The sequence below is a fragment of the Pseudophryne corroboree genome, chromosome 11 (genome assembly GCF_028390025.1).
Source record: "Pseudophryne corroboree isolate aPseCor3 chromosome 11, aPseCor3.hap2, whole genome shotgun sequence".
In the NCBI taxonomy this organism is placed as follows: domain Eukaryota; kingdom Metazoa; phylum Chordata; class Amphibia; order Anura; family Myobatrachidae; genus Pseudophryne; species Pseudophryne corroboree.
Genome location: NC_086454.1, coordinates 212,322,695 through 212,394,523, shown reverse-complemented (window position 1 = coordinate 212,394,523; position 71,829 = coordinate 212,322,695). Strand labels below are relative to the sequence as shown.

The window sequence follows — 71,829 nt, the reverse complement described above, 5'->3', positions numbered from 1 at the left end:
TTTATAACTTTGTGCATTAAACAAAGTGTGTGTACATTCACAGAATTCATTTATGTTTCATATACACCTTATACACACAGTCTGAAGTTCATTTAATACAATATTTTTAATAACTTTGAGTATTAAACAAAGTTTGTGTACACTGAGCCATCAAAACACAAAGGTTTCACTATCTCAGTCTCACTCAAAAAAGTCCGTATTTCGGAATATTCCGTATTTCGGAATATTTGGATATGGGAAACTCAACCTGTATTACTTTTTTCTGCTACTGGTTCTTTAACCTATGCAAACAAGCATCTGACTTGCCTTTCCTATTGCTTTGTTACATTGCTTACCTGAAATAGTAATACTTAGATAGCTTTCCTCTTGCCATTATAATGCCCTTAATATTATAGTTAGCCTTTGCATTTTTGAGACGTGTATGATTTTGCATTTTTTGGCATTAAATGTTGCCATGTTCTTGACCATTCCTCTAGTCCAGGGGCGGAACTGCCAGAGACAACGGAGTCAGTTGCCGCCGGGCTCCAGCCCTAAAGGGGCTTCCTCCATTGCCCCCCGGCTGTTACGTGCCCTTCCTACTAAATAGACAAAGGCGCTACCAGCAGGGTCTCGCAGTTTGTACATTCCATGCCGTAACACCCTTCTTTCCACCTTCACAATGAAGCTATTGGTACTTTGCAAAAAAAAAAATTATTAGCATTGCAACTCAGCAGATCAATGCAGTGTGCAGCCACACACTCCATATATCTGCTCAGCCACAAAGCTGATTATTTCTTCACAAAGTACAAGGTGAGCTCCAAATAGAATTCTCTAGCTTAGATTATACCTTTCTATGCAAGGGTAAATAGCTCAATTGTTTGACTGCAATGCCACAGGAAATGGTTTGGATCCAAGACAGTGTGACTGAATAATAAAGAAACCTTAAGATGAGTTCATGAATGTTGTATAAGTATTAGTGAGAGAAGGGGTCAGGAGCATGCTAGGCTGCAAAAAATAAGGTAGGCTGCAAGTGAAAGTAATGATCTCCTATATATTTTCCCAGATCTGTCACTCTGTGTGGCTAACTCTGGGGGAAGTCACAGCAATGGGCGGAGACGGCAACTGCAGGACGATACACCAGTGCCAGCAGCAGACCGTAACAAAGTGACAGATCAGGGAGAATATATAGGAGGTAGGGAGGTGGCCATGGTACATGGCTGGCCAAGGGACACTAGCTCATGTACACCTTTACCACTGAGGCTGGCCACCAAGGATGGACCTGTCACCAGTGCACATGCAATAACCTCTTCTGCTGCCCTCTTTGCAACTCAGATTGCCCAGTGCTCCCCTTCGCTAACAGTCCACAAAGTTTCCCCATCTCACGATCTGCCTCCTCACCCCCACTTTCATCTCTACAGCACACGCGCATATCATACAAGATCCCATCATGCGTACGTAGGTCTGAAATGCAAGAGGGAGGTTGGGGGGAGATTGGCATGCGCCAGCAACACCACACAGCTCACTGTGACCACAGTGGAGAGACGCTGCAACAGGACAATACACCAACCTCGGAGCAAGGAACTGCGTCGGTCAGGAGGAGAACTATTTCAATAGCATAAAAAGGTTAATGCGTCCCACCCTATGGACACCAGACTCATCAAGTCACTGTTGCCAGAGTCTCATACAATGACTCTGAACCTCTAAGCACACTATTTGACTGTCCACACCCTGCTGTGCCTATTACCCATCTCCTCCACCACCCTCAACACTGACCCACACATCATTCACCCACAAAGATACAATAAAGGTAGTTTGGATAAATTAGCTAAATGAAATGGATTTAACCAATTTATCTAAATGACCATTTTTGGATGTTTTCCAGTGTTTGTGAGCAAATGGTCAATTGTCATTTGCTGCCACATATTAGCATAATTTTGTTTCAACTAGAAAAAAAAATTGGACAGATAATCTAAGTGTGGATCCAGTTTAAAGGTCCGTATTCACGGCCCGATTTTGGGGAGAGATGTGTGCTGAGCGAACTGCTCAGCACACATCTCTCCCCCCGCTCAGCACAGCGTGATGTGTGCTGAGCATACGGGGGGTGGGGGGGGCGCTCATTTCACCCCCTGTGTAGGGCATTCTGTGTGTATCCAGCTTAACAGGTGTGAGCATCATACAACTACTGACTTGCGAGTAACTATACAGCAGCTCCATACCTTGTGACTTGAAGAAACACCAGTTAACCCCGGGAATGCTGCAGTCAAAGCAACAATTCCTCTTCTTACATTCCGCTGCACTTATTGTGGGGTAGCCGCAATCCCTTCTGCTGTACGGTTCCACATTACATTGTTTCTTGTCACTTCCTGTTGATGCAGTAAGGAAACATCCAGGAATTACAGCAGCTTAGTTTTTTTTTTAACTGGGGCAATTTAGCTAGATCACAGGGCAATTTAGCTCCTTTGGTCCTTTTTTAGGACCAGTTAATCAGACAGTTGAGCAAACTGAAAAACAGCTAACAGGAAATTTCCACTTAAATGGTATTTTCTAATCTTATCTGACCATGACTAAGAATAAAGGATACACAAGATAAACTCTTAGAGCCATGGACCTTATCCATGTTTAAGCTCCATCAAATCTGTAATCAATAGCACTACATGCTCCCACTTTACCACTGTACTATATACTCTACCTGTGTTTTTAAGGTAAAAACACCATTTAACCCCAGTGACACTTGAATTAAAGCAGCAGCCTCTGGAATAGCATTCCTTAGCATTAATCCCAGGAAATCTGCAATCTTCACGCTCTTTGATAGCCATGCTACATTGCTGTTTACTTGGATGGAGCAGAGAGCACAACATCAGGACATAGGAAATATTACAATGCATGATAAGAAAGGTGTGAGCTCTACAGCAAGGCCTCTAACCCTTTGCCAGTGCCAAATACATAGGGCTTAACTCAGATCTGATCACAGCAGCAAATTTATTAGCTAAAACCATGTACACTGCAGGGGGGGGGGGGGTGTATAATATGTGCAGAGAGAGTTAGATTTTGGTGCGGTGTGTTCAAACTGAAATCTAAATTGCAGTGTAAAAACAAAACAGCCAGTATTTACCCTGCACACAAACAATATAACCCACCTAAATCTCTCTGCAAATGTTATATCTGCCCCCCCCATCCCTGCAGTGCACATGGTTTTGCCCACTAGCTAACAAATTTGCTGCATCTGGGAATTACAGCAGCTTAATATTTCTTTTTACAGAAGGTTCAGCAAATTAAATTATTTAGTGAAATACTGTAATCATAACAGTTACAGGGATATTGTAGGTAGATTTATTGTCAGTGGATAAATGTAAAAATTAAACCCTTAGGCATAGTTCCAAAATGCTGTCATTGCAATCCAGATTTTAAGGATATCATGCTTGAGCACAGGTGACTTAATTAGAACTTCGGTCAATGTGAATTAACCATTGGACTCAACCATGGTTATCCTTAAAACCCAGGGGTCTATTTAAGATCGATCTTAATCGATGTTGGGCTTCCAGGTTGAAAAAAACACACACATTTACTAACATTTTAAAATTTATATAAAAAAATCATCTGTTCGTAAATGCAGTGCACATGGTTTTGCCCAACTGCTAACAAAAATCCTGCTGCGATCAACTCAGAATTACCCCATTGCACACGCTAAGCTGCCGCCTACTGGGAGTGAATCTTAGCATCTTAAAATTGCGAACGAAAAATTTGCAATATTGCGATAAGACATCTCTGTGCAGTTTCTGAGTAGCTCGAGACTTACTCTGCCAGTGCGATCAGTTCAGTGCTTGTCGTTCCTGGTTTGACGTCACAAACACACCCAGCGTTCGCCCAGACACTCCTCCGTTTCTCCAGCCACTCCCGCGTTTTTCCCAGAAACGGTAGCATTTTTTCCCACACGCCCCTAAAGCGGCCTGTTTCCGCCCAGAAACACCCACTTCCTGTCAATCACATTACGATCACCAGAACGATGAAAAAAACGTGAGTAATATTCCTAACTGTATAGCAAATTTACTTGGCGCAGTCGCAGTGTGAACATTGCGCATGCGCATTAAGCGGAAAATCGCTGCGATGCGAAGAAAATTACCGAGCGAACAACTCGGAATGACCACCTATGTGCACTGCAGGAAAGGCAGATTTAACATGTGCAGAGAGAGTTAGATTTGGGTGTGGTGTGTTCAATCTGCAATCTAATTTGCAGTGTAAAAATAAAGCAGTCAGTATTTACCCGGCACAGAAACAAAATAACTCACCCAAATCTAACTCTTTCTGCACATGTTATATCTGCCTCCCCTGCAGTACACATGGTTTTGCCCAACTGCTAACAAAATTCCTGCTGCAATCATCTTGGAATTACCCCCATCGATTGATGTTTTCACACTGCTCGTGTATATAAGACATAGGGCCTAATTCAGTTTGGATCGTAATACGCGTTCCAACCGCAAAAACTATGAAGAGGATGGGGGCATATACGCAGGGTCCATCCTGTGCGTGTGCCTACATTTTCTCCGGGTGCCCCGCAGAAAATGCGAATGCCTCTGCCTGTCAATCAGTAGAGGGCGTACCTTCGCAGGTATATCGCGATCATGAGCCATGTCTCCCATTTTTGTCATTATAGGTGCTCTGTGAGCTGCTGGCCATGCCCCAGCCCCTCTGTCTCCCGTGAATAGACATTGAGGCTTATTCAGACCAGATCGCTTCAATTTATTTTCACCCAGCGGGCAATCTGGTCTGCACTGCACATGCGTATGCGCCACAATGCGTAAGTGCGACGGTCCGGAGATCACAAGAAGATTGACAAGAAGAGGGTGTTTGTGTGGGTGGCAACTGAATGTTTCTAGGGAGTGTCCGGAAAAACACTGGAGGGACCCGGCGTTTTGTGGGAGGATTTGTGACGTCACCTCAATGGCTGAGTAAGTGCTGAGCTGTGCAGCTCTTGTGCACATGTGATCACACACCTGCACAGCAAATTTTCCCTTCCGCTGTAGGCGGCAACTACCTGATTACAGGGATGCAAAAAACACACCCTAGCGATCAGGTCTGAATTACCCACAATGTGCATATTTGCAGAGCAACAAGCTACAGGGAGCCTTCCACCCCACCCCCCCTTCCCCATGGGAAGGGGGGGGGGGGTTGTTTGGGTTAGCTGGACATTCCCCAAAAAAGTGACTGTCCTGCAAAAATTGGGATAGTTGGGAGGTATGTTCAAATACATTTATTGTTTTGCATGCAGGGTAAATACTGGCTTCTTTGACATTTAGCCACAAATGCTGCACAGCTGAATTACAGTATTACACTGCAATTAACAGTTATGCTAGGACATTCCCCCTCCCAAATCTACCTCTCTCTGCATGTTACATCTGTCCCACAGTGGCGTGCGGTGAGGTCAGTGGCTAGTGAGGCACTACAGCCATAATGTCCGCCGAATCCTGCCGATGACCCTTAGCCAATGCCCGCTACTGCCTCTGAGCCGATACCCGCTGCCACCGCCAATGGCTTACAAACTCGCCCACAATCAACTGACCCAGCCCTCCACCACTAATTTCTATCTCAGTCCGATGCCGCCAATGCCCGCTGCCTGCCTGCTCATTGTTCTCGTTATATATTATAAATTTTTAAAGAAAAAAAAATGAGTGTTTGGGACTGGGAAGGGTGAGGGAGGAGGACATGAATGCAATTTTGTTGTCCAGGGCTTCCATTAACTTAAAGGAGAAGGGTCTGAATGGGTTAAAAAAAATGCGTGAGGTCCCCCCTCCTTAGTATAACCAGCCTCGGGCTCTTTGAGCCGGTCCTGGTTATTTAAATACTGGGGGAAAAATTGGACAGGGGTTCCCCGTATTTAGACAACTAGCACCGGGCTCTTAGACCGGTCCAGGTTCCAAAAATACGTGGGACAATAGATGTAGGGGTCCCCCATATTTTTAAAACCAGCACCGGGCTCCACTAGCCAGAGAGATAATGCCACAGCCGGGGGACACTTTTATGTAGGTCCCTGCGGCCCTGGCATTACCCCTCCAACTAGTCACCCCTGGCCGGGGTTCCCTGGAGGAGTGGGGACCCCTTAAATCAAGAGGTTCCTCCCCTCGAGGCACCCAAGGGCCAGGGGTGAAGCCCGAGGCTGTCCCCAGCACCCCTGGGTGGTGGGTGCCGGGCTGATAGCCATGTGTGTAAAAAAAGAATATTGTTTTTTCGTTGTGGAACTACAAGGCCCAGCAAGCCTCCCCCGCTTGCTGGTACTTGGAGAACCTCAAGTACCAGCAGGCGGGGAAATAACGGGCTTGCTGGTACCTGTAGTTCTACAACAACAAAAAATACCCAAATAAAAACACAAACACACACAGCGTGACAGTAAAATTATTGAGACAGGCTGTAGCATGTGGGTGCATGTAACCCTATAAAAGTGATGGATTGGGTGACTATTACAATACCCACTGTTGCTGTCTGAAAAATGATGGATTTATAGATTGCTCTGCCGAGACATGTTTTTTTCTAAAATGCACCACAGGTATGGATGGATAGTATACTTGACGACACAGAGGTAGGTAGAGCAGTGGCCTACTGTACCGTACTGCTATATATTATATTATTTATTATTATTATTATTATCCTTTATTTCTCTGACGTCCTAAGTGGATGCTGGGGACTCCGTCAGGACCATGGGGATTAGCGGCTCCGCAGGAGACAGGGCACAAAAGTAAAAGCTTTAGGATCAGGTGGTGTGCACTGGCTCCTCCCCCTATGACCCTCCTCCAAGCCTCAGTTAGATTTTTGTGCCCGGCCGAGAAGGGTGCAATCTAGGTGGCTCTCCTAAAGAGCTGCTTAGAGTAAAAGTTTTGTTAGGTTTTTTATTTTCAGTGAGTCCTGCTGGCAACAGGCTCACTGCTACGAGGGACTTAGGGGAGAAGAAGTGAACTCACCTGCGTGCAGGATGGATTGGCTTCTTAGGCTACTGGACACCATTAGCTCCAGAGGGATCGAACACAGGCCCAGCCATGGAGTCCGGTCCCAGAGCCGCGCCGCCGACCCCCTTGCAGATGCCGAAGAGTGAAGAGGTCCAGAAACCGGCGGCAGAAGACTTTTCAGTCTTCATGAGGTAGCGCACAGCACTGCAGCTGTGCGCCATTGTTGTCAGCACACTTCACACCAGCGGTCACTGAGGGTGCAGGGCGCTGGGGGGGCGCCCTGGGCAGCAATGAAATACCTATACTGGCTAAAAGATACATCACATATAGCCCCTGGGGCTATATGGATGTATTTAACCCCTGCCAGGTCTCAGAAAAACGGGAGAAGAAGCCCGCCGAAAAGGGGGCGGGGCCTATTCTCCTCAGCACACAGCGCCATTTTCCCTCACAGAAATGCTGGTGGGAAGGCTCCCAGGCTCTCCCCTGCACTGCACTACAGAAACAGGGTTAAAACAGAGAGGGGGGGCACTTATTTGGCGATATGATTATATATATTAAGATGCTATAAGGGAAAAACACTTATATAAAGGTTGTCCCTGTATAATTATAGCGTTTTGGTGTGTGCTGGCAAACTCTCCCTCTGTCTCTCCAAAGGGCTAGTGGGGTCCTGTCCTCTATCAGAGCATTCCCTGTGTGTGTGCTGTGTGTCGGTACGTGTGTGTCGACATGTATGAGGACGATGTTGGTGAGGAGGCGGAGCAATTGCCTGTAATGGTGATGTCACTCTCTAGGGAGTCGACACCGGAATGGATGGCTTATTTAAGGAATTACGTGATAATGTCAACACGCTGCAAGGTCGGTTGACGACATGAGACGGCCGGCAAACCAATTAGTACCTGTCCAGGCGTCTCAAACACCGTCAGGGGAGTTAAAACGTCCTTTTACCTCAGTCGGTCGACACAGACACGGACACTGACTCCAGTGTCGACGGTGAAGAAACAAACGTATTTTCCTTTAGGGCCACACGTTACTTGTTAAGGGCAATGAAGGAGGTGTCACATATTTCTGATACTACAAGTACCACAAAAAAGGGTATTATGTGGAGTGTGAAAAAACTACCTGTAGTTTTTCCTGAATCAGATAAATTAAATGAAGTGTGTGATGATGCGTGGGTTTCCCCCGATAGAAAATTATTGGCGGTATACCCTTTCCCGCCAGAAGTTAGGGCGCGTTGGGAAACACCCCTTAGGGTGGATAAGGCGCTCACACGCTTATCAAAACAAGTGGCGGTACCGTCTCCAGATACGGCCGCCCTCAAGGAGCCAGCTGATAGGAGGCTGGAAAATATCCTAAAAAGTATATACACACATACTGGTGTTATACTGCGACCAGCGATCGCCTCAGCCTGGATGTGCAGCGCTGGGGTGGCTTGGTCGGATTCCCTGACTGAAAATATTGATACCCTTGACAGGGACAGTATTTTATTGACTATAGAGCATTTAAAGGATGCATTTCTATATATGCGAGATGCACAGAGGGATATTTGCACTCTGGCATCAAGAGTAAGTGCGATGTCCATATCTGCCAGAAGATGTTTATGGACACGACAGTGGTCAGGTGATGCAGATTCCAAACGGCACATGGAAGTATTGCCGTATAAAGGGGAGGAGTTATTTGGGATCGGTCCATCGGACCTGGTGGCCACGGCAACAGCTGGAAAATCCACCTTTTTTACCCCAAGTCACATCTCAGCAGAAAAAGACACCGTCTTTTCAGCCTCAGTCCTTTCGTCCCCATAAGGGCAAGCGGGCAAAAGGCCAGTCATATCTGCCCAGGGATAGAGGAAAGGGAAGAAGACTGCAGCAGGCAGCCCATTCCCAGGAACAGAAGCCCTCCACCGCTTCTGCCAAGTCCTCAGCATGACGCTGGGGCCGTACAAGCGGACTCAGGTGCGGTGGGGGGTCGTCTCAAGAGTTTCAGCGCGTAGTGGGCTCACTCGCAAGTGGACCCCTGGATCCTACAAGTAGTATCCCAGGGGTACAGATTGGAAATTCGAGACGTCTCCCCCTCGCAGGCTCCTGAAGTCTGCTTTACCAACGTCTCCCTCCGACAGGGAGGCAGTATTGGAAACAATTCACAAGCTGTATTCCCAGCAGGTGATAATCAAAGTACCCCTCCTACAACAAGGAAAGGGGTATTATTCCACACTATATTGTGGTACTGAAGCCAGACGGCTCGGTGAGACCTATTCTAAATCTGTAATCTTTGAACACTTACATACAAAGGTTCAAATCAAGATGGAGTCACTCAGAGCAGTGATAGCGAACCAGGAAGAAGGGGACTATATGGTGTCCCTGGACATCAAGGATGCTTACCTCCATGTCCCAAATTGCCCTTCTCACCAAGGGTACCTCAGGTTCGTGGTACAGAACTGTCACTATCAGTTTCAGACGCTGCTGTTTGGATTGTCCACGGCACCCCGGGTCTCTACCAAGGTAATGGCCGAAATGATGATTCTTCTTCAAAGAAAAGGCGTCTTAATTATCCCTTACTTGGACGATCTCCTGATAAGGGCAAGGTCCAGAGAACAGTTGGAGGTCGGAGTAGCACTATCTCAAGTAGTTCTACGACAGCACGGGTGGATTCTAAAAATCGCAGCCGTTTCCGACGACACGTCTGCTGTTCCTAGGGATGATTCTGGACACAGTCCAGAAAAAGGTTTTCTCCCGGAGGAGAAAGCCAGGGAGTTATCCGAGCTAGTCAGGAACCTCCTAAAACCAGGAAAAGTGTCAGTGCATCATTGCACAAGGGTCCTGGGAAAAATGGTGGCTTCTTACGAAGCGATTCCATTCGGCAGATTCCACGCAAGAACTTTTCAGTGGGATCTGCTGGACAAATGGTCCGGATCGCATCTTCAGATTCATCAGCGGATAACCCTATCTCCAAGGACAAGGGTGTCTCTCCTGTGGTGGTTACAGAGTGCTCATCTTCTAGAGGGCCGCAGATTCGGCATTCAGGATTGGATGCTGGTGACCACGGATGCCAGCCTGGAAGGCTGGGGAGCAGTCACACAAGGAAAAAATTTCCAGGGAGTGTGATCAAGTCTGGAGACTTCTCTCCACATAAATATACTGGAGCTAAGGGCAATTTACAATGCTCTAAGCTTAGCAAGACCTCTGCTTCAAGGTCAGCCGGTATTGATCCAGTCGGACAACATCACGGCAGTCGCCCACGTAAACAGACAGGGCGGCACAAGAAGCAGGAGGGCAATGGCAGAAACTGCAAGGATTCTTTGCTGGGCGGAAAATCATGTGATAGCACTGTCAGCAGTGTTCATTCCGGGAGTGGACAACTGGGAAGCAGACTTCCTCAGCAGGCACGGCCTCCACCCGGGAGAGTGGGGACTTCATCGGGAAGTCTTCCACATGATTGTGAACCGTTGGGAAAGACCAAAGGTGGACATGATGGCGTCCCGCCTGAACAAAAAACTGGACAGGTATTGCGCCAGGTCAAGAGACCCTCAGGCAATAACTGTGGACGTTCTGATAACACCGTGGGTGTACCAGTCGGTGTATGTGTTCCCTCCTCTGCTTCTCATACCCAAGGTATTGAGAATTATAAGACATAGAGGAGTAAGAACTATACTCGTGGCTCCGGATTGGCCAAGAAGGACTTGGTACCCGGAACTTCAAGAGATGCTCACAGAGGACTCATGGCCTCTGCCGCTAAGAAGGGACTTGCTTCAACAAGTACCATGTCTGTTCCAAGACTTACCGCGGCTGCGTTTGACGGCATGGTGGGGGAACGCCGGATCCTAAGGGAAAAAGGCATTCCGGAAGAGGTCATTCCTACCCTGGTCAAAGCCAGGAAGGAGGTGACCGCACAACATTATCACCACATGTGGCGAAAATATGTTGCGTGGTGTGAGGCCAGGAAGGCCCCACGAAGAGATTTCAACTCGGTCGATTCCTGCATTTCCTGCAAACAGGAGTGTCTATGGGCCTCAAATTGGGGTCCATTAAGGTTCAAATTTCGGCCCTGTCGATTTTCTTCCAGAAAGAATTGGCTTCAGTTCCTGAATTCCAGAAGTTTGTCAAGGGAGTACTGCATATACAACCCCCTTTTGTGCCTCCAGTGGCACTGTGGGATCTCAACGTAGTTCTGGGATTCCTCAAATCACATTGGTTTAAACCGCTCAAATCTGTGGATTTGAAATATCTCACATGGAAAGTGACCATGCTGTTGGCCCTGGCCTCGGCCAGGCGAGTGTCAGAATTGGCGGCTTTGTCTCGCAAAAGCTCATATCTGATTGTCCATTCGGACAGGGCAGAGCTGCGGACTCGTTCCCAGTTTCTCCCTAAGGTGGTGTCAGTGTTTCACCTGAACCAGCTTATTGTGGTACCTGCGGCTACTAGGAACTTGGAGGACTCCAAGTTGCTAGATGTTGTCAGGGCCCTGAAAATATAGGTTTCCAGGACGGCTGGAGTCAGGAAAACTGACTTGCTGTTATCCTGTATGCACCCAACAAACTGGGTGCTCTTGCTTCTAAGCAAACGATTGCTAGTTGGATGTGTAGTACAATTCAGCTTGCACATTCTGTGGCAGGCCTGCCACAGCCAAAATATGTAAATGCCCATTCCACAAGGAAGGTGGGCTCATCTTGGGCGGCTGCCCGAGGGGTCTTGGCTTTACAACTTTGCCGAGCTGCTACTTGGTCAGGGGCACACCCTGACTGAGGAGGACCTGGAGTTCTCTCATTCGGTGCTGCAGAGTCATCCGCACTCTCCCGCCCGTTTGGGAGCTTTGGTATAATCCCCATGGTCCTGACGGAGTCCCCAGCATCCATTTAGGACGTCAGAGAAAATAAGAATTTACTTACCGATAATTCTATTTCTCGTAGTCCGTAGTGGATGCTGGGCGCCCATCCCAAGTGCGGATTGTCTGCAATACTTGTACATAGTTATTGTTACAAAAATCGGGTTATTATTGTTGTGAGCCATCTTTTCAGAGGCTCCGCTGTTATCATGCTGTTAACTGGGTTCAGATCACAGGTTGTACAGTGTGATTGGTGTGGCTGGTATGAGTCTTACCCGGGATTCAAAATCCTTCCTTATTGTGTACGCTCGTCCGGGCACAGTATCCTAACTGAGGCTTGGAGGAGGGTCATAGGGGGAGGAGCCAGTGCACACCACCTGATCCTAAAGCTTTTACTTTTGTGCCCTGTCTCCTGCGGAGCCGCTAATCCCCATGGTCCTGACGGAGTCCCCAGCATCCACTACGGACTACGAGAAATAGAATTATCGGTAAGTAAATTCTTATTTTATATGGCGCCACAAGGGTTCCGCAGTGCCCAATTACAGAGTACATAAACAAATAATCAAACAGGAAAACAGCAACTTACAGTTGACGACAATATAGGACAAGTACAGGGTAAATAAACATAGCTACATCAGCAGATGACACTGGAATAAGTATCAGGTGGCAGAAGACTGCTGGATTTGGTGCAGCTGAAGATTATTAAAGTAAGAAAAGAGTAAGCACATGAGGGAAGAGGGACCTGCTCGTGAGAGCTTACATTCTAAAAGGGAGGGGTAGACAGACAGGGGTGAGACAGATGGGGTACATAGAGAGCATGGAACAGAGGTTTAGGATGAGATTTGGCTGGGTTTGGTGAAGAAGTGGGTCTTGAGAGCCCGTTTGAAGTTTTGTAGAGAGGTGGAGAGTCTGAGGGGGAGAGGTAGGGAATTCCAGAGAAGTGGTGCAGCACGTGAAAAATCTTGGAGGTAGGAGTGGGAGGAAGTAATCCGTAGGCAGGAGAGTCGGTGTGCATTAGCAGAGCGAAGAGGACGGGTGGGAGTGTAAAGCGAGATAAGATCAGAGATGTAGATGGGAGAGGAGTGGGTGAGGGCTTTGTAAGCAAGTGTGAGAAGCTTGAAATGGATTCTGAAAGGGAAGGGGAGCCAGTGAAGGACTAGTAAGAGAGGAGAGGTGGACGTAGTGCGTTTGGTGAGGAAAATGAGCCGGGCAGCAGCATTGAGGATAGATTGGAGTGGAGAGAGGTATTTGTCAGGAATGCCAGTCAGGAAGAGATTACAGCAGTCCAGTCTGGAGATGACCAGTGAGTGGATAAGAGTCTTAGTAGCATCCTGGGTCAGAAAGGGTCTGATCCTGGAAATATTTTTTAGATGAAAACGGCAGGTTTGTGAGAGGTGCTGAATGTGTGGTTTGAAGGAGAGGGAGGAGTCAAGGATTACTCCAAGACAGCGCGCTTGGGGGGTAGAGGAGATAGTAGTGCGATTGTAGGAGGTGAGATTATGCGGGAGGGAGGGAAGATGATCAGCTCGGTCTTAGACATGTTAAGTTTAAGAAAGCGCTGGGACATCCAGGAAGAGATAGCAGAGAGACAGTTGGAGATACGAGTGAGGAGAGTAGGGGAGAGGTCTGGAGAGGAAAGATAGATTTGAGTGTCATCAGCATAGAGATGATATTGGAAACCAAAAGAACTAATGAGCTTACCTAGTGAGGACGTATAGAGAGAGAAGAGAAGAGGACCAAGGACAGAACCTTGGGGTACCCCTACAGTTAGTGGAAGTGAGGGGGAGGTGGAGTCATGAGAGGAGACAGAGAATGAACGGTCAGAAAGGTAGGACGACAACCAAGAGAGGGCAGTGTTACGCAGACCAATGGAGTGAAGGATTTGCAGTAGGAGAGGATGGTCCACAGTGTCAAAAGCAGCAGAGAGATCAAGTAGAATAAGTAGAGAGTAGTGTCCCTTAGATTTAGCAGCATGGAGGTCATTGCATACTTTTGTAAGGGCAGTTTCAGTGGAGTGGAGAGGACCGAAGCCAGACTGGAATGGGTCAAGCAGTGAGTGTGAGGAAAGAAAGGAAGTAAGGCGGTTGTAGAAAATACGCTCAAGGAGTTTGGAGGCAAAAGGGAGGAGAGAGATGGGTCGGTAGTTGGAGAGAGTGTTTGGATCAAGGGTAGGTTTTTTAAGAATAGGAGAGATGAGAGCGTGCTTGAAGGCAGAGGGGACAGTGCTTGATGAGAGGGAGAGATTGAGAAGGTGGGAAAGATGGGAACAAGCAGAAGAAGAGAGGTGGCAAAGGAGGCGGGAGGGGATAGGGTCAAGTGGGGAGGTGGTTGTGGGCGGAAAGGAACGAATGAGGGCCATGACTTCCTCTCCAGATGCATGGGAGAAAGATGACAGAGTTGGTACGAGGGATGGGGAGGGTTGGTAAGGGATGGGAGAAGGCTGGTTACTGATAGTCTGGTGTGATGTGATGTCCTGACGTATGGAGTCAATTTTGGATGTGAAGTAAGTGGCAAAGTCAAGAGCAGAGAGTGAGGAAGGGAGACGAGGTGGAGGTGGGCAGAGGAGTGAGTTGAGAGTGGCAAAGAGGCGCCGGGGGTTGGAAGACTGGGAGGAGATGAGGTTCTTGAAGTATGACTGTTTAGCAAGAGAAAGGGCAGCACTGAAGGATGAGAGCATAAGTTTGAAATGGAGGAAGTCTGCCTTAGAGCGTGATTTCCTCCAGTGTCGCTCAGCAGTACATAAGCATTTTTGCAGATATCTGGTGCATTTGGTGTGCCAGGGTTGAGGTGTTAATTTGCAAGGGTGAATAGTCGTTGGTGGAGCAACAGAGTCAAGAGCAGAAGTAAGGGAAGCATTGTATGTGGAAGTGGCTTGTTCAGGGCATGAGAGAGAGAGAATAGGAGAGAGAAGTGAGTCAAACAGGGAGGAAAGGAATGTGGTGTCAATAGCTTCAATGTTACGCTTAGTGATGGTAGCCTTAGGAGGTAGAGATGGGGAAGTCGAGAGAGATAGGTTGAAGGAGAGCAGGTGGTGGTCAGAGAGGGGAAATGGGGAGTTGGAAAAATCAGAAATATCACAGCGGTGAGTGAAGACCAGATCCAGTGAGCTCCCATTCACATGGGAGGGTGAGGAGGTCCACTGGGAGAGACCAAGTGAAGAGGTGAGGTTAAGGAGTTTAGAGGCAGGGGATTGTGTGGGTATGTCAATAGGGATGTTGAAATTGCCTAGGATAATGGTGGGAATGTCAGAAGAGAGGAAGTGAGGAAGCCAGGAAGCAAAGTTGTCGATGAATTTGGAAGCAGTGCCAGGGGGGCGGTAAATGACAGCTACTCTAAGATGGACTGGTTGGAAGAGGCATATGGCGTGGACCTCAAATGTAGAGAATATAAGGGATGGTTCTGGTGGTATGAGTTGGTAGGAGTAACTAGAAGGTAAAAGGACCCCAACACCACCCCATGGCGACCCCTAGGTCGGGGTGTGTGTGTGAATGTAAGGCCCCCAGCAGAGAGAGCAGCAGCAGAAGTAGTGTCAGAGGGCGTAATCCAAGTTTCAGTAATGGCTAGTAGGTGTAGGGAGTTGGAAATGAAAAGGTCATGAGTGGGGACCAGTTTGTTACAAACAGATCTGGCATTCCAGAGGGCACAGGATAGGGGGTATGAGTTTGTGGGAGAGATGTGAATTAGATTTTCAGGGTTGCTGTAGCGATGAGGTGGGATTAACTTTGAGGGCAGGGATGATGAGAGAGTAGTGATGGTACGGGTGCCTAAGCTAGGAGGGGAAACTGCAGGAGGTGGGCAGGGAGGGAGGTCAGTGTGATGTGGATGGGGGTGTGGGGAGGTGACAGGGAAGGGAGAGAGGGAGCAGGGCTGAGTTGTGGGGTAGCAGGACCATGGGGCAGAGGTGAATGAAAGTGGGGTAACAGGAAAGGTGGGGGAAGGAAACAGAGGGATGGAGGGGAGACAGAGGAGGGGAGAGAGGAGGAGGTGGAGGAGACTAGTGGGGAAGGATAAAGATACATTATTAGGTAGACACTGAGTGATGTGGGGAGTATAAGAAAACCTTGACATAGTGTTAAGTAGGTAAATAGGTTGAAGTAGTGGAAGTAGGAGAGGAGACTGTAATGCAATCCGAGCAGAAGAATTGCAGAAATGCAGGTGAGAAAAGCAGTGTAGGCTCAAGGGGTGTAGATTTAGTATGAAATGAGTCAAAAGCGTAGATAAAGTGGGTGCAGAAATGTATTTGGAGTGTAAGAAATGAAAGGATTGTGAGAGGTTTAAGAAGCAATGGTAATTATGTTAGATGTTTTAAGTGTTTGCAGGTAAAATTGCATTGGTGCAGCTGTGCTTAAAAAACAAAATTACAATAATACAGATACAGGCATTTGTAGGTGAAATGGATGGTTTATGAAATGTCCAAGTAAGGTAGTTCTGTGCTATGTAATCAGATGCAACAATCAGGAGGTGAGTGATCTGAGGAGTAAGTGACTCACATTTGTTATTAGTTCTTCAGTTTTCTTTGTTTTGTTAGATTGGTGTGCTTCTGTTTTCCTTCTTTTTCACTTCGATTGAACGCTGATTGAACACTGCTGTTATGTGTCAATTTTATCACGCTTTGATAAAAATGCACGCTTAGATCAATAAATGCACAGCCAAATGGCTTTGCACAGCCTACACCATTGGACTTAAGTAGAAGACTATTACAAGTGAAACCAATAATTGAAATCTGTAACCACACCCCACCCCCTCAAATGCCAGGCAATAAATTACCTTAAAAACAACAACCAGGCATTCCACAAAGATTAAACTGGGTCTATATCATTCAAAACTTTAAAAAAGTACTTCAAAATCACATACTATGCAATAATGTTTCAATTTGCATTACCCAGCAGAATTAGCTTTGCATATATAGATATAGTGCAGCAGAATATATTGGTGGTTGTAGTCAATTGTAATTACCTGTAGGTGACAAGAAGAGAAGAAACGTCAATTCACAATTGATATCAGTTGAAGATAAATGAATGCTGATTGAACACTGCTGTTATGTGTCAATGTTATCACGCTTTGATAAAAATGCACGCTTAGATCAATAAATGCACAGCCAAACGGCTTTGCACAGCCTACACCATTGGACTTAAGTAGAAGATATTACAAGTGAAACCAATAATTGAAATCTGTAACCACACCCCACCCCCTCAAATGCCAGGCAATAAATTACCTTAAAAACAACAACCAGGCATTCCACAAAGATTAAACTGGGTCTATATCATTCAAAACTTTAAAAAAGTACTTCAAAATCACATACTATGCAATAATGTTTCAATTTGCATAACCCAGCAGAATTAGCTTTGCATATATAGATATAGTGCAGCAGAATATATTGGTGGTTGTAGTCAATTGTAATTAACTGTAGGTGACAAGAAGAGAAGAAACGTCAATTCACAATCGATATCAGCTGAAGATAAATTAACGCTGATTGAACGCTGCTGTTATGTGTCAATTTTATCACGCTTTGATAAAAATGCACGCTTAGATCAATAAATGCACAGCCAAATGGCTTTGCACAGCCTACACCATTGGACTTAAGTAGAAGACTATTACAAGTGAAACCAATAATTGAAATCTGTAACCACACCCAACCCCCTCAAATGCCAGGCAATAAATTACCTTAAAAACAACAACCAGGCATTCCACAAAGATTAAACTGGGTCTATATCATTCAAAACTTTAAAAAAGTACTTCAAAATCACATACTATGCAATAATGTTTCAATTTGCATTACCCAGCAGAATTAGCTTTGCATATATAGATATAGTGCAGCAGAATATATTGGTGGTTGTAGTCAATTGTAATTAACTGTAGGTGACAAGAAGAGAAGAAACGTCAATTCACAATCGATATCAGCTGAAGATAAATTAACGCTGATTGAACGCTGCTGTTATGTGTCAATTTTATCACGCTTTGATAAAAATGCACGCTTGGATCAATAAATGCACAGCCAAACGGCTTTGCACAGCCTACACCATTGGACTTAAGTAGAAGACTATTACAAGTAAAACCAATAATTGAAATCTGTAACCAAACCCCCCCCACCTCAAATGCCAGGCAATAAATTACCTTAAAAACAACAACCAGGCATTCCACAAAGATTAAACTGGGTCTTTATCATTCAAAACTTTAAAAAAGTACTTAAAAATCTCATACTATGCAATAATGTTTCAATTTGCATTACCCAGCAGAATTAGCTTTGCATATATAGATATAGTGCAGCAGAATATATTGGTGGTTGTAGTCAATTGTAATTACTCAGCAGAATTAGCTTTGCATATATAGATATAGTGCAGCAGAATATATTGGTGGTTGTAGTCAATTGTAATTACCCAGCAGAATTAGCTTTGCAAATATAGATATAGTGCAGCAGAATATATTGGTGGTTGTAGTCAATTGTAATTACAAAGCAGAATTAGCTTTGCGTATATATAGTGCAGCAGAATATATTGGTGGTTGTAGTAAATTGTAATTACCCAGCAGCAGCTCTACTGCACTCAACATCACCAGTGCTCACAATATATATAATGCTATATACTATGCCATAGTGGTGCTTACTATATAACACCTCCTACTGCGTTCCCCCTGGCAATGAGCATGACACCCAGAGAGTGAAACCCCTGGCAATGAGCATGACACCCAGCACGTGAAACTCTTGGCGTTGAGCAGTTTTTGTAAAAGTAATTAGAAGCTTTACTGTAGGGCATAGTGTATCACAGATATTGTGGTGTGTGACATAATATGTTCCAAAGGGCATTAATGTGTGGGGCTTAACATGGTGGAAATTACTGTACTTTTTTCCCTGTGGTGGCCGAGGTCTGTTGGTGCAGGGTCAAGAACTAGGGTGTAAGGTAGTCTTTGCCTGCAAGGCTACGCTCATTTTATGGAGACCATACCCATACATTTAAGTGTGGCATATACCTGCGCTTGCTCGCGGGGTGAGAACATCTCCCTAATTGAATTCAGCGATATGAATAGAGGTTGTGCAGCAGCCACAGAAAGGGTTAATCTCTGCAGCTTGTCACTAAATTACATTGTTGCAATTTTAGCTGGGAGCTGCAATAATTACTCTAATACATAACACAGCCAACACTTCTATATTCACACAATATACTGCATGGTGAATATAGAAGTGGTGCTTGCTAAACAGCACCTCCTACTGCATTCCACATCACCGCTGGTCACACTCATATCAGGCCCATAATGCTGTATACTATGCCATAGTGGTGCTTACTATATAACACCAGGTGCTGTGCAGTGGTCAAAACACACTAACTGGTCCCATGCTGTTGTTGAACTAAAGGCCTATACACACGATGAGATTCGGTCTATGCTAATAGGTTTAAAAAGGTTACATAAAAGCTACTTTATGTATTTATTCATTAAAGTTTTTAAGTTGTATTTTACAACCATACAATGATATGATATATAATGTATCGTATAATCATTACATAATGTTGATGGCATTGAATTGTCTCTGCCTTGACTAGTGGCAGCAGCTTCAGCACTAGGTGGAAGTGGATCTTGATCTTTCCCTATTTTACCCTCCACCTTTTTGTTCTCCATTTTTTAATGTGTGGAATTATATGCCAGTAATATATCTGGAATTAGACGGTGGTAATGTCTGGAATTAGATACCACTAGATAGATACCAGATATCACTGTGACTGGAATGATGACATATGCACAGTGACAGGACACTACCACAGCACCCTACAGCAGCCATATGCGGCACAAGACACTGGAGTATTAGTAATGTACTGTAGTATACTGAGCACCACAAGACAATGAGCAGTGATACGGAGCACTGATGAGATTACTAGAACTGACACTGAGCAGCCAGATGCAGCACTGGACTATTAGTAATGTTCTGTAGTATACTGAGCACCACAATGCAGCACAAGACAATGAGCAGTGATACTGAGCACTGATGAGGATACTAGAACTGACACTGAGCAGCAAGATGCAGCACTGGACTATTAGTAATGTACTCTAGTATACTGAGCACCACATTGCAGCACAAGACAATGAGCAGTGATACTGAGCACTGATGAGGATACTACTGAGAACTGACACTGAGCAGGAGAGACACACTACAATTTCATCTTGCGCCTCTTTTTTTATTTATCTTTGCATCATGTGCTGTTTGGGGCTATTTTTTTAAATGCCATCCTGTCTGACACTGCAGTGCCACTCCTAGATGGGCCAGGTGTTTGTGCTGCCCACTTGGGTCGCTTAGCTTAGTCATCCAGGGACCTTGGTGCAAATTTTAGGACTAAAAATAATATTGGGAGGTGTGAGGTGTTCAGAATAGACTGGAAAGGAGTAGAAATTATGGTTATTGAGCTTAATACTATAGGATCAAAATTACCCCCAAATTCTATGTTTTTAGCTGTTTGAGGTTTTAAAAAAAAATCACCCGAATACAAAACCCGAAAGGGTGGTTTTGCCAAAACGCGTCCGTATCCAAAACACAACTGCGGATCCGAAACCAAAACCAAAACGTGAAACACGAAAAATGCCCGCTGCACATCTCTAGTTAGGGGAGAAGCATGTAGCCTTATACAGCTATATCTAGAAAAATATACGATCTAATCTTTAACCAACCAATGCGAGAAAGTATTTAATGTGAAAATACGAAACACTAGACTAATTGGAGGTGCGCCCTAAAGCAAATTACAATGTTAGGATTAGGGGGTTCGGAAAGACCTCTAGTGTAAACACTACTATATACATTTTAAGATAGGAAGGTACAAATTACATATTCACATTGCATCTATGGGCTGGATTCAAATGTCCCTTTCCTCACTCAATCGTGCCCGTCAGCAGCTATTCTAATGTTGCTGCCAACGGGTGCGACATGTTTATTTCAGCTCGCTACCCCCAGGGGAAACAAGCTGAAATGTGTGCAAAGAGACCCATTTGGGCAACCAAACGGTGTCTTTTCATGATCGCGCCCATTACTTTATTCAGGTTTAGGTGCTTTGTGCACCTAAACCAGAGTGTAATGGGCGCAATAATTGAGGGCATTTGAATTTCCCTTATATGTGTGTGTGTGTGATATACACACAGACACACATACTGTATTTCTTTATATAATGGACACCTCAGTTTCTATTCATTCATGTCCTGCCCCCTACTCTGTCAGACCCCTTCCCCTCTACTTTTCTGACCCCAAACGCCACTCATTCTTGTTGAGTGCTGGTGGGCCCATTCAGAATTTTGCTATGGGGCCCACAAAGGTCTAGTTACGCCACTGGGCAGGGTTGTAGAGGAGGCGGTGCGAGGCATCCTGGGAACAGTCAAAGCTTTAGCCTGTTGGTGCCTTGGATCAAGATCCAACTCTACACCCCGATGTTAGTGTAGTGCCTTTTGGGGTTAAGGTTTTACAGAAAGTTACAGGTTTTTTTAATTTAGTAAAATATGCCCCATTTTAAAGATAGGGCATTTACATTTGTTGCACCTGTGCAGTACATAGCAGCCTGCAGGGCATGTACAGTGGCTTCATTTGGGTGCACATACATTGCCGGCTCCTGGTCGCAAACTGAAATTATTGTGTGTAAGTGGAATTAGCGGTGTTTATGTCATACAGGGGGGTGGGGGAGGTTTGTGGTTGGTGGGGGGCACGCTGTGTGATTATTATCCTGCATCTATACATACATGCGCTAACACCTGGACATACACTGATGTACCCACACCTAATATCCATACATACACGCCCTGACACCTGGACATACACCAACATTCCCACACCTGCATCTATACATACACATGCTGACACCTGGACATACACCAACATACAAGCACCTGCATCTATATATACACGCGCTGACAAATGGACATACACCGACGTACCCACACTTGCATCTATACATACATGCACTGACATCTGGACATACAAGCACCTGCATCTATACATACACGCGCTGACACCTGAACCTACACTGACCTTCCCACACCTGCATCTATACATACACATTCTGACACCTGGACATACACAGACGTACCCACACCTGCATCTATACATACACGCGTTGACACCTGGACGTACACTGACGTACACACACCTAAATCTATATATGCATGGATGCAAATGTGGGTACGTCTGTATACGTCCAGGTGTTAGCATGTGTATGTATAGATGTTAGGTGTGGGTACATCAGTGTATATCCAGGTGTCAGCACATGTATGTATAGATTCACATGTGGGTAAGCCGGTGTACGTCCACGTGTCAGCATGTGTAGGTATAGATGCAGGTGTGGGTACGTTGGTGTACGTTTAGGGGTCAGCGTGTTTATGTATAGATGTTGGTGTGTGTATGTCAGTGTACGTACAGATATAGGTGTGTGTATGTATGTATGTATGTATGTATATGTATAGAGGAAGGTGTGATACATACATATAACACATACATGATAGATACATACATATACATACATATATCACACACACGATAGATAGATAGATAGATAGATAGATAGATAGATAGATAGATAGAACACATACATACAAGATAGATACATACATACATACATGATAGATACATATATATACACACACATACGATAGATAGATACATACATACATACATATATATATATATATATCACAAACATATATGATTCATACATATATCACACACACATACATGATACATACATGAGAAAGACCTGGGATGGTGATGAGGCCAGGGCCCCCTGCTGATGTTGCGTTGAGGAAGGCAGTGTTCCAGGGCGGATGCCAGTCGGGGAGAGCGCCGCGCAGCCCGGGAAAAATACTGCTGAGGAGCTACATCTGGAAGAGCCCCTGGGAGGGAGAGTGCCACATGCCCCATCCTGCGTGGCAGACTCTGCAGGCCTGCACATGGGAAGGGAGGTCTCTGGCCACACATACTCACCCTTCTGCTGAAGCCCCGCTGCTGTCCCCATCAGCGCTCTCCAGCGGGGAGCGGGGCCAGGATGAACCTCAACCTGTGAGAACTATCTTCATGATCAAGAGATCTCATATGCAAGATAAGTATGTGTTGGGATAGGGCTGGGGAGGGCGGCTGCTCGGGCACACCCCCGTCAAGTTAAGGAGATTTAACTGAGGAAGCACAAGGGAACTCTCGTCTGGGGACAACAACTGCAGGGAGACCACATCTTTTCAGATGAACATGGGAGGGCGGAAGGCTGCCTAATACTGAAGCACCCTCAGACATTAAACCATATGCAACAACTATTGCAAGCATTCCTGGGGGAAGGTCTGCAGCAGACGGATTTGCATACGGTGATGTCATCCAAGCAGTGGGCCAAAGTTGGCTGGAACCCTCATCTGTATATGAAAAGAGAAAAGGGGCATGGAGGGCATGGCGGCCTTTTGCGGCGCTTGTATAACCCCAAGTTTGCATTAAACACCCCCACCCTCCTTCGGTGTGGGGCTCATGTTGGCCATGCCCAAGCCCCTGAAGCATTCAAGCTGATTTCTTGCAGCAGCTGGGCACTGTAACAGCTTCAGAGCTGCTCTACAAGACAAGTAAAAGGGTGTGGGCCCTGCAGCACCACCTGTAGTTTGCATACACACATATATAGGACAGCATCTCTTATATGCCCCAGGGTCAATAAAATAGTATCCTTGTCTAGGCTATCCATCCCCTCAGATAAGGTATTTGTCCATGCCGCTACAGCACTACACACCCAGGCCGACGCAATTGCCGGTCTGAGTAAGGTACCTGAATGTGTATAAATGGACTTCAGGGTAATCTCCTGTTTGCGGTCAGCACACTCTTTGAGGGTAGCCGTATCCTGGGACGGGAGGGCTACCTTCTTGGATAAGCGTGTTAATGCTTTGTCCTCCCTAGGGGAGGATTCCCATCGTAACCTATCCGTTGATGGGAAAGGATACGCCATAAGAATCCTTTTGGAAATCTGCAGTCTTTTATCTGGAGATTCCCAAGCTTTTTCACATAACTCGTTCAGCTCGTGTGAGGGGGGAAAGGTTACCTCAGGCTTCTTTCCCTTGTACATATGTACCCTCTTGTCAGCGACAGGGGGTTCCTCTGTGATGTGCAAAACATCTTTTATTGCCATAATCATAAATCGAATGGATTTTGCCAATTTTGGCTGTAACTTTGCATCATCGTAATCGACACTGGGGTCAGAATCCGTGTCGGTATCTGTGTCAACAACCTGGGATAGTGGGCGCTTATGAGACCCTGACAGTCCCTGCAACATAGGATCAGGCATGGGTTGAAACCCTGACTGTCCCAAAGCTTCTGCCTTGTCTAATCTTTTGTGCAATGAGTTTACACTAGCATTTAAAACATTCCACATATCCATCCAATCAGCTGTCGGCGGAGACACCACATTCATTTGCTCCCGCTCCTCTCTAATATAGCCTTCTTCCTCAGACATGTCGACACACGTGTACCGACACACTACACACACAGGGAATGCTTTTTCTGAAGACAGTTTCCCCACAAGGCCCTTTGGAGAGACAGAGAGAGAGTATGCCAGCACACCCCCCAGCGCTATATAACCCAGGAATAAAACAGTAACTTAATGTTTGCCCAGTAGTGCTGCTGTATGTAATTTGCGAATTATGTGCCCCCCCCACCCCTCTTTTCAACCCTCTTGTCTAACGTGGTATAAGCAGGGTAGAGTCCGGGGAGCTTCCTCTCAGCGGTGCTGTGGAGAAAAAATGGCGCTGGTGAGTGCTGAGGGAGAAGCCCCGCCCCCTCGGAGGCGGGCGTCTGTCCCGCTTAAACTGTAAAATTGGTGGGGGCTTATACATATATAAAGTGCCCAGCTGTATATATGTTATATTTTTGCGAAAGAGGTTTATATTGCTGCCCAGGGCGCCCCCCCTGCGCCCTGCACCCTTACAGTGACCGGAGTATGTGAGGTGTATGGGAGCAAAGACGCACAGCTGCAGTGCTGTGCGTTACCTCAGTGAAGATCATGAAGTCTTCTGCCGCCTCTGAAGTCTTCTTTTCTTCTCATACTCACCCGGCTTCTATCTTCCGGCTCTGCGAGGGGGACGGCGGCGCGGCTCTGGGACGGACGGCGAGGGTGAGATCCTGCGTACCAATCCCACTGGAGCTAATGGTGTCCAGTAGCCTAAGAAGCAGGACCTTGCAACTCAGAGAGTAGGGCTGCTTCTCTCCCCTCAGTCCCTCGATGAGGGAGTCTGTTGCCAGCAGTGCTCCCTGAAAATGAAAAACCTAACAAAATACTTTCTGTCAGAAAGCTCAGGAGAGCTCCTGAAAAGCACCCAGTCTCCACTGGGTACAGTATCAAACTGAGGTCTGGAGGAGGGGCATAGAGGGAGGAGCCAGTGCACACCCAGAACTAAAGTCTTTCTTAAAGTGCCCATGTCTCCTGCGGAGCCCGTCTATCCCCATGGTCCTTACGGAGTCCACAGCATCCTCTAGGACGTTAGAGAAAATAGGATTTTAATACCTACCGGTAAATCCTTTTCTCTTAGTCCGTAGAGGATGCTGGGCACCCGTCCCAGTGCGTACTGTGTCTGCAGTTATTAAATGGCCCTTAACTCCAGAACATTTATGTGGAGATGAAAACATCCAAGGAAGACTTGACCATCTTCCTTGGATGTTTTCCCCCTGTGTGACTGCTCTCCAGCCTCGGAGGGTTGCATCCGTGGTCCCTAGGATCCCGTCCTGGATCCCGAACCATCGCCCCTCTAGGTGGTGAGAACTGTGCAGCCACCAATGGAGTGAGATTCTGGTCTTGGAAGACAGGATTATCCTCCGGTGCATGTGTAGGTGGGATCCGGACCACTTGTCCAACAGGTCCCACTGGAACACTCTGGCATGGAACCTGCCAAACTGAATGGCCTCGTAGGCCGCAACCATCTTCCCCAGCAACTGAATGCATTGATGGATTAACACTCTTGCTGGTTTCAGAATTTGTTTGACCAGACTCTGGATCTCCAGAGCCTTTCCACTAGAAGAAAACCTCTTCTGTGTCCAGTATCACTCCCAAAAACAACAACCGCGTCATTGGGACCAACTGCGATTTTGGCAAGTTTAGGAGCCAACCATGTTGTTGAAGAACTGTCAGGGAGAGTAGATGTTTTGCACCAACTGGTCCCTGGATCTCGCCTTTATCAGGAGATCATCCAAGTACGGGATAATTGTGACTCCTTGCTTGCGAAGGAGAACCATCATTTCCGCCATCACCCTGGTGAAAATCCTCGGAGCCGTGGACAGACCAAACGGCAACGTCTGAAATTGGTAATGACAATCCTGAATTGCAAACCTCAGGTAGCTTGATGCAGTGGCTAAATGGGAACATATAAGTAGGCATCCTTTATGTCTACCAAAACCATGAAATCTCCTTTATCCCCCGGACTGGAGATCACTACCCTGAGAGATTCCATCTTGAAATTGAATTTCTTTAGGTAGAAATTAAGGGATTTCAGATTTAAGATTGGTCTGACTGAGCCGTCCGGCTTCGGGACCACGAAGAGGCTTGAATAAAAACCTTCTCCCTGCTGACTAAGGCTGATTTGAACAATCGGTGAGGGGGAACATCTTGAAACCCCAGTTTGTACCCTTGGGACACTATTTGTAAAACCCACGAGTCCATGTCCGAATGAATCCAGAACTGACTGAAGAGTTTTAGACGTGCCCCCACTGGTGCGGGCTCCTGCAAGAGAGCCCCAGCGTCATGCAGTGGATTTGGCAGAAGCAGAGGATGATCTCTGCTCCTGCGATCTTGAAGAGGATGCAGACCTCTTCTCTCTTCTCCTTCCTCTACCTGCAAAGATAGGGGAATCTTAACTTCTTGCATATCTATTGGGCCGAAATGACTGCATCAGATAATGATGCGTCTTCATCCGTTGGGAGGGAACATAGGGCAAGAAGGTTGACTTACCTGCGGGAGCTGCCGAGATCAAATTAACTAGGCAGTCACCAAACAAGGCTTCACCTTCATAGGGAAGAGACTCCCTTTCTTCTTGGAGTCAGCATCAGCATTCTCTTGGTGAATCCACAATGCCCTCCTATCCGACACTGCCATGAAATTGGCCCGTGAACTCAAGAGTCCTATATCCCTTGCAGTCTCACGTAAGTATGCTGCAGTGTCCTTGATATGATACAACGTAAGGAGTATCCCATCTCTCCAGGGTATCTATATCGGATGACAAGGTATTCGACCAATTCTTGAATACTACTACTCACCCATGCACATGTAATGGCAGGTCTAAGTAATGTACCCGTGGTTACATAACTAGAAATAATGTAGCTTCCTGCATACGATCCGCTGGATTTGTGACAGGGCCCCGTGCAGAACAGGGGGTGACTCCCACTTTATTCTGTCCGCGGCGGGAAATGAATAAACAACCAGAATCCTTTTGGGGATTTGAAACCATCTTGTCGAGCTGGCCCAGACTTTCTCAAACAGAGATGGAGGAACGTTACATCAGCTTTCATTATATATCTATATATACATACATATAGACCCCTTTGTCAGGAACAGCAGGGTCTTCAGTGATTTTAATATGTCCTTAATATCCACAATCATGTACTGAATGCTCCTTGCCAATATTGGATCTAATCAGGAAACATTATGGTCGACATAAGTATCAGTATCCGTGTCAGTATCAGTGTGTAGTAACTGGGCAAAATAACATTTTTGCGACCCAGCGGGGCCTGAGGGAAAAGAAACATAGCCATGAATATCACATCTATTCTCTACATCTGTGTCTGGGACACAGATTTATCCAACCTTACTCTGATATTACTGAAACATTTACCCAGTCAGTTATTGGTGGTGCTAACAGGGCCACCATCATATGTCTGCATTCCTAATATAGTTTCCTCTTGGGAAAAACATTCAGCCACCGACATGTTGACACACATATACCAAGTACCCACAGACACACCGGCTTATGGGGGACAGACCGTCAGTAAATCTGTCAGAGGGACACAGAGGATTTTTCAGCTCACAATCCAGCGCCAAAAGTACACAGTCTGGGAAATAATAAACTCTATAGTGATAGACTTGTAATGCTCTAAAGATGTTCTGGTGAGGTGAGGAAGAAGCCCCGCCGCTGTAATGGCGCGTATCTGTCCCGCTCAGAAATAATTAATTACGCTAGCGGGGTAAGGACAGTGCCCAGGCACTAATGTCCACTTTTTCCAGCCTTTTGTGAGGAATTTATGCTGCCCAGGGTGCCCCCCCCCCCGTGCCCTGCACCCTGCAGTGCCTGTGTTTGTGTGGGAGCATGGCGCGCAGCGTTCCGCTCGCTGCTCGGTACCTCAGAATGCCGTCACTGAAGAAGAAGTCTTCTGTTCTTCTGCTACTCACATGTCTTCTGGCTCTGTAAGGGGGTGACGGCAGGCTGCGGGAGTGTGCATCTAGGCGTACCCAGCGATCAGCACCCTCAGGAGCTAATGGTGTCCTGTCAGCCTGAAGCAGAGCCATTGAACTCACTAGAAGTTGGTCATACTTCTCTCCCCTAAGTCCCACGAAGCAGGGAGACTGTTGCCAGCAGCCTCCCTGAAAATAAAAAAAACTAACAAGTCTTTTCAGAGAAACTCAGTAGAGCTCCCCTGTAGTGCATCCAGTATCACTGCGCACAATACTAAAACTGGAGTCTGGAGGAGGGGCATAGAGGGAGGAGACAGTTCACACCCTTTGAAAGTCTTAAAGTGCCCATGTCTCCTGCGGATCCCGTCTATACCCCATGGTTCTTAATGTGACCCCAGCATCCTCTAGGACGTATGAGAAAACAAATAACGCACACACGAGGAGGAGAGAACTAAGGAAGCTATAAGGAGAAGAGGGGAGGGAGGGGGGGTTGAAAGGTAAGGTAGTAAAGGCATATTGGATAAACTACAACCTTATACATATTCATTAATGTACCAGTAGTTAGAAGTAGAAGAGCTCTAACAGAAACCACAAAGCTTATCTAAAGCCACACCACACTGGATATGCCCAATCTCATTTGATTTTTGAAGCAAAGCAGTATTGGACTTTGTTAATACATGGATGGGAGACTGCTTGGTAGTATCAGATTCTTTAGGTGTTTTTAAACTACCAACACCATTTTCTTGGTACATTTAATTTTTACATGTATTCTTTTATGTACCAGAAGTTAGAAGTAGAAGAGCTGTAACAGAAACCACCAGCTCATCTACAGCCACAGCACACTGGATTTGCCCAATCTCTCCTGATCATGGAAGCTGAGCAGTGTTGGTCCTGGTTTTAGTACTTGGATGGGAGACCATAAGGAAATACCAGGAGCTGTGTGTATTTTTACAATACTAACACCGTTCTCTTGATGCATTCCATTTTGAAACATTGGGGCAGATCTATTAAGCCTGGTGAACTGATAAAGTGCAAGGTGATAAAGTACCAGCCAGTCAGCTCCTAACTGTCATTTTTCAAACCCAGCCTGTGACATGGCAATTAGGAGCTGATTGGCTGGTACTTTATCACCATGCAAATTATCATTTCACCAGGTTTAATAAATCGGCTGCTTACTCATTTATGTACGAGTAGTTAGAAGTAGAAGAACTCTAACAGAAACCACTAAGCTCATCTACAGCCACACCACACTGTATATGCCCAATATCACCTGATTTTAGGCCTGGTTTGTTCTTGGATGTGAGACCACCTGGGAATACCAGGTGCTGTAGGTAGTTTTATACTACCAACACCGTTCTCTTGATGCATTCCATTTTGAAACATTGGGGCAGATCTATTAAGCCTGGTGAACTGATAAAGTGCAAGGTGATAAAGTACCAGCCAGTCAGCTCCTAACTGTCATTTTTCAAACCCAGCCTGTGACATGGCAATTAGGAGCTGACTGGCTGGTACTTTATCACCATGCAAATTATCATTTCACCAGGTTTAATAAATCGGCTGCTTACTCATTTATGTACGAGTAGTTAGAAGTAGAAGAACTCTAACAGAAACCACTAAGCTCATCTACAGCCACACCACACTGTATATGCCCAATATCACCTGATTTTAGGCCTGGTTTGTTCTTGGATGTGAGACCACCTGGGAATACCAGGTGCTGTAGGTAGTTTTATACTACCAACACCGTTCTCTTGATGCATTATATTTTGAAACTTATTCATTGATGTACCAGTAGTTAGAAGTAGAAGTTAGAAACAGCAAAAATCATCTACAGCCGCATCACACTGGATATGTCCAATCTCATCTGATGTTGGAAGCTAAGCAGTGTTGTGCCTGGTTAGTTTTTGGATTTCAGGTCCTGCCTTCTGGTTTGGCCACGGCACCTCGGAAATTCACCAAGGTCATGGCCGTGATGACGACCCTTCACCATCGGTGGACCAGGGAGGAATCTCTCCTCCCGATAAACATTCTGGAATTGCGGGCAGTGTTCAATTCATTGACACTGGCCCTGCCTCTAGTACAGAACAGGCCTGTTCAAGTACAATCGGACAACGACACCACGGTAGTGTACACAAATCATCAAGGCGGCACTCGAAATTGCATGGCAAAGCTGGAAGTATCAAAAATCCTCAGTTGGGTAGAACGTCATCTGCCAGCAATATCGGCAGTGTTCATTCCCGGAGTCCTCAACTGGGAAGCGGATTTCCTCAGTCGTCAGTACGTTCACGCTGGAGAGTGGAGAGGCCGCAGCAGAAATGTCTGCACTGGTGTCAGTAGGTGACTGAGGCAGGGATGACTGGGAGATAGTGGGTGACTGAAGCATGTATGACTGGGAGATAGTGGGTGACTGAGGCCGGGGTGACTGGGAGATAGTCAGTGACTAAGGCAGGGGTGATAGGGATATAGTGGATGACTGTGGCAGGGGTGACAGGGACAGTAGGAGACTGAGGCAGGGGTGACAGGGATAGTGGGTGACTGAGGCAGGGGTGATAGGGTGACAGTGGGTGACTGAGGCAGAGGTGACAGGGATAGTGGGTGACTGAGGTAGGGGTGATATGGAGATAGTGGTTGACTGAGGCAGGGGTGACAGAGATAGTGGGTGACTAAAGCAGGGGTGACTGGTATAGTGGGTGACTGAGGCAGGGGTCGCAGGTATAGTGGTTAACTGAGGCAGCGGTGACTGGGAGATAGTGGGTAACTGGGGCAGGGGTGACAGGGAAAGTGTGTGACTCAGGCAGGGGTGATAGGGAGATAGTGGGCAGCAGATCACTGCCTCGCTGACAGCAGCACATCCCTGCTTCACTGACAGCAGCACATCCCTGCCTCATTGACAGCAGCACATACCTGCCTCACTTATAGCAGCACATCCCTGCCTCACTGGCAGCAGCAGATCCCTGCCTCACTGGCAGCAGCAGATCACTGCTTCACTGACAGCAGCACATCCCTGCCTCACTGGCAGCAGCAGATCCCTGCCTTACTGACAGCTGTATATAGGGCCTAATTCAGACCTGATCTCTGCTGTGCATATTCACACAACAGGAGATCAGGTCTGAAGTGTGTGTGTGTGTGCTGGTGCCGCAGTGCACCGGCACATGCCAGAGATGCGATCAGCATCTCTGCCCAGTGAGCGCCTCTGCCAACACATACTTATCTTGCATATGAGATCTCTTGTTCATGAAGATAGTTCTCACAGGGTGAGGTTCATCCATTACATTTTAAAGTAGGAAGGTACAAATTACATATTCAAATTACATATATGTGCTGGATTCAAATGTTTTCCCCCCTTCCTTTCTCAATTGTGCCCATCAGCAGCTATTCTAATGTTGCTGCCAATGGGTGTGACACATTCATTTCTTCTGTGGGGTACACTGGACTCCACAAGGATTCACATTGGGGTGTAGAGTAGGATCTTGATCTGAGGCACCAACAGGCTCAAAGCTTTTGACTGTTCCCAAGATGCTCAGCGCCCCCTGCTCTATAACCTCGCTTCCATGAACAGGGAGCTCAGTTTGTAGTTGGTGCCTTCAGTAGCAGGACACTTAACAGGGGGCTGCCTCAGGCAGCCTATACTTAGCTATTAATTTTGACAAGAAAAGAAGAACTTTTTTTATAAGAATGTACAAGGGCTGCAGCAGGCTAGGTCTAATAGACATCTTTACTGCAGCTCCATCACTCCCAGCGGCGCAGTATACTCCCGTGCCCTGGTTGCTGGGTCACTGCAGCGGAGGCTCCGGTTTCTTCCTAAGGTCAGTCACACACACACCGCCCTCCGGGATCACGAGGCCGCTGATGAAAGGGAGGTAAGGGGCTTCTGTGCCCACACTATACCGTGATCCAGCGTGGCAGTAGGGGGCGGGCCGTGTGCGCACTGGCGTGGACACTGATTACTGGGCAGCCGCTCCACTAGCCACCAGGGACAGTTAAGGAGCACAGCTCTGGGGGTTTTTCTCCTATATTAACCCCATTTTGTACTACCTGCAGTGCATTGTGATAGGTAATAGAGCCTGATTCAGGTTGGATTGCAATCACAATAAGCAATCCAACTGCAAAAATTGCTAAGAGCATACGCATGCGCCTGCATTTTCTGTGACTGTCAATCGGTGTGGGGGGGGGGGTCAGCAACACTCCATTTCAAAGTCGGAGATGGAGCGGTGCGGGGGCAGGGCTTCAACGGAGAAACAGGAGGCGTGGTCAGAGCGGCTGCATGACATCACATGCAGCCGTTGCGATCACAAAAATGGTGGCGGCTTCCTGCGCACACGTACAGTCTGCACCAACAGGAGGCTAACCCATTTTTTATGATCACGCTGAACTGCACTGAGACTGCAATTTCAGCGTGGTCAAGAAGGGAGGCGGCATGCTGGGTGGCCATGCCCTGTGATGGGTGGCCCCAGCATGCGAACCAAAGGATTGCAAATTCTGTTACTTAGCAGAATTTGCAATCCTTACTGAATTAGGCCATTGATTACAAAATTGTAAACAATATTTGAAGTTTTTCTTCAGGGACTAACACAAAAGATGCTTGGGGCTACTAACACATGGGTAAGCCACGTAAAGCTTCCCATGGGTCAGTGGCATCACAACGGGGTTGCGGCACACACCCGAGTGTCACCCGCCAAGTGGGGTGACACCAAAGTGCCGGCTCTTCTTCAGTGACAGAATATGGGTGTTTCACTGTGACATTACGTGCAACACCCAGTTTCTGTCACTGTGCAGGAGCCAGCACCACTCACACACTAGTCCCCGGGTACAGCCCCCAACCCCCGGGATACCCGCAGCAACAAAATGGTGATTCAGGCCACGCCCCTACCTATGAGACCATGCCTCCTTTTTACCATTGCGCTGCTTATCTGCGCGCACTGCATTACAATCTCCCTCGCCGCCTCTCTGGGTGTCACCAGTGATAGTGACACCTCTGCCATGCTTGTAGCAGCTGGTCCTAAGATCTACGCCTCCAGCCCTGAGTGTTTTCCCTTGTGACTTGTTGATCATCATAGCGAAGCAGATGCTTACAGAAAACTGCAGGGGCTTAGATTGAAAAGAAAAACATTGACGAACCCATCATTTCAGCGACAGGGTCTGCCACACGACTGACTGAAATGACTGGTTGGTTTGGGCCCCCACCAAAAAAGAATCAATCAATCTCTCCTTGCACAAACTGGCTCTACAGAGGCAAGATGTCCACCTCATCATCCTCCGATTCCTCACCCCTTTCACTGTGTACATCCCCCTCCTCACAGATTATTAATTCGTCCCCACTGGAATCCACCATCTCAGATCCCTGTGTACTTTCTGGAGGCAATTGCTGGTGAATGTCTCCACGGAGGAATTGATTATAATTAATTTTGATGATCATCATCTTCTCCACATTTTCTGGAAGTAACCTTGTACGCCGATTGCTGACAAGGTGAGCGGCCGCACTAAACACTCTTTCGGAGTACACACTGGAGGGAGGGCAACTTAAGTAGAATAAAGCCAGTTTGTGCAAGGGCCTCCAAATTGCCTCTTTTTCTCCACCATTCTTTCAAAGGTGACAGAATCATATGCAGTGACAGTAGACGACATGTCAGTAATCGTTGCCAGGTCCTTCAGTCTGGACCAGATGTCAGCACTCACTCCAGACTGCCCTGCATCACCGCCAGCGGGTGGGCTCGGAATTCTTAGCCTTTTCCTCGCACCCCCAGTTGCGGTAGAATGTGAAGGAGGAGCTGTTGACGGGTCACGTTCCGCTTGACTTGACAATTTTCTCACCAGCAGGTCTTTGAACCTCTGCAGACTTGTGTCTGCCGGAAAGAGAGATACAATGTAGGTTTTAAATCTAGGATCGAGCACGGCGGCCAAAATGTAGTGCTCTGATTTCAACAGATTGAATCCTGGTTAAGCAAATTAAGGGCTCCATCCACAAGTCCCACATGCCTAGTTGAATCGCTCTGTTTTAGCTCCTCCTTCAATGTCTCCAGCTTCTTCTGCAAAAGCCTGATGAGGGGAATAACCTGACTCAGGCTGGCAGTGTCTGAACTGACTTCACGTGTGGAAAGTTCAAAGGGTTGCAGAACCTTGCACAACGTTGAAATCATTCTCCACTGCGCTTGAGTCAGGTGCATTCCCCCTCCTTTGCCTATATCGTGGGCAGATGTATAGGCTTGAATGGCCTTTTGCTGCTCCTCCATCCTCTGAAGCATATAGAGGGTTGAATTCCACCTCGTTACCACCTCTTGCTTCAGATGATGGCAGGGCAGGTTCAGGAATGTTTGGTGGTGCTCCAGTCTTCGGCATGCGGTGGCTGAAGGCAGAAAGTGGCCCGCAATTCTTCGGGCCACCGACAGCATCTCTTGCACGCCCCTGTCGTTTTTTAAATAATTCTGCACCACCAAGTTCAATGTATGTGCAAAACATGGGACGTGCTGGAATTTGCCCAGATGTAATGCACGCACAATATTGGTGGCGTTGTCCGATGTCACAAATCCCCAGGAGAGTTCAATTGGGGTAAGCCATTCTGCGATGATGTTCCTCAGTTTCCGTAAGAGGTTGTCAGCTGTGTGCCTCTTATGGAAAGCGGTGATACAAAGCGTAGCCTGCCTAGGAACGAGTTGGCAATTGCGAGATGCTGCTACTGGTGCCGCCGCTGCTGTTCTTGCTGCGGGAGGCAATACATCTACCCAGTGGGCTGTCACAGTCATATAGTCCTGAGTCTGCCCTGCTCCACTTAACCACAGACAAGTGGACATTGGGTACAACTGCATTTTTTAGGACACTGGTGACTCTTTTTCTGAGGTCTGTGTACATTTTCGGTATCGCCTGCCTAGAGAAATGGAACCTAGAGGGTATTTGGTACCGGGGACACAGTACCTCAATCAAGTCTCTAGTTGCCTCTAAATTAACGATGGATACCGGAACCACGTTTCTCACCACCCAGACCTGAGTTATCCGCTTTGCAGCAGGATGACTGCTGTGATATTTCATCTTCCTCGCAAAGGACTGTTGGACAGTCAATTGCTTACTGGAAGAAGTACAAGTGGTCTTCCGACTTCCCCTCTGGGATGACGATCGACTCCCAGCAGCAACAACAGCAGCGCCAGCAGCAGTAGGCGTTACACTCAAGGATGCATCGGAGGAATCCCAGGCAGGAGAGGACTCGTCAGAGTTGCCAGTGACATGGCCTGCAGGACTATTGGCTCTCCTGTCTAAGGAGGAAATTGACACTGAGGGAGTTGGTGGTGTGGTTTGCAGGAGCTTGGTTACAAGAGGAAGGGATTTAGTGGTTAGTGGACTGCTTCCGCTGTCATCCAAAGTTTTTGAACTTGTCACTGACTTATGATGAATGCGCTGCAGGTGACATATAAGGGAGGATGTTCCGAGGTGGTTAACGTCCTTATCCCTACTTATTACAGCTTGACAAAGGCAACACACGGCTTGACACCTGTTGTCCGCATTTGTGTACAGGATGCATACCTTCATGTCCCCATTTATCCACCTCATCAGGCGTAACTCAGATTTGCGGTACAGGACTGTCATTGCCAATTTCAGACGTTGCTGTTTGGTCTCTCCATGGCCCTGAGAATTTTCACCAAGGTAATGGCGGAAATGATGGTGCTCCTGTGCAAGCAAGGTGTCACAATTATCCCGTACTTGGGCGATCTCATAAAAGCGAGATCAAGAGAGCAGTTGCTGAACAGCGTATCACTTTCACTGAAAGTGTTACAGCAACACGGCTGGATTCTCAATATCCCGAAGTCGCAGTTGATTCCTACTACTCGTCTGTCTTTCTTGGGCATGATTCTGGACACAGACCAGAAGAGGGTTTATCTCCTGATAGAAAAGGCCCAGGAACTCATGACTCTTGTCAGGAACCTATTGAAACCAAAACAGGTGTCAGTGCATCACTGCACTCGAGTCCTGGGAAAGATGGTGTCATCATACGAGGCCATTCCAATCGGCAGGTTCCATGCGAGGACTTTCCAATGGGACCTACTGGACAAGTGGTCCGGGTCACATTTACAGATGCACTGGTTGATCACCCTGTCCCCCAGGGTCAGGGTATCACTCTTGTGGTGGCTGCAGAGTGCTCACCTTCTCGAGGGACGCAGATTCAGCATTCAGGGCTGGATCCTGGTGACCACAGACGCAAGCCTCCAAGGTTGGGGAGCAGTCACACAGGGAAGAAATTTCCAAGGTCTTTGGTCAAGTCAAGAGACTTGTCTTCACATCAACATCCTGGAACTAAGGGCCATATACAATGCCCTACGTCAAGCGGAGACCTTACTTTGCGACCAACCGGTTCTGATCCAGTCAGACAACGTCACCGCAGTGGCTCATGTAAACCGCCAAGGCGGCACAAGAAGCAGAGTGGCGATGGCACAAGCCACCAGAATTCTTCGCTGGGTGGAGAATCACGCAAGCGCACTGTCAGCAGTGTTCATTCCGGGAGTGGACAACTGGGAAGCAGACATCCTCAGCAGACACGACCTACATCCGGGAGAGTGGGGACTTCATCAGGAAGTCTTTGCACAGATTACAAGTCGGTGGGAACTGCCACAGATAGACATGATGCCGTCCCGGCTCAACAAAAAGCTACAGAGGTATTGCGCAAGGTCAAGAGACCCTCAGGCAGTAGCTGTAGACGCCCTAGTGACACCGTGGGTGTTCCGGTCGGTCTATGTATTTCCTCCTCTTCCTCTCATACCCAAGGTGTTGAGGATAATAAGACAAAGAGGAGTGAGAACAATCCTCATTGTTCCAGATTGGCCACGGAGGACCTGGTATCCGGATCTGCAGGAAATGCTCACAGAAGATCTGTGGCCTCTCCCTCTAAGACAGGACCTGTTGCATCAGGGGCCCTGTCTGTTCCAAGACTTACCGCGGCTGCGTTTGACGGCATGGCGGTTGAATGCCGGATCCTAGCATTCCGGTTGAGGTCATCCCTACGCTGATAAAGGCTAGGAAGGATGTAACGTTAAAACATTACACCGTATATGGCGAAATTATGTTTCTTGGTGTGAGGCCAGGAATGCTCCTACGGAAGAATTCCATCTGGGCCGTTTCCTTCACTTCCTACAAACTGGAGTGAATTTGGGCCTAAAATTAGGCTCTATTAAGGTCCAGATTTCGGCCTTATCCATTTTCTTTCAAAAAGAATTGGCTTCTCTTCCAGAAGTTCAGACTTTTGTAAAAGGAGTGCTGCATATTCAGCCTCCTTTTGTGCCTCCGGTGGCACCTTAGGACCTTAACGTGGTGTTAAGTTTTCTAAAATTACACTGGTTTGAACCACTTAAAACAGTGGAGTTAAAATATCTCACATGGAAGGTGGTCATGTTATTAGCCTTGGCTTCGGCTAGGCGAGTGTCGGAATTAGCGGCTTTGTCACATAAAAGCCCATATTTGGTATTCCATGTGGATAGAGCGGAATTGCAGACCCGTCCTCAATTCCTACCAAAAGTGGTCTCATCTTTTCATATGAACCAACCTATTGTGGTGCCTGTGGCTACGCGTGACAAAGGTGTTAATCAGAGACTTGGCTTTGTGGACACTTTTCAGAGAACAAATTTGTTAGCATAAAAATAAAGCCAGAAAATGAAGAGCTGTTTAATCGCGCAATTTGATTTTTTTGCCAGCATATTTCTTTTTCTCTGCAACCCACTGCTAAATTGTGCTTCCTAGATGTTTTTATAAAATCACTGAATCAAATCTAACTCTGATTACATCAGAGAAGGCCAGGTACCCCTACACCATAACAGGGGGTTTGAAATTTTGACTTGTCTACTTAAAGATCACCAAAATCTGATAACAAGGTCAATTAGGTCCCTGGGTGGGATTGAACCACCAACCTTTTGGTTAATAGCCGTACATACTAACTGATTGCGCCACAGAGACACTTTGCAAAAGTCCATACTGACAAAGGCTAATAAGCATTCATCTAAAACGTTTCCTAGAAAAACTTTAAAAAGTCAATAATCTGGAGAGTTTTTGTAAGATGTTTCTTCCATCAACCAACGAAGAAACACATTGGTACTTTCCCATGATGAGTGAGTGATTCAGGATCTCTTGAACTTACATGTGCAGCAGAGTACTGCAATGGAAGCATGCTGGGCCCATAACCCAGAGGTAGGCAGATTGAAACTATCATTTGCTGTATGCATTTTTTTTTTGTTAATTAAAGTAATCCAAAACTGGGATTGATATTTTGTCTCTTTTATTTTTACTTAAAGTACAATAACTTTTACCATTTTAATTTGTTTTAATAGTATATTGACAGTATTGTTTTCTTTCAAAAATCCACTTCATTTTCTTTACCCTATTATTAAAATGGTAATTGACAAAAACAAACTACATTGTCACCAGAAGAGCAATACAAAATGTACAAGTGATATATTAAAATCATCTTTCCAGCTTGAATTTCAATGATGCATTGGGTCAACAATTTTGTGAGAAACATCTTCACCCTTAAATAAAGATTTTCTTAATTCCTTACCTGTGTGCTAATTAGATATCACCTTGTTTTCACATTAAACAGACTTCCACATGAGAAAGCAGCAAGGATGCAGTGGCGTTAATGTTTCCTGGTGTCAACCTGTATTATTTCAGTAGACATTGAAATGAGGATACATCTTGCTGCCTTTCCAATGAAGCAAGTTTAATTTAGTAATAGGTGAAAAACCATCCCTACAAAGGTGTTAATCAGAGACTTGGCTTTGTGGACACTTTTCAGAGAACAAATTTGTTAGCATAAAAATAAAGCCAGAAAATGAAGAGCTGTTTAATCACGCAATTTGATTTTTTTGCCAGCATATTTCTTTTTCTCTGCAACCCACTGCTAAATTGTGCTTCCTAGATGTTTTTATAAAATCACTGAATCAAATCTAACTCTGATTACATCAGAGAAGGCCAGGTACCCTACACCATAACAGAGGGTATGAAATTTGACTTGTCTACTTAAAGATCACCAAAAACTGATAACAAGGTCAATTACGTCCCTGGGTGGGATTGAACCACCAACCTTTTGGTTAATAGCCGTACACACTAACTGATTGCGCCACAGAGACACTTTGCAAAAGTACATACTGACAAATGCTAATAAGCATTCATCTAAAACGTTTCCTAGAAAAACTTAAAAAAATCAATAATCTGGAGAATTTTTGTAAGATGTTTCTTCTATCAACCAACGAAGAAACACATTGGTACTTTCCCATGATGAGTGAGTTCTTCAGGATCTCTTGCACTTACATGTGCAGCAGAGTACTGCAATGGAAGCATGCTGGGCCCATAACCCAGAGGTAGGCAGATTGAAACTATCCTCTGCTATATGCATTTTTTTTTGTTAATTAAAGTAATCCAAAACTGGGATTGATATTTTGTCTCTTTTATTTTTACTTAAAGTACAATAACTTTTACCATTTTAATTTGTTTTAATAGTATATTGACAGTATTGTTTTCTTTCAAAAATCCACTTAATTTTCTTTACCCTATTATTAAAATGGTAATTGACAAAAACAAACTACATTGTCACCAGAAGAGCAATACAAAATGTACAAGTGATATATTAAAATCATCTTTCCAGCTTGAATTTCAATGATGCATTGGGGCAACGATTTTGTGAGAAACATCTTCACCCTTAAATAAAGATTTTCTTAATTCCTTACCTGTGTGCTAATTAGATATCACCTTGTTTTCACATTAAACAGACTTCCACATGAGAAAGCAGCAAGGATGCAGTGGCGTTAATGTTTCCTGGTGTCAACCTGTATTATTTCAGTAGACATTGAAATGAGGATGCATCTTGCTGCCTTTCCAATGAAGCAAGTTTAATTTAGTAATAGGTGAAAAACCATCCTTACAAAGGTGTTAATCAGAGACTTGGCTTTGTGGACACTTTTCAGAGAACAAATTTGTTAGCATAAAAATAAAGCCAGAAAATAAAGAGCTGTTTAATCACTCAATTGGATTTTTCTGCCAGCATATTTTTTTTCTCTGCAACCCACTGCTAAATTGTGCTTCCTAGCTGTTTTTATAAAATCACTGAATCAAATCTAACTCTGATTACATCAGAGAAGGCCAGGTACCCTACACCATAACAGGGGGTTTGAAATTTTGACTTGTCTACTTAAAGATCACCAAAATCTGATAACAAGGTCAATTAGGTCCCTGGGTGGGATTGAACCACCAACCTTTTGGTTAATAGCCGTACATACTAACTGATTGCGCCACAGAGACACTTTGCAAAAGTTCATACTGACAAAGGCTAATAAGCATTCATCTAAAACGTTTCCGAGAAAAACTTTAAAAAGTCAATAATCTGGAGAGTTTTTGTAAGATGTTTCTTCCATCAACCAACGAAGAAACACATTGGTACTTTCCAATGATGAGTGAGTGCTTCAGGATCTCTTGAACTTACATGTGCAGCAGAGTACTGCAATGGAAGCATGCTGGGCCCATAACCCAGAGGTAGGCAGATTGAAACTATCCTCTGCTATATGCATTTTTTTTTGTTAATTAAAGTAATCCAAAACTGGGATTGATATTTTGTCTCTTTTATTTTTACTTAAAGTACAATAACTTTTACCATTTTAATTTGTTTTAATAGTATATTGACAGTATTGTTTTCTTTCAAAAATCCACTTCATTTTCTTTACCCTATTATTAAAATGGTAATTGACAAAAACAAACTACATTGTCACCAGAAGAGCAATACAAAATGTACAAGTGATATATTAAATTCATCTTTCCAGCTTGAATTTCAATGATGCATTGGGTCAACAATTTTGTGAGAAGCATCTTCACCCTTAAATAAAGATTTTCTTAATTCCTTACCTGTGTGCTAATTAGATATCACCTTGTTTTCACATTAAACAGACTTCCACATGAGAAAGCAGCAAGGATGCAGTGGCGTTAATGTTTCCTGGTGTCAACTTGTATTATTTCAGTAGACATTGAAATGAGGATGCATCTTGCTGCCTTTCCAATGAAGCAAGTTTAATTTAGTAATAGGTGAAAAACCATCCTTACAAAGGTGTTAATCAGAGACTTGGCTTTGTGGACACTTTTCAGAGAACAAATTTGTTAGCATAAAAATAAAGCCAGAAAATGAAGAGCTGTTTAATCACTCAATTGGATTTTTCTGCCAGCATATTTTTTTTCTCTGCAACCCACTGCTAAATTGTGCTTCCTAGCTGTTTTTTATAAAATCACTGAATCAAATCTAACTCTGATTACATCAGAGAAGGCCAGGTACCCTACACAATAAGAGGGGGTTTGAAATTTTGACTTGTCTACTTAAATATCACCAAAATCTGATCACAAGGTCAATTACGTCCCTGGGTGGGATTGAACCACCAACCTTTTGGTTAATAGCCGAACACACTAACCGATTGCGCCACAGAGACACTTTGCAAACAGTACATACTGACAAAGGCTAATAAGCATACATCTAGAACGTTTCCTAGAAAAACATTAAAAAATCAATAATCTGGAGAGTTTTTGTAAGATGTTTCTTCCATCAACCAATGAATAAACACATTGGTACTTTCCCATGATGAGTGAGTGCTTCAGGATCTCTTGAACTTACATGTGCAGCAGAGTACTGCAATGGAAGCATGCTGGGCCCATAACCCAGAGGTAGGCAGATTGAAACTATCCTCTGCTATATGCATTTTTTTTTTGTTAATTAAAGTAATCCAAAACTGGGATTGATATTTTGTCTCTTTTATTTTTACTTAAAGTACAATAACTTTTACCATTTTAATTTGTTTTAATAGTATATTGACAGAATTGTTTTCTTTCAAAAATCCACTTCATTTTCTTTACCCTATTATTAAAATGGTAATTGACAAAAAAAACGACATTGTCACCAGAAGAGCAATACAAAATGTACAAGTGATATATTAAAATCATCTTTCCAGCTTGAATTTCAATGATGCATTGGGTCAACGATTTTGTGAGAAACATCTTCACCCTTAAATAAAGATTTTCTTAATTCCTTACCTGTGTGCTAATTAGATATCACCTTGTTTTCACATTAAACAGACTTCCACATGAGAAAGCAGCAAGGATGCAGTGGCGTTAATGTTTCCTGGTGTCAACCTGTATTATTTCAGTAGACATTGAAATGAGGATGCATCTTGCTGCCTTTCCAATGAAGCAAGTTTAATTTAGTAATAGGTGAAAAACCATCCCTACAAAGGTGTTAATCAGAGACTTGGCTTTGTGGACACTTTTCAGAGAACAAATTTGTTAGCATAAAAATAAAGCCAGAAAATGAAGAGCTGTTTAATCACGCAATTTGATTTTTTTGCCAGCATATTTCTTTTTCTCTGCAACCCACTGCTAAATTGTGCTTCCTAGATGTTTTTATAAAATCACTGAATCAAATCTAACTCTGATTACATCAGAGAAGGCCAGGTACCCTACACCATAACAGGGGGTATGAAATTTGACTTGTCTTCTTAAAGATCACCAAAATCTGATAACAAGGTCAATTAGGTCCCTGGGTGGGATTGAACCACCAACCTTTTGGTTAATAGCCATACATACTAACTGATTGCGCCACAGAGACACTTTGCAAAAGTTCATACTGACAAAGGCTAATAAGCATTCATCTAAAACGTTTCCTAGAAAAACTTTAAAAAGTCAATAATCTGGAGAGTTTTTGTAAGATGTTTCTTCCATCAACCAACGAAGAAACACATTGGTACTTTCCCATGATGAGTGAGTGCTTCAGGATCTCTTGCACTTACATGTGCAGCAGAGTACTGCAATGGAAGCATGCTGGGCCCATAACCCAGAGGTAGGCAGATTGAAACTATCCTCTGCTAAATGCATTTTTTTTTTGTTAATTAAAGTAATCCAAAACTGGGATTGATATTTTGGCTCTTTTATTTTTTCTTAAAGTACAATAACTTTTACCATTTTAATTTGTTTTAATAGTATATTGACAGTATTGTTTTCTTTCAAAAATCCACTTCATTTTCTTTACCCTATTATTAAAATGGTAATTGACAAAAACAAACTACATTGTCACCAGAAGAGCAATACAAAATGTACAAGTGATATATTAAAATCATCTTTCCAGCTTGAATTTCAATGATGCATTGGGGCAACGATTTTGTGAGAAACATCTTCACCCTTAAATAAAGATTTTCTTAATTCCTTACCTGTGTGCTAATTAGATATCACCTTGTTTTCATATTAAACAGACTTCCACATGAGAAAGCAGCAAGGATGCAGTGGCGTTAATGTTTCCTGGTGTCAACCTGTATTATTTCAGTAGACATTGAAATGAGGATGCATCTTGCTGCCTTTCCAATGAAGCAAGTTTAATTTAGTAATAGGTGAAAAACCATCCTTACAAAGGTGTTAATCAGAGACTTGGCTTTTTGGACACTTTTCAGAGAACAAATTTGTTAGCATAAAAATAAAGCCAGAAAATAAAGAGCTGTTTAATCACTCAATTGGATTTTTCTGCCAGCATATTTTTTTTCTCTGCAACCCACTGCTAAATTGTGCTTCCTAGCTGTTTTTATAAAATCACTGAATCAAATCTAACTCTGATTACATCAGAGAAGGCCAAGTACCCTACACCATAACAGGGGGTTTGAAATTTTGACTTGTCTACTTAAAGATCACCAAAATCTGATAACAAGGTCAATTAGGTCCCTGGGTGGGATTGAACCACCAACCTTTTGGTTAATAGCCGTACATACTAACTGATTGCGCCACAGAGACACTTTGCAAAAGCCCATACTGACAAAGGCTAATAAGCATACATCTAAAACGTTTCCTAGCAAAACTTTAAAAAGTCAATAAACTGGAGAGTTTTTGTAAGATGTTTCTTCCATCAACCAACGAAGAAACACATTGGTACTTTCCCATGATGAGTGAGTGCTTCAGGATCTCTTGCACTTACATGTGCAGCAGAGTACTGCAATGGAAGCATGCTGGGCCCATAACCCAGAGGTAGGCAGATTGAAACTATCCTCTGCTATATGCATTTTTTTTTGTTAATTAAAGTAATCCAAAACTGGGATTGATATTTTGTCTCTTTTATTTTTACTTAAAGTACAATAACTTTTACCATTTTAATTTGTTTTAATAGTATATTGACAGTATTGTTTTCTTTCAAAAATCCACTTCATTTTCTTTACCCTATTATTAAAATGGTAATTGACAAAAACAAACTACATTGTCACCAGAAGAGCAATACAAAATGTACAAGTGATATATTAAATTCATCTTTCCAGCTTGAATTTCAATGATGCATTGGGTCAACAATTTTGTGAGAAACATCTTCACCCTTAAATAAAGATTTTCTTAATTCCTTACCTGTGTGCTAATTAGATATCACCTTGTTTTCACATTAAACAGACTTCCACATGAGAAAGCAGCAAGGATGCAGTGGCGTTAATGTTTCCTGGTGTCAACTTGTATTATTTCAGTAGACATTGAAATGAGGATGCATCTTGCTGCCTTTCCAATGAAGCAAGTTTAATTTAGTAATAGGTGAAAAACCATCCTTACAAAGGTGTTAATCAGAGACTTGGCTTTGTGGACACTTTTCAGAGAACAAATTTGTTAGCATAAAAATAAAGCCAGAAAATGAAGAGCTGTTTAATCACTCAATTGGATTTTTCTGCCAGCTTATTTTTTTTCTCTGCAACCCACTGCTAAATTGTGCTTCCTAGCTGTTTTTTATAAAATCACTGAATCAAATCTAACTCTGATTACATCAGAGAAGGCCAGGTACCCTACACAATAAGAGTGGGTTTGAAATTTTGACTTGTCTACTTAAATATCACCAAAATCTGATCACAAGGTCAATTACGTCGCTGGGTGGGATTGAACCACCAACCTTTTGGTTAATAGCCGAACACACTAACCGATTGCGCCACAGAGACACTTTGCAAACAGTACATACTGACAAAGGCTAATAAGCATACATCTAGAACGTTTCCTAGAAAAACATTAAAAAATCAATAATCTGGAGAGTTTTTGTAAGATGTTTCTTCCATCAACCAATGAATAAACACATTGGTACTTTCCCATGATGAGTGAGTGCTTCAGGATCTCTTGCACTTACATGTGCAGCAGAGTACTGCAATGGAAGCATGCTGGACCCATAACCCAGAGGTAGGCAGATTGAAACTATCCTTTGCTATATGCATTTTTTTTTTGTTAATTTAAGTAATCAAAACTGGGATTGATATTTTTGCTCTTTTATTTTTACTTAAAGTACAATAACTTTTACCATTTTAATTTGTTTTAATAGTATATTGACAGTATAGTTTTCTTTCAAAAATCCACTTAATTTTCTTTACCCTATTATTAAAATGGTAATTGACAAAAAAAACGACATTGTCACCAGAAGAGCAATACAAAATGTACAAGTGATATATTAAAATCATCTTTCCAGCTTGAATTTCAATGATGCATTGGGGCAACAATTTTGTGAGAAACATCTTCACCCTTAAATAAAGATTTTCGTAATTTCTTACCTGTGTGCTAATTAGATATCACCTTGTTTTCACATTAAACAGACTTCCACATGAGAAAGCAGCAAGGATGCAGTGGCGTCAATGTTTCCTGGTGTCAACCTGTATTATTTCAGTAGACATTGAAATGAGGATGCATCTTGCTGCCTTTCCAATGAAGCAAGTTTAATTTAGTAATAGGTGAAAAACCATCCCTACAAAGGTGTTAATCAGAGACTTGGCTTTGTGGACACTTTTCAGAGAACAAATTTGTTAGCACAAAAATAAAGCCAGAAAATGAAGAGCTGTTTAATCACGCAATTTGATTTTTTTGCCAGCATATTTCTTTTTCTCTGCAACCCACTGCTAAATTGTGCTTCCTAGATGTTTTTATAAAATCACTGAATCAAATCTAACTCTGATTACATCAGAGAAGGCCAGGTACCCTACACCATAACAGGGGGTATGAAATTTGACTTGTCTACTTAAAGATCACCAAAATCTGATAACAAGGTCAATTAGGTCCCTGGGTGGGATTGAACCACCAACCTTTTGGTTAATAGCCGTACATACTAACTGATTGCGCCACAGAGACCCTTTTACTTGCCTTACAGAGCAGCTCTGGAGCTGTTACAGTGCCCAGCTGCTGCAAGAAATCAGCTTGAATGCTTAAGCGGCTGGGGCATAGCCAACATGAGCCCCACACCGAAGGAGGATGGAGGTGTTTAATGCGAACTAGGGGTCATCCAAGCGCCGCAAAAGGCCGCCATGCCCTGCACACCCCTTTTCTCTTTTCATATGCAGACGAGGGTTGAAGCCAACTTTGACCCACTGCTTGGATGACATCACCATATGCAAATCCATCTGCTGCAGGCCTTCCCCCAGGAATGCTTGCACTAGTTGTTGCATTTGGTTTGTTGTTTGGGGGTGCTTCAGTATTAGGCAGCCTTCTGCCCTCCCATGTTCATCTGAAAATATGTGTTCTCCCTGCAGTTGTTGTCCCCAGATGAGAGTTCCCTTGTGCTGCCTCAGTTGAATCTCCTTTACTTGACAGAGATGTGCCTGAGCAGCGGCCCTCCCCAGCTCTATCCCAAATCATACTTATTTTGCATAGGAAATACCATGGTCATGAAGATTGTTCTCCCAGGGTGAGGTTCATTCATTGCATTCTGGGTATGCTGACCCCTATGATTTCCCCAAATGTGGGAAACTCGACTGCATTATTTGTGGTAGTGGGGGACTGTGTTTGTGCTTTCCTCTGGTCAGCTCTGGTAAAAGTCAGATTTCTTTGTCTCAGATCTTCCTCTAGCCTTGTTCTTTTTTCTAGAGTTCCCTTGCGCTGCCTCAGTTGGATCTCCTTCACTTGACAGGGGGGTACCCGAGCAGCAACCCTCCCCAGCTCTAGCCCAACTCCTACTTACCTGCCAGGTGAGATACTATGATCATGAAGGTGCTTCTCCCAGGGCAAGGCTCACCCATTGCACTCTGGGTGTGCTGCTCCTGCGATTTCCCCAAATGTGGGAAACTTGACTGCATAATTTGTGTTTCCCCTGGTCGGCTCTCGTATAATTCAGATCTCTTTGTCTCAGGTCTCTCTCCAGCCTAGTTTGCTGTCTGTTTCCACTTCTCTTTTCTTGAGCCGCTCCCTTCTATGCCCTTGCGCACTATCCTGACTTCTCCCGTCTGCTTACTTTGTGCTTTCCAATGCACAATGCAAACTACAGGTAGTACTGCAGGGCCCACACCCTTTTACTTGCCTTACAGAGCAGCTCTGGGGCTGTTACAGTGCCCAGCTGCTGCAAGAAATCAGCTTGAATGCTTCAGGGGCTGGGGCATAGCCAACATGAGCCCCACACCGAAGGAGGGTGGAGGTGTTTAATGCGAACTAGGGGTCATCCAAGCGCCGCAAAAGGCCGCCATGCCCTGCACGCCCCTTTTCTCTTTTCATATGCAGACGAGGGTTGAAGCCAACTTTGACCCACTGCTTGGATGGCATTACCATATGCAAATCAATCTGCTGCAGGCCTTCCCCCAGGAATGCTTGTACTAGTTGTTGCATTTGGTTTGTTGTTTGGGGGTGCTTCAGTATTAGGCAGCCTTCTGCCCTCCCATGTTCATCTGAAAATATGTGTTCTCCCTGCAGTTGTTGTCGCCAGATGAGAGTTCCCTTGTGCTGCCTCAGTTGAATCTCCTTTACTTGACAGAGATGTGCCTGAGCAGCGGCCCTCCCCAGCCCTATCTCAAATCATACTTATTTTGCATAGGAGATACCATGGTCATGAAGATTGTTCTCCCAGGGTGAGGTTCATTCATTGCATTCTGGGTATGCTGACCCCTGTGATTTCCCCAAATGTGGGAAACTCGACTGCATTATTTGTGGTAGTGGGGGACTGTGTTTGTGCTTTCCTCTGGTCAGCTCTGGTAAAAGTCAGATTTCTTTGTCTCAGATCTTCCTCTAACCTTGTTCTTCTTTCGAGAGTTCCCTTGTGCTGCCTCAGTTGGATCTCCTTCACTTGACAGGGGGGTGCACGAGCAGCGACCCTCCCCAGCTCTAGCCCAACTCCTATTTACCTGCCAGGTGAGATACTATGATCAGGAAGGTGCTTCTCCCAGGGCAAGGCTCACCCATTGCACTCTGGGTGTGCTGCTCCTGCGATTTCCCCAAATGTGGGACACTTGACTGCATAATTTGTGTTTCCTCTGGTCGGCTTTCATATAATTCAGATCTCTTTGTCTCAGGTCTTTCTCCAGCCTAGTTTGCTGTCTGTTTCCACTTCTCTTTTCTTGAGCCGCTCCCTTCTATGCAGTTGCGCACTATCCTGACCTCTCCCGTCTGCTTACTTTGTGCCTTCCAACGCACAATGCATACTACAGGTAGTGCTGCAGGGCCCACACCCTTTTACATGCTTTACAGAGCAACTCTGGAGCTGTTACAGTGCCCAGCTGCTGCAAGAAATCATCTTGAATGCTTCAGGGGCTGGGGCATAGCCAACATGAGCCCCACACCGAAGGAGGGGTCATCCAAGCGCCACAAAAGGACACCATGCCCTGCACATCCCTTTTTTCTTTTCATATGCAGACGAGGGTTGAAGCCAACTTTGACCCACTGCTTGGATGACATCACCATATGCAAATCCATCTGCTGCAGGCCTTCCCCCAGGAATGCTTGCACTAGTTGTTGCATTTGGTTTGTTGTTTGGGGGTGCTTCAGTATTAGGCAGCCTTCTGCCCTCCCATGTTCATCTGAAAATATGTGTTCTCCCTGCAGTTGTTGTCCCCAGATGAGAGTTCCCTTGTGCTGCCTCAGTTGAATCTCCTTTACTTGACAGAGATGTGCCTGAGCAGCGGCCCTCCCCAGCCCTATCCCAAATCATACTTATTTTGCATAGGAGATACCATGGTCATGAAGATTGTTCTCCCAGGGTGAGGTTCATTCATTGCATTCTGGGTATGCTGACCCCTGTGATTTCCCCAAATGTGGGAAACTCGACTGCATTATTTGTGGTAGTGGGGGACTGTGTTTGTGCTTTCTTCTGGTCAACTCTGGTAAAAATCAGATTTCTTTGTCTCAGATCTTCCTCTAGCCTTGTTCCTCTTTCGAGAGTTCCCTTGTGCTGCCTCAGTTGGATCTCCTTCACTTGACAGGGGGGTACCCGAGCAGCGACCCTCCCCAGCTCTAGCCCAACTCCTACTTACCTGCCAGGTGAGAAACTATGATCATGTAGGTCCTTCTCCCAGGGCAAGGCTCACCCATTGCACTCTGGGTGTGCTGCCCCTGTGATTTCCCCAAATGTGGGAAACTTGACTGCATAATTTGTGTTTCCCCTGGTCGTCTCTCGTATAATTCAGATCTCTTTGTCTCAGGTCTCTCTCCAGCCTAGTTTGCTGTCTGTTTCCACTTCTCTTTTCTTGAGCCGCTCCCTTCTATGCCCTTGCGCACTATCCTGACTTCTCCCGTCTGCTTACTTTGTGCCTTCCAACACACAATGCAAACTACAGGTAGTGCTGCAGGGCCCACACCCTTTTACTTGCCTCACAGAGCAGCTCTGGAGCTGTTACAGTACCCAGCTGCTGCAAGAAATCAGCTTGAATGCTTCAGGGGCTGGGGCATTGCCAACATGAGCCCCACACCGAAGGAGGGTGGAGATGTTTAATGTGAACTAAGGGTCACCCAAGCGCCGCAAAAGGCAGCCATGCCCTGCACGCCCCTTTTCTCTTTTCATATGCAGACGAGGGTTGAAGCCAACTTTGACCCACTGCTTGGATGGCATTACCATATGCAAATCAATCTGCTGCAGGCCTTCCCCCAGGAATGCTTGCACTAGTTGTTGCATTTGGTTTGTTGTTTGGGGTGCTTCAGTATTATGCAGCCTTCTGCCCTCCCATGTTCATCTGAAAATATGTGTTCTCCCTGCAGTTGTTGTCCCCAGATGAGAGTTCCCTTGTGCTGCCTCAGTTGAATCTCCTTTACTTGACAGAGATGTGCCTGAGCAGCGGCCCTCCCCAGCCCTATCCCAAATCATACTTATTTTGCATAGGAGATACCATGGTCATGAAGATTGTTCTCCCAGGGTGAGGTTCATTCATTGCATTCTGGGTATGCTGACCCCTGTGATTTCCCCAAATGTGGGAAACTCGACTGCATTATTTGTGGTAGTGGGGGACTGTGTTTGTGCTTTCCTCTGCTCAGCTCTGGTAAAAGTCAGATTTCTTTGTCTCAGATCTTCCTCTAGCCTTGTTCTTCTTTCGAGAGTTCCCTTGTGCTGCCTCAGTTGGATCTCCTTCACTTGACAGGGGGGTGCCCGAGCAGCGACCCTCCCCAGCTCTAGCCCAACTCCTACTTACCTGCCAGGTGAGATACTATGATCAGGAAGGTGCTTCTCCCAGGGCAAGGCTCACCCATTGCACTCTGGGTGTGCTGCTCCTGCGATTTCCCCAAATGTGGGAAACTTGACTGCATAATTTGTGTTTCCTCTGGTCGGCTCTCGTATAATTCAGATCTCTTTGTCCCAGGTCTTTCTCCAGCCTAGTTTGCTGTCTGTTTCCACTTCTCTTTTCTTGAGCCGCTCCCTTCTATGCCCTTGCGCACTATCCTGACCTCTCCCGTCTGCTTACTTTGTGCCTTCCAAAGCACAATGCATACTACAGGTAGTGCTGCAGGGCCCACACCCTTTTACATGCTTTACAGAACAGCTCTGGAGCTGTTACAGTGCCCAGCTGCTGCAAGAAATCATCTTGAATGCTTCAGGGGCTGGGGAATAGCCAACATGAGCCCCACACCGAAGGAGGGTGGAGATGTTTAATGCGAATTAAGGGTCATCCAAGCGCCACAAAAGGACGCCATGTCCTGCACATCCCTTTTTTCTTTTCATATGCAGACGAGGGTTGAAGCCAATTTTGACCCACTGCTTGGATGACATCACCATATGCAAATCCATCTGCTGCAGGCCTTCCCCCAGGAATGCTTGTACTAGTTGTTGCATTTGGTTTGTTGTTTGGGGGTGCTTCAGTATTAGGCAGCCTTCTGCCCTCCCATGTTCATCTGAAAATATGTGTTCTCCCAGCAGTTGTTGTCCCCAGATGAGAGTTCCCTTGTGCTGCCTCAGTTGAATCGCCTTTACTTGACAGAGGTGTGCCTGAGCAGCGGCCCTCCCCAGCCCTATCCCAAATCATACTTATTTTGCATAGGAGATATCATGGTCATGAAGATTGTTCTCCCAGGGTGAGGTTCATTCATTGCATTCTGGGTATGATGACCCCTGTGATTTCCCCAAATGTGGGAAACTCGACTGCATTATTTGTGGTAGAGGGGGACTGTGTTTGTGCTTTCCTCTGGTCAGCTCTGGTAAAAGTCAGATTTCTTTGTCTCAGATCTTCCTCTAGCCTTGTTCTTCTTTCGAGAGTTCCCTTGTGCTGCCTCAGTTGGATCTCCTTCACTTGACAGGGGGGTGCCCGAGCAGCGACCCTCCCCAGCTCTAGCTCAACTCCTACTTACCTGCCAGGTGAGAAACTATGATCAGGAAGGTGCTTCTCCCAGGGCAAGGCTCACCCATTGCACTCTGGGTGTGCTGCCCCTGTGATTTCCCCAAATGTGGGAAACTTGACTGCATTATTTGTGGTAGTGGGGGACTGTGTTTGTGCTTTCTTCTGGTCAACTCTGGTAAAAATCAGATTTCTTTGTCTCAGATCTTCCTCTAGCCTTGTTCCTCTTTCGAGAGTTCCCTTGTGCTGCCTCAGTTGGATCTCCTTCACTTGACAGGGGGGTACCCGAGCAGCGACCCTCCCCAGCTCTAGCCCAACTCCTACTTACCTGCCAGGTGAGATACTATGATCATGTAGGTGCTTCTCCCAGGGCAAGGCTCACCCATTGCACTCTGGGTGTGCTGCCCCTGTGATTTCCCCAAATGTGGGAAACTTGACTGCATAATTTGTGTTTCCCCTGGCCGTCTCTCGTATAATTCAGATCTCTTTGTCTCAGGTCTCTCTCCAGCCTAGTTTGCTGTCTGTTTCCACTTCTCTTTTCTTGAGCCGCTCCCTTCTATGCCCTTGCGCACTATCCTGACTTCTCCCGTCTGCTTACTTTGTTCCTTCCAACACACAATGCAAACTACAGGTAGTGCTGCAGGGCCCACACCCTTTTACTTGCCTCACAGAGCAGCTCTGGAGCTGTTACAGTACCCAGCTGCTGCAAGAAATCAGCTTGAATGCTTCAGGGGCTGGGGCATTGCCAACATGAGCCCCACACCGAAGGAGGGTGGGGGTGTTTAATGCGAACTAAGGGTCATCTTGAACTTGAACCGTTTTATATACGTGTTCAAAGATTTAAAATGGGTCTCACCGAACCGTCCGGTTTCGGTACCACAAACATTGTGGAATAGTAACCCCTTCCTTGTTGAAGGAGGGGTACCTTGACTATCACCTGCTGCAAATACAGCTTGTGAATTTGCCTCTATCACAGCCTCCCTGTCCAAGGGAGATGTTGGCAAGGCAGATTTTAGGAAACGGCGAGGGGGAGACGTCTCGAATTCCAGCTTGAATCCCTGAGACACTACTTGTAGAATCCAGGGATCCACCTGTGAGCAAGCCCACTGATTGCTGAAGCACTTGAGACGGGCCCCCACCGCACCTGGCTCCACCAGTGGAGCCCCAGCGTCATGCTGTGGCCTTAGCGGAAGCGGGGGAGGACTTTTGTTCCTGGGAACTGGCTGTATATATATATATATATGCACACACACTCATGTATATACATGTATACACAAATACACGTATGTACATGTTTATGTATGTATAATACACTGAGTACATTATATTTATGAATTAATTGCTTCCCGATTCTGCAGCAGCATCATCAGCACCATCAGTGTTACTCACAGTCACTTCACACTGACTGCTGCACAACACATCACTTAATTTCCGGGCCGCCCGCCACCTGGTGAAGAGACATGGGAGATGAAGGACCAGCAGTGCCACGTTGAGCGGAAGTATTGTGATTTAGTTACCCACACACTCCTTGTGACACCTGCTCCCCGTCTGCCCTCCCACCCGCCGCCTGCCATCCGGAACCCGCACTGACAAGTAAGTCTCAGCAGAATGTGTCTGCCGGCGGCTCCCAGTCCCCCCCTAGAGGAACACTGCCAGTGGTGTGGCAGCCGCGGCACACTAGGACTGAGAGACCGCAGCGGGAGGAAAGCACGGGTGGGCGGGAGGAGAGCATAGGCGGACATCACCACGTCACATTGCAAGGTGACACCAGTCCCCCCAGTGAGGCCGCCGACGAATGCACTCAGCATAGTATTAGCAGCAGGCAGAGGGGGGGCGGGCGCAGCGGTGGTGGGAGGTACGGAAATGAGCTACAGGCTAGGCTCCACCGATCACACACTCAGCGATCACTGTGCCACAGCAAGCGTATCGTGCAGCGGTGCTGGACATTAGGGAGTGCCTGTGCGCACCAGGCACCCCCTGTACGCACGCCTATGCGCTACCACCCCCCATATGCCACACTACATCACTATGCTATAGCCCTCCCATATGCTGCACTTCATAGTTACACTATACCCCCCCATACAACATACTACATCACCACAGTACACTACTCACAATAAAATTAAAACATCCCAGTTCCTCATTCTTAATGAGCTCACGTGAGTTCTCTCCCCAACGGAGCTCCAGACCAAGTAACAATGAAGACACCAGCAGCGTGTAGGGGGCAGGCCTGGTCCACTTGTCAGGAGAGAGCAGTCACTGGAGGGTAAGAAGGGGACGGGGCCTAGTCCTACAGACGGGAGAGAGCACAGACAGGAGAGAGCAAGGTACAGGGGTAGAAGGGGACGGCTGATGTGAAGAAGGGGGCGGGGCCTATTCTTGCATCCTTTCAAATTTCGACTTTTTAAAATTCGACATTTGACAAATTCGACTTTTCTGCAATGGTACAAATGCGGCAATTCAACAAAAGTATATTCAATTGAAGTTTGTAAATTCGACAACAGTGCTTTTAAACAGTAAATTCGTCATTTTCAATCCGCCACACTTTGCAGGCGGAATCTAATAAAAAATAATATTTTTTTGGGGTAATAGCATATCTATTTATATTAGAAGGGATTAGGTACTTGGTTTGTCTTTTTTGGAGGCACAAGTATTATTTATATATTTTTTAAAAGATTATTATTATTATTTTTTTTTTTTTAAATGGAATGTGAAAAACCCGGAAAAGAAAAATTGCGTGGGGTCCCCCCTCCAAAGCATAACCAGCCTCGGGCTCTTCGATCCGGTCCTGGTTCTAAAAATCCGGGGGAAAAACGGACAGGGGATCCCCCGTATTTTTAAAACCAGCTCCGGGCTCTGCGCCTGGTGCTGGTGCAAAAAATACGGGGGACAAAAAGAGTAGGGTCCCCCATTATTTTTACACCAGCATCGGGCTCCACTAGCTGGACAGATAATGCCACAGCCGGGGGTCACTTTTATACAGTGCCCTGCGGCCGTGGCATTAAATATCCAACTAGTCACCCCTGGCCGGGGTACCCTGGGGGAGTGGGGACCCCTTCAATCAAGGGGTCCCCCCCCAGCCACCCAAGGGCCAGGGGTGAAGCCCGAGGCTGTCCCCCCCATCCAAGGGCTGCGGATGGGAGGCTGATAGCCTTGAGAAAATTGAAAGAATATTGTTTTTTCCAGTAGTACTACAAGTCCCAGCAAGCCTCCCCCGCAATCTGGTACTTTGAGAACCACAAGTACCAGCATGCGGGAGAAAAACGTGCCCGCTGGTACCTGTAGTTCTACTGGGGGAAAAATACCCAAATAAAAACAGGACACAGACACCGTGAAAGTATAACTTTATTTCACACCTGCCGACACACACATACTTACCTATGTTGACACGAAGCAGTCGGTCCTCTTCTCCAAGTAGAATCCACGGGTACCTGAAAATAAAAGATAATTATACTCACCTGATCCAGGTTCCAGATTAACTCCACGTACTTGGCAAAACAACAAACCGAACACCCGGACCAGACGGACTGAAAGGGGTCCCATGTTTACACATGGGACCCCCTTCCACGAATGCAGACATCCGAATCTCGCGGGAATCCGACAGCGGGATGATGACGTTCGGGCGCGCTCGGGTTAGCCGAGCAAGGCGGGAAGGTTCGAACCTGCCTCGGACCCATGTAAAATGGGTGAAGTTCGGGGGGTCCGGATTCCGACGAACCGAACCCACTCATCACTAGTATGTACGTGTGTGTCAGGTGCCGTGCGCGTACGTACGTACGTGTGTGTCAGGTGTCGTGCGTGTACGTGTGTGTGTGTGTGTGTGTGTCAGGTGGCGCGTACCTACATGTGTGTATGTCAGGTGCTGTGCATGTGTGTACGTACACGCGTGTATGTGTCAGGTGCCGCGTGTGTGTGTGTGTGTGCCAGTGTGCCAGGAGCCACGCGTGTACATGCGTGAGGGTGTCAGGAGCCGCACGTATACGTACATACGTGTAGGTTTCAGGTGCCGCGCGTATACATACGTGTGTGTGTCAGGAGCCGAGCGCGTACGTACATGTGTGTGTGTCAGGAGCAACGCGCGTGTGTGTCAGGAGCCACACGTGTGCATACGTGTGTGTGTCAGGTGCCACACATGTACGTACGTGTGTGTGTGTGTTTGTGTCAGGTGCCGCGCGTGTACGTGTGTGTGTCAAGTGCCGCGTGTGTACGTACGTATGTGTGTGCCTGGAGCCGCGCGTGTACATACATGTGTGTGTGTGTGTCTCAGGTGCTGTACGTGTATGTGTGTGTCTCAGGTGCTGCACGTGTATATGTGTGTATTTCAGGTGCTGCATTTGTATGCGTCAGCTGCCACGTGGGTGTCAGGTGTTGAGCGTGTATGTGTTTGTGTCAGCTGTCGCATCTGTATGTGTGTGACTGTCAGGTGCTGCGCGTGTATGTGTGTTTCAGGTGCTGTTCATGTATGTGGGAGTGGCAGGTGCTGCATGTGTATATATGTGTGAGTGGCAGGTGCTGTGTGTGTATACGAGTGTGTGTGAGGTGCTGCGAGTGTATGTGTGTGTTAGGTGCTCTGAGTGTATATGATTGTGTGTCAGGTGCTGTGCATGTGTGCGTTAAATGCCACATGTATATATGTGTGTCAGGTGCTGCGTGTGTGTGTGTGTGTGTGTGTGTCAGGTGCTGCATGTTTGTATGTGTGTGTGTGTGTCAGGTGCTGCATGTCTGTATGTGTGTGTGTGTCAGGCGCTGCATGTCTGTGTGTGTGTGTGTGTGTGTGTGTCAGGTGCTGCATGTCTGTATATGTGTGTGGGTGTGTCAGGTGATGCATGTCTGTGTGTGGGTGTGTCAGGTGATGCATGTGTGTGTGTGTGTGTGGGTGTGTCAGGTGCTGCATGTCTGTGTGTGTGTGTGTGGGTGTGTGTGTCTGTCAGGTGCTGCATGTGTGTGTCAGGTGCTGCATGTCTGCGTGTGTGTGTGTCAGGCGCTGTATGTCTGCGTGTGTGTGTCAGGCGCTGCATATCTGTGTCAGGTGCTGTGTGTGTGTGTGCGTGTCTGTCAGGTGCTGCGTGTCTGCGTGTGTGTCAGGCGCTGCGTGTCTGCGTGTGTGTCAGGCGCTGCGTGTCTGCGTGTGTCAGGCGCTGCGTGTCTGCGTGTGTGTCAGGCGCTGCGTGTGTGTCAGGCGCTGCGTGTGTGTCAGGCGCTGCGTGTGTGTCAGGCGCTGCGTGTCTGCGTGTGTGTCAGGCGCTGCGTGTCTGCGTGTGTGTCAGGCGCTGCGTGTGTGTCAGGCTCTGCGTGTGTCAGGCGCTGCGTGTGTGTCAGGCGCTGCGTGTCTGCGTGTGTGTCAGGCGCTGCGTGTCTGCGTGTGTGTCAGGCGCTGCGTGTCTGCGTGTGTGTCAGGCGCTGCGTGTCTGCGTGTTTGTGTGTCAGGTGCTGCGTGTGTGTGTCAGGTGCTGCGTGTGTGTGTGTCAGATGCTGCGTGTCTGCGTGTGTGTTAGGTGCTGCGTGTGAGTATGTCAGGTGCTGCGTGTGTCAGGAGCAGGTGCATGTGTGTCAGGCGCTGCGTGTGTCAGGCGCTGCGTGTGTCAGGCGCTGCCTGTGCGTGTGCGTGTGTGTCAGGCGCTGCCTGTGTGTCAGGCGCTGCGTGTCTGTGTGTGTCAGGCGCTGCGTGTCTGTGTGTGTCAGGCGCTGCGTGTCTGTGTGTGTCAGGCGCTGCGTGTGTGCCAGGCGCTGCCTGTGCGTGTGTGCCAGGCGCTGCCTGTGCGTGTGTGTCAGGCGCCGCGTGTCTGTCAGGCGCCGCGTGTCTGTCAGGCGCCGCGTGTGCGTCAGGCGCCGCGTGTGCGTCAGGCGCCGCGTGTGCGTCAGGCGCCGCGTGTCTATGTGCGTCAGGCGCCGCGTGTGTGCGTGTGTGTCAGGTCCGTGTGAGTGTCAGGTGCTGCGTCTGTGTGTGCGTGTGTCAGGTGCTGCGTGTGTGTCAGGTGCTGCGTGTGAGTGTATGCGCGTGTGTCAGGTCCGTGTTAGTGTCAGGTGCTGTGTGTGTGTGTGTCAGGTGCTGTGTGTGTGCGTGTGTGTCAGGTGCTGTGTGTGTGTGTGTGTGTGTGTGTGTGTCAGGTGCTGTGTGTGTGCGTGTGTCAGGCGCTGCATATTAGTATGCGTGTCAGGCGTTGCATGTCTGTGTGTGTCAGGCGCTGCGTGTCTGGGGGGGGTGGCCGGACACACAGCAGAGAGGGGGGTGGGGGTGGCTGGACACACAGCAGAGAGGGGAGGGTGACCGGACACACGGCAGGGAGGGGAGGGGGTGGCCGAACACAGCAGGAAGAGGGGGGAGTTGCCGAACACACAGCAGGGGAGGGGAGGGGATGGTGGCCAGACAAACAGCAGGGGAGGGGAGGGGGGGGAGGGTAGGCCGGACACACAGCAGGTGAGGGGGGGGGGTGGCTGGACACACAGCAGGGAGGGGGGGTAGGCAGGACACACAGCAGGGGAGGGGAGGGTGGCCGGACAAACAGCAGGGAGAGAGGGGGGGGGGGTAGGCCGGACACACAGCAGGGGAGGGGGGGTGGCTGGACACACAGCAGGTGAGGGGGGGCTGGACACACAGCAGGTGAGGGGGGGGGGCTGGACACACAGCAGGTGAGGGGGGGGCCTGGACACACAGCAGGTGAGGGGGGGGGGCTGGACACACAGCAGGTGAGGGGGGGGCTGGACACACAGCAGGTGGGGGGGGGGGGGCAGGACACGCAGCAGGTGAGGGGGGGGCTGGACACGCAGCAGGTGAGGGGGGGTAGGCCGGACACACAGCAGGGGAGGGGAGGGTGGCCGGACACACAGCAGGGGAGGGGAGGGTGGCCGGACACACAGCAGGGGAGGGGAGGGTGGCCGGACAAACAGCAGGGGAGGGGAGGGTGGCCGGACAAACAGCAGGGAGGGGTGGGGTAGGCCGGACACACAGCAGGGGAGGAGGGGGGGCTGGACACACAGCAGGTGAGGGGGGGGGCTGGACACACAGCAGGTGAGGGGGGGGGTAGGCCGGACACACAGCAGGGAGGGGGGGGGGGGGGTAGGCCGCCGGACACACAGCAGGGGAGGGGAGGGTGGCCGGACAAACAGCAGGGAGGGGGGGTAGGCCGGACACACAGCAGGTGAGGGGGGGGGGGGTGGCTGGACACACAGCAGGTGAGGGGGGGGGTCTGGACACACAGCAGGGAGGGGGGGGGGTAGGCCGGACAAACAGCAGGGAGGGGGGGGGGTAGGCCGGACACACAGCAGGGAGGGGGGGGCTGGACACAGCAGGGGGGGGGGGTAGGCCAGACACACAGCAGGTGAGGGGGGGGGTGGCTGGACACACAGCAGGGAGGGGGGGGGTAGGCCGGACACACAGCAGGTGAGGGGGGGGGGGCTGGACACACAGCAGGTGAGGGGGGGGCTGGACACACAGCAGGTGAGGGGGGGGGTAGGCCGGACACACAGCAGGTGAGGGGGGGGGTGGCTGGACACACAGCAGGGAGGGAAGGGGGTAGGGGGGTGGCCTTATTATAATAACCGTGTGGGGGAGGAGTCTGCGGCGGTGGGTGAATGAGATGTGGGGGCAGGCTGCTAAGGGTGCAGGGGAGGAGGGGAAGGGAGCCGGATGGATCTGAATGTGAGCCGCACGTAAGGGACCATACTGATCCTCCCCACCTCAGCCCGCTGGTGCTGCTGCCTGACTTCTTCCGTGCAGCACAGCTGTCTTCTCCGGCTGCCGCTGCCGCTCCCGCACCCGCTTCAGGTGTGGGGGTACCACACCGCTCAGTAGGCAAGCGCTGTCAGTCAGGAGTCAGCGCTGCACCGGATGTCTCTTCTGGATGTCCTCTGACTTTCTCCTGCGGCGCAACTCCAGCTATTCCTCCCGCTGCGGCTCCCACTTCGGGTAAGGGGACCATATTGCTCAGTAGTGAGCACTTTCGGTAAGCCTGCGGCTGCTATGCCGCTACCCCTCTCCTCCACAGTCCTAATGGGTCGCTGCAGTCTGTAAGGGACCGCAGGTGCACACACCTAGGAACCGCTGGCTCTCCTCCCGCCGCCAGCAGCTACTTTTATAACCTCAGCCTGCACGAGACCCCTTCCCTCACTCACTCTCGCTCTCCTGGCGGCCACTGCGCAGCCGCAACAAATTGAAAAGCCCTATCTCTATAATGGGGCATATTTCTCTTAATTAAAAAAACCCTATAACTTTCTGAAAAACCACAACCCCAAAAGGCACTACACTGGGGCATACTCTATCTAGTAAAACAAACCCCAAGTCTTAATTCGTCCTCTATCCGGAGTTATGCCTTCCCAAAAAATATCTAATTCACTCTATAGGAAAACGGTGTCAAAAAGCCACAAAGGAAGTCACAGAAAAAAACTGACAGTTGGAACTTTAGGTTACTCCCAATTCCTCATTTTTTATTATTTTGCCCTGAAATTTGGCATGCAGCACCGGGTGACGATTCTACACGCCCATGCCAAATTTCAGCTCAGTACGTCCAATCAGTTTTGAGGTGTAGCCCCTCAAACACCATGCCCCCATCTCAGAAGTTCCCTATGGGAGAATTCCGTTTGTTCGATTCAGCCTTAATATAAGGGCACGACCGTGCCCTTATAATATCTATCTATCTATCTATCTATCTATCTATCTATCTATCTATCTATCGTATGTGTGTGTATATATACATCTATACATACATGCGCTAACACCTGGACATACACTGATGTACCCACACCTAATATCCATACATACACGCCCTGACACCTGGACATACACCAACATTCCCACACCTGCATCTATACATACACATGCTGACACCTGGACATACACCAACATACAAGCACCTGCATCTATATATACACGCGCTGACAAATGGACATACACCGACGTACCCACACTTGCATCTATACATACATGCACTGACATCTGGACATACAAGCACCTGCATCTATACATACACGCGCTGACACCTGAACCTACACTGACCTTCCCACACCTGCATCTATACATACACATTCTGACACCTGGACATACACAGACGTACCCACACCTGCATCTATACATACACGCGTTGACACCTGGACGTACACTGACGTACACACACCTACATCTATATATGCATGGATGCAAATGTGGGTACGTCTGTATACGTCCAGGTGTTAGCATGTGTATGTATAGATGTTAGGTGTGGGTACATCAGTGTATGTCCAGGTGTCAGCACATGTATGTATAGATTCACATGTGGGTAAGCCGGTGTACGTCCACGTGTCAGCATGTGTAGGTATAGATGCAGGTGTGGGTACGTTGGTGTACGTTTAGGGGTCAGCGTGTTAATGTATAGATGTTGGTGTGTATGTCAGTGTACGTACAGATATAGGTGTGTGTGTGTGTGTGTGTGTATGTATGTATGTATGTATATGTATAGAGGAAGGTGTGATACATACATATAACACATACATGATAGATACATACATATATCACACACACGATAGATAGATAGATAGATAGATAGATAGATAGATAGATACATACAAGATAGATACATACATACATGATAGATACATATATATACACACACATACGATAGATAGATAGATAGATAGATAGATAGATAGATAGATATATATATATATCACAAACATATATGATTCATACATATATCACACACACATACATGATACATACATGAGAAAGACCTGGGATGGTGATGAGGCCAGGGCCCCCTGCTGATGTTGCGTTGAGGAAGGCAGTGTTCCAGGGCGGATGCCAGTCGGGGAGAGCGCCGCGCAGCCCGGGAAAAATACTGCTGAGGAGCTACATCTGGAAGAGCCCCTGGGAGGGAGAGTGCCACATGCCCCATCCTGCGCGGCAGACTCTGCAGGCCTGCACATGGGAAGGGAGGTCTCTGGCCACACGTACTCACCCTTCTGCTGAAGCCCCGCTGCTGTCCCCATCAGCGCTCTCCAGCGGGGAGCGGGGCCAGGATGAACCTCAACCTGTGAGAACTATCTTCATGATTAAGAGATCTCATGTGCAAGATAAGTATGTGTTGGGATAGGGCTGGGGAGGGAGGCTGCTCGGGCACACCCCCGTCAAGTTAAGGAGATTTAACTGAGGAAGCACAAGGGAACTCTCGTCTGGGGACAACAACTGCAGGGAGACCACATCTTTTCAGATGAACATGGGAGGGCGGAAGGCTGCCTAATACTGAAGCACCCTCAGACATTAAACCATATGCAACAACTATTGCAAGCATTCCTGGGGGAAGGTCTGCAGCAGACGGATTTGCATACGGTGATGTCATCCAAGCAGTGGGCCAAAGTTGGCTGGAACCCTCATCTGTATATGAAAAGAGAAAAGGGGCATGCAGGGCATGGCGGCCTTTTGCGGCGCTTGGATAACCCCAAGTTTGCATTAAACACCCCCACCCTCCTTCGGTGTGGGGCTCATGTTGGCCATGCCCAAGCCCCTGAAGCATTCAAGCTGATTTCTTGCAGCAGCTGGGCACTGTAACAGCTTCAGAGCTGCTCTACAAGACAAGTAAAAGGGTGTGGGCCCTGCAGCACCACCTGTAGTTTGCATACACACATATATAGGACAGCATCTCTTATATGCCCCAGGGTCAATAAAATAGTATCCTTGTCTAGGCTATCCATCCCCTCAGATAAGGTATTTGTCCATGCCGCTACAGCACTACACACCCAGGCCGACGCAATTGCCGGTCTGAGTAAGGTACCTGAATGTGTATAAATGGACTTCAGGGTAATCTCCTGTTTGCGGTCAGCACACTCTTTGAGGGTAGCCGTATCCTGGGACGGGAGGGCTACCTTCTTGGATAAGCGTGTTAATGCTTTGTCCACCCTAGGGGAGGATTCCCATCGTAACCTATCCGTTGATGGGAAAGGATACGCCATAAGAATCCTTTTGGAAATCTGCAGTCTTTTATCTGGAGATTCCCAAGCTTTTTCACATAACTCGTTCAGCTCGTGTGAGGGGGGAAAGGTTACCTCAGGCTTCTTTCCCTTGTACATATGTACCCTCTTGTCAGCGACAGGGGGTTCCTCTGTGATGTGCAAAACATCTTTTATTGCCATAATCATAAATCGAATGGATTTTGCCAATTTTGGTTGTAACTTTGCATCATCGTAATCGACACTGGAGTCAGAATCCGTGTCGGTATCTGTGTCAACAATCTGGGATAGTGGGCGCTTATGAGACCCTGACAGTCCCTGCAACATAGGATCAGGCATGGGTTGAAACCCTGACTGTCCCAAAGCTTCTGCCTTGTCTAATCTTTTGTGCAATGAGTTTACACTAGCATTTAAAACATTCCACATATCCATCCAATCAGCTGTCGGCGGAGACACCACATTCATTTGCTCCCGCTCCTCTCTAATATAGCCTTCTTCCTCAGACATGTCGACACACGTGTACCGACACACTTCACACACAGGGAATGCTTTTTCTGAAGACAGTTTCCCCACAAGGCCCTTTGGAGAGACAGAGAGAGAGTATGCCAGCACACCCCCCAGCGCTATATAACCCAGGAATAAAACAGTAACTTAATGTTTGCCCAGTAGTGCTGCTGTATGTAATTTGCGAATTATGTGCCCCCCCCCCCCCCCCTCTTTTCAACCCTCTTGTCTAACGTGGTATAAGCAGGGTAGAGTCCGGGGAGCTTCCTCTCAGCGGTGCTGTGGAGAAAAAATGGCGCTGGTGAGTGCTGAGGGAGAAGCCCCGCCCCCTCGGAGGCGGGCTTCTGTCCCGCTTAAACTGTAAAATTGGTGGGGGCTTATACATATATAAAGTGCCCAGCTGTATATATGTTATATTTTTGCGAAAGAGGTTTATATTGCTGCCCAGGGCGCCCCCCCTGCGCCCTGCACCCTTACAGTGACCGGAGTATGTGAGGTGTATGGGAGCAAAGGCGCACAGCTGCAGTGTGTGCGTTACCTCAGTGAAGATCATGAAGTCTTCTGCCGCCTCTGAAGTCTTCTTTTCTTCTCATACTCACCCGGCTTCTATCTTCCGGCTCTGCGAGGGGGACGGCGGCGCGGCTCTGGGACGGACGGCGAGGGTGAGATCCTGCGTACCAATCCCACTGGAGCTAATGGTGTCCAGTAGCCTAAGAAGCAGGACCTTGCAACTCAGAGAGTAGGGCTGCTTCTCTCCCCTCAGTCCCTCGATGAGGGAGTCTGTTGCCAGCAGTGCTCCCTGAAAATGAAAAACCTAACAAAATACTTTCTGTCAGAAAGCTCAGGAGAGCTCCTGAAAAGCACCCAGTCTCCACTGGGTACAGTATCAAACTGAGGTCTGGAGGAGGGGCATAGAGGGAGGAGCCAGTGCACACCCAGAACTAAAGTCTTTCTTAAAGTGCCCATGTCTCCTGCGGAGCCCGTCTATCCCCATGGTCCTTACGGAGTCCCCAGCATCCTCTAGGACGTTAGAGAAAATAGGATTTTAATACCTACCGGTAAATCCTTTTCTCTTAGTCCGTAGAGGATGCTGGGCACCCGTCCCAGTGCGTACTGTGTCTGCAGTTATTAAATGGCCCTTAACTCCAGAACATTTATGTGGAGATGAAAACATCCAAGGAAGACTTGACCATCTTCCTTGGATGTTTTCCCCCTGTGTGACTGCTCTCCAGCCTCAGAGGGTTGCATCCGTGGTCCCTAGGATCCCGTCCTGGATCCCGAACCATCGCCCCTCTAGGTGGTGAGAACTGTGCAGCCACCAATGGAGTGAGATTCTGGTCTTGGAAGACAGGATTATCCTCCGGTGCATGTGTAGGTGGGATCCGGACCACTTGTCCAACAGGTCCCACTGGAACACTCTGGCATGGAACCTGCCAAACTGAATGGCCTCGTAGGCCGCAACCATCTTCCCCAGCAACTGAATGCATTGATGGATTAACACTCTTGCTGGTTTCAGAATTTGTTTGACCAGACTCTGGATCTCCAGAGCCTTTCCACTAGAAGAAAACCTCTTCTGTGTCCAGTATCACTCCCAAAAACAACAACCGCGTCATTGGGACCAACTGCGATTTTGGCAAGTTTAGGAGCCAACCATGTTGTTGAAGAACTGTCAGGGAGAGTAGATGTTTTGCACCAACTGGTCCCTGGATCTCGCCTTTATCAGGAGATCATCCAAGTACGGGATAATTGTGACTCCTTGCTTGCGAAGGAGAACCATCATTTCCGCCATCACCCTGGTGAAAATCCTCGGAGCCGTGGACAGACCAAACGGCAACGTCTGAAATTGGTAATGACAATCCTGAATTGCAAACCTCAGGTAGCTTGATGCAGTGGCTAAATGGGAACATATAAGTAGGCATCCTTTATGTCTACCAAAACCATGAAATCTCCTTTATCCCCCAGACTGGAGATCACTACCCTGAGAGATTCCATCTTGAAATTGAATTTCTTTAGGTAGAAATTAAGGGATTTCAGATTTAAGATTGGTCTGACTGAGCCGTCCGGCTTCGGGACCACGAAGAGGCTTGAATAAAAACCTTCTCCCTGCTGACTAAGGCTGATTTGAACAATCGGTGAGGGGGAACGTCTTGAAACCCCAGTTTGTACCTTTGGGACACTATTTGTAAAGCCCACGAGTCCAGGTCCGAATGAATCCAGAACTGACTGAAGAGTTTTAGACGTGCCCCCCACTGGTGCGGGCTCCTGCAAGAGAGCCCCAGCGTCATGCAGTGGATTTGGCAAAAGCAGAGGACGATCTCTGCTCCTGCGATCTTGAAGAGGCTACAGACCTCTTCCCTCTTTTCCTTCCTCTACCTGCAAAGAAAGGGGAATCTTAACTTCTTGCATATCTATTGGGCCGAAATGACTGCGTCAGATAATGATGCGTCTTCATCCGTTGAGAGGGAACATAGGGCAAGAAGGATGACTTACCTGCGGGAGCTGCCGAGATCAAATTAACTAGGCCGTCGCCAAACAAGGCTTCACCTTCATAGGGAAGAGACTCCCTTTCTTCTTGGAGTCAGCATCAGCATTCCCTTGGTGAATCCACAATGCCCTCCTATCCGAGACTGCCATGAAATTGGCCCGTGAGCACTTGTGCCCGGTGTAGGATTTTTAAATATGTGTAGTTTACTGTATGCAAAGGTTTAAAACCTTTTAGGAACTGAGATCTAAGGTGTATTACATGTAGTTTAAAAAAAACAAAAAAGGTTTATTTTATGGCAGTAGTTTCCAAACTGGGGTTCTTGCACTGGTAGCATAGTTTGGTGGTCCAGGACCAATTAAAATTATTTATATTTTATTAAATTGGCAAAACCATTCCCTCACAACATAACTGAACCTGAGGATGACATGCTATAAACACAATTTACTTATTTTATATTTTTTTCTGAATTTCTCAATAAAAAAAACTTTGGCCTAGGGGTGCCGTGAAACAAATTGTGATACTCTAGGGCAGGGGTGTCAAACCCATGGGCCGCATGCCGCCCCCAATGCATCCTTTTGTGGCCCACAGGCCGGGGTCCGACAGGGGTCCTTTTGTGGCCCGATCACCTTGCTTAGAGCGAGGGCAGGAGAGTGCAGCCAGAGTCTTTGCTTTCTATGTGCGGCACCATCTTCCCGAAGAGATCACCGGGAAGATAGTGCCCCTTCCACTGGCTACAGCACAGGTATACTGGGGTGGGGTAGCAAACTGGGGGCCCCAATGGGCCCCTCCAGCAGTCCCTCTACCAAAACACGTCTTTTGGTGGTTTTGCGGTGTTGTTATAACTACATGGTGACGATACTGTAGCACAGAGATTTTCAACCATTTACAACTCACGTCACACAGAACAAGATTTAAATATTGACAAGGCACACTGAAATATAATGGTGATGCATGGTGTAGTATCGTGTCCTAGGATGTCATGTCGCAGCTTCTCCATAGGTAACGCCTGAACAGGCCCGGTGACAGGGGGGACAAAGGGGACACTTGTTCAGGGCTCCAAGTATTAAGAACAGAAATAATGGGGCCACAGTGCCAATATTGCTTTTTAAAGTGTATCCACCAACTGCTCAATTTAAGCAGGAAAACAATTAACAGGCCAACTAAACCCTCCCCCCTCCTTTTACCCCATCACTTTGTCCAGTCCCTGTGGTCCATACTGTATTGCCATTATTATGCATGTTGCTGTGCTGGCCCTTTTCTGAATGTCCCTGCCACCGCCACCGAAGAGCTGGATAGCCCAGTATGAAAACCACCTGCCGGCCTCACTGACGGTCCGAGTCAAAGGCTCCATTTTTTCTAAAGATCCCTCTGCCAAGTTAAGGGGGGGTTGAGGGGGCCCCAGAGATATCAGTGTACTGGGCCCCGAGATTTCTGTTGCTGGCCCTGACCCTCAGGGGCGTATCTACCCCTTGGCCAGGATGGCACTTGCCAGGGGCACCATCCAGCTGTGCCAACCGTGGCTAAGGGATAGAGTTCTGCAGTCTCGAAAGGGCGCTATGGCAATCAGCGTGGGACTGACCAATTAGACGGTGAGGGAAGGATACTGAAATTGTCCCAACCCTGTTACAGTTTGAAACGCCCCTCAACTGCTGTCCACTGCTTCACTCCTAGCTCTGCCCCTTTGAAATTATTAATCCCTACCCCCCGGTAGGCGGAGTTCTCCAGGCCCATACTCAGGAGTCACCACTGCTGTACATTATGTGCCGGTTGTAGAGGCAGAGCGGGGAACATCAGAGAACGCCACAAATTACACAGTGGGCAAGGAGATGGCTGGAGACAGCTGCACAGCCATGCCTTGCAAGTTCGAGAGAGCTGTTGAATTTCAGCACTTCAAGCCAGAGCCTGCCCCCTGCTGCCCAAGCAGTCCGTGACAGTTAGTGTCGAGGAGGGGGGGATTTGTGCATGTGTGCTATCAGTGTGTGTGTGGGGGGGGTGGGGGGGTGGAGGATGTGTGTGACTGTGAGGGAGCTGTCAGTGTCAGTGGGGAGAGGAGCAGGAGGGAGTTGTCAGTGTGTGGAAGTGATGAGAGTTGTCAGTACTGGGGAAATGTGTGTGTGTGTGTGTGTACTAGATTTAGGAGTGTGTGTTTGTGAGAGGTTTCAGTTGGGGAATTAGAGTTCATACAGTAATTAAATGTTTTCATATTGAGAACTACATCTCCCAGCATATACAGTGTGCTGGGGATGCTAACAAGCTTTATTTAAAAGTTTAAAAAACATTGCTTTTATGACTGCTATGGTTAAAAAGGGAGAGCTATAAATCAATTTATCAGTGAATGATCGCAGTTTGAGCTGTTACATTTTACTGAACCACCTATCCCTCCACACTCACTACCTGTCCTCAGGATACATTTACCATCCCGGCAGACGGTATACCGGCGGTCATTTGACCGATGTTGGAATCCTGACACCACTTGGGAGACTGGTGCCGGCACACAGACAGCCAACATCCCGAAGGCGAGTATTGGAGGGAGGGTTAGGACCGGGGGAGCGGGTGTTAGGGAAGGCACTAGGAGGGGGGGGGGTTAGTCCTAGCTGCCACCCCCTGAGGGTTAGCACTATCCGCCACCCCCCCAGAGGATTAGGATTAGGTATCATGTGACTGCTGGAATCCCGACCGCCGGATGCCATACCCAACCCCCTTTACTTTTTCAGGCATTTCTATCTCTCCTCTCTCTATGGTGTTCCGATTGCCCACTTTCCCTTGTGCTTTTCTCTCTCTCTCTCTCTCTCCTTTGTTTAGAGCATCAGTTTCTGTAGTCCACTTTATCCTTATTTTTTCCAGTGTTTCACTATCTCTCTGATGTAATGAGGATGTATGGTCTAGAGGGATCAGTAATGCATTGTACTGTATAGAGGCGTCAGGGATGTAGCGTAGGGTATAGAGGCGTCAGGGATGTAGCGTAGGTTATAGAAGCATCAGGAATGTAGCGTAGGGAATAGAGGCGTCAGGGATGTAGCGTAGGGAATAGAGGCGTCAGGGATGTAGCGTAGGGTATAGAGGCGTCAGGGATGTAGCATAGGGAATAGAGGCGTCAGGGATGTAGCGTAGGGAATAGAGGCGTCAGGGATTTAGCTTAGGGAATATAGGCATCAGGGATGTACTAGCAGGTATATAGAGGTCAGTGTACTGTATAGAGGGGTCAGTAATGCAGTGATGGTTATAGAAAGGTCAGTGATGTAGTGTAGGGTATAGAGGGGTCAGTTATGTAGTGTGGGGTAAAGAGGGGTCAGTAAAGATACTAAGCTGAAGTACTTAGAACACTTCTTGAATTAAGACACAACCTGCAAGAAAAAGTATGCAATATGGGTGAAAAGGCAAATGTCAGAGGTCTGATACAAGTGACCAGCTCCACACCTTGCACCACATAGCGTTATGTTAAACTGGGATATGTTCTTTTTTGGTGTGTGTGTATGTATGTGTGTGTGTGGGGGGGGGGGGGGGGTGCCAAAGGAAATTTTTGCCAGTGGCTCCTTTGGTCTAGAACCAGCCCTGATCACAAAATATTTTTGTCTGAGCAGACTGGACACTGATCAGCGTTGGCTCATTCTCAGCCCCCCGCCCAGCCTCTGCTGCCAACAGACTGCTATTAGCTAGTTAACCTTCTGCCTTCCCTATCTATGACACAGACTGCTGCTAATGCTACCAGACTGTTCCCAGTGGCTTCACACCAACAGTGAATCCCAGCCGATGATGTAGGGCAGCGTGTGGGGGAGGGGGTCAGTTGCTGTGGCTCCAACATGGTAACCGCCAATGGACTGCAATGCTTTATCGAAAGGGGGGGCGCCAGTCCCTTACTTTGCCAGGGGCGCTTGGACCCCTAGCTACACCTCTGTTGACCCTAACCGATACCCCTAAACTAACCATAATTCCTGCAGTAAAAATCCATGTTTCTATGTATATAGGGGGTCATTCCGAGTTGATCGCATGCTGCCGTTGTTCGCTGCGTAGCAATCAGTTGAAAAAAAATGGCTAATCTGTGCATGCGCATGCTCCGTAATGTGCATGCGCATCGTACGGGTACAAAGTCCATTGTGGTTTTGCACTAGTTCTAGCGATTATTCCAATCACAGAACAGGCCACAAGGAGATTGACAGAAAGAGGGCGTTTCTGGGTGTCAACTGACCGTTTTCAGGGAGTGCTTGGAAAAATGCAGGCGTGGCAGAAGAAATGCAGGCGTGGCTGGGCATTCGCTGGATGGGTGTGTGACATCAAAAGCCATCCCTCGGTTGTTAGAATCAACGCACACGAAGTGTAACTACAGTGCTGGTCTTATTTTGAAACGATTTTGCAGGCGCTCTGCTGCTCAAGTGTTCGCACTTCTCCAAAGTGAATATACACTCTCCAGTGGGCAGCGACAATGCGTTTGCATGGCTGCTAAAAACTGCTAGCGAGCAATCAACTCAGAATGACCCCCATAGTGTATTGCAAGAAAATATCTGTAAATCCAATGGTACCGTAAGTGCGGTATATACTCGCACTTCTTTGCGGGGTGAGAACATCTCCCCTAAGTGAAGTCAGCCCTATGAATAGAGTTTGTGTGATCCCTGTGCAGCAGTCACAGAAAGGGTTCATCTCTGCAGTTTGTCACTCAAATTACATTGCTGCATTTTTTCTAGAAGTGGATCTGAGAGCTGTTACCCGCAGACCAGCTACAATAATTATCCTGGGTACTCACTAGACCAGTGGTTCTCAAACTGCACCCTGGGGTGCCTCAGGACACCTGCAGGGGTGCCTTGGATTGGTGGTCCAGGACCAATTCAAAATATTTATAGTTAGTGTTATAGGCAAAACCAGTGCTGTTGGCTGGCAATCATAACATATGTGCACAAGCAGAAGCAAATCCTGTCCCCTACCAAAGGGCCAGTGCTAGGGTGTTTGGCGCCTCCCTGCAAACTATTAATTTGGGCCCTCTCTCCAATACTTAATAAAGGGACAGTGCGCTCCTTAAAAAAAGAAGGTGTGGTATCACAAGGAAGGGGCATGGCCACACAATAGCACCCCAAATCAAAATACGTCACACAGTAGCACTATCTTATTGTCATTACACCGCATGTAATAATAATAATAATAATACCCACAGTCGCAGTGCCCTTTATACACATAACCACCATATCAGTGCAGCTTACACACATAATGCCAACAGTAGCAGTGCCCCTTCTACACATGCCCACGGTGGCAATCCTTTACATGGCAAATATCAACCTGGTTTTGCCATGTAAAGGATTGCCACTTTAAAAACAAACAATCAAACAAAAACAAAAAAAACAACAGGAAAAAACACAAAATCTCTCACTTTCTGATTCTCACACCCTATTACATTCCTCCCTATATATTTAAATGTTTCTATTACTGTATGTTCCCTCTTCCCTTCTCCAAACTATACACATCAACATTTTTTAGTATTTCCAGGTAAGTTTTGTGATGTAGGCCATGCACAATTTTAGTTGCCCTAATGTATTTACAGCCTTCTGGAGATATGGCTTCTGGAACTGAACACAGGATTCTAAATGTGGCTGTACCAAGGACCTATACAGTGGCATTACAGGTTGAGTATCCCTTATCCAAAATGCTTGGGACCAGAGGAATTTTGGATATCGGATTTTTCTGTATTTTGGAATAATTGCATACCATAACGAGATATTATGGTGATGGGACCTAAATCTAAGCGCAGAAGGCATTTATGTTTCATATACACCTTATACACACAGCCTGAAGGTCATTTTAGCCAATATTTTTTATAACTTTGTGCATTAAACAAAGTGTGTGTACATTCACAGAATTCATTTATGTTTCATATACACCTTATACACACAGTCTGAAGTTCATTTAATACAATATTTTTAATAACTTTGAGTATTAAACAAAGTTTGTGTACACTGAGCCATCAAAACACAAAGGTTTCACTATCTCAGTCTCACTCAAAAAAGTCCGTATTTCGGAATATTCCGTATTTCGGAATATTTGGATATGGGAAACTCAACCTGTATTACTTTTTTCTGCTACTGGTTCTTTAACCTATGCAAACAAGCATCTGACTTGCCTTTCCTATTGCTTTGTTACATTGCTTACCTGAAATAGTAATACTTAGATAGCTTTCCTCTTGCCATTATAATGCCCTTAATATTATAGTTAGCCTTTGCATTTTTGAGACGTGTATGATTTTGCATTTTTTGGCATTAAATGTTGCCATGTTCTTGACCATTCCTCTAGTCCAGGGGCGGAACTGCCAGAGACAACGGAGTCAGTTGCCGCCGGGCTCCAGCCCTAAAGGGGCTTCC

The 71,829-nt window shown here is 46.9% G+C and overlaps 10 non-coding genes and 1 pseudogene across 10 annotated transcripts; all 11 read left to right on the top strand.

The window, feature by feature from the left end:
- The first annotated feature begins 46,697 nt into the window (after positions 1–46,697).
- On the top strand, positions 46,698–46,861 carry LOC134970664 (U1 spliceosomal RNA). Its single transcript, XR_010189947.1, has one exon. It is a non-coding gene; the product is annotated as a U1 spliceosomal RNA (small nuclear RNA).
- Positions 46,862–47,013: 152 nt separating this feature from the next.
- LOC134970784 (U1 spliceosomal RNA) lies at positions 47,014–47,176 on the top strand. The gene has a single exon (XR_010190044.1). It is a non-coding gene; the product is annotated as a U1 spliceosomal RNA (small nuclear RNA).
- A 671-nt stretch (positions 47,177–47,847) lies between these two features.
- On the top strand, positions 47,848–48,011 carry LOC134970492 (U1 spliceosomal RNA). The gene has a single exon (XR_010189804.1). It is a non-coding gene; the product is annotated as a U1 spliceosomal RNA (small nuclear RNA).
- A 152-nt stretch (positions 48,012–48,163) lies between these two features.
- LOC134970871 (U1 spliceosomal RNA) lies at positions 48,164–48,326 on the top strand. The gene has a single exon (XR_010190103.1). It is a non-coding gene; the product is annotated as a U1 spliceosomal RNA (small nuclear RNA).
- Positions 48,327–48,972: 646 nt separating this feature from the next.
- LOC134970593 (U1 spliceosomal RNA) lies at positions 48,973–49,136 on the top strand. Its single transcript, XR_010189887.1, has one exon. It is a non-coding gene; the product is annotated as a U1 spliceosomal RNA (small nuclear RNA).
- A 152-nt stretch (positions 49,137–49,288) lies between these two features.
- LOC134970980 (U1 spliceosomal RNA) lies at positions 49,289–49,451 on the top strand. Its single transcript, XR_010190164.1, has one exon. It is a non-coding gene; the product is annotated as a U1 spliceosomal RNA (small nuclear RNA).
- Positions 49,452–50,121: 670 nt separating this feature from the next.
- LOC134970491 (U1 spliceosomal RNA) lies at positions 50,122–50,285 on the top strand. The gene has a single exon (XR_010189803.1). It is a non-coding gene; the product is annotated as a U1 spliceosomal RNA (small nuclear RNA).
- A 152-nt stretch (positions 50,286–50,437) lies between these two features.
- Positions 50,438–50,600, top strand: LOC134970762 (U1 spliceosomal RNA). The gene has a single exon (XR_010190026.1). It is a non-coding gene; the product is annotated as a U1 spliceosomal RNA (small nuclear RNA).
- Positions 50,601–51,271: 671 nt separating this feature from the next.
- On the top strand, positions 51,272–51,435 carry LOC134970691 (U1 spliceosomal RNA). The gene has a single exon (XR_010189968.1). It is a non-coding gene; the product is annotated as a U1 spliceosomal RNA (small nuclear RNA).
- Positions 51,436–51,587: 152 nt separating this feature from the next.
- On the top strand, positions 51,588–51,750 carry LOC134970654 (U1 spliceosomal RNA). The gene has a single exon (XR_010189938.1). It is a non-coding gene; the product is annotated as a U1 spliceosomal RNA (small nuclear RNA).
- Positions 51,751–51,902: 152 nt separating this feature from the next.
- LOC134970939 (U1 spliceosomal RNA) lies at positions 51,903–52,044 on the top strand (annotated as a pseudogene).
- Positions 52,045–71,829: the final 19,785 nt, after the last annotated feature.